This window comes from Lolium rigidum, chromosome 3 (genome assembly GCF_022539505.1).
Source record: "Lolium rigidum isolate FL_2022 chromosome 3, APGP_CSIRO_Lrig_0.1, whole genome shotgun sequence".
Lineage (NCBI taxonomy): Eukaryota > Viridiplantae > Streptophyta > Magnoliopsida > Poales > Poaceae > Lolium > Lolium rigidum.
The window spans coordinates 332511381-332583469 of record NC_061510.1 but is presented as its reverse complement, the minus strand read 5'-3'; the positions used below and the strand labels follow the sequence as shown (position 1 = coordinate 332583469).

The window sequence follows — 72089 nt, the reverse complement described above, 5'->3', positions numbered from 1 at the left end:
ATTCCCCGTGACAGAATTCAGAAATCTTCAACAGAAAATGGCAGATTTAGAAACCGCATAAAAAACACGTTTCGCGTGACAAACGGAGCTTCAACTGATGCACGTGCCTCTGCTGCTCAATTTTCAAAGTACTGCGGGTCTTAACCGCTAACTACAAATACTATCACATCGCATTGAACCCGTGAAAGAAGAAAAACACATCATATCGCATTGAACCCTTGAAAAAGAGCGGAAAACGGAGCAAGAACACTGTGTATCGCATTTTTGTTTGCAAGTTGGTCACATGCGCACGTGCGGCCGAGGGAAACACGGCGGCATAAGGAGTGGTCAGAATGCATAACTCGGTCTCGGTCACTTTCGCTATTTGAACTGTTCGATCAGCAGACCCGACTCTTCAGAAAGTTGAGTTTAGGATAGGGGTCCTAATTGGAAGGCGCTTTGTTTTCGGCGATTCGCAGTCTATTCATTCTCTTCTGTTCGTTAACAGTTGATGCTCCATCCTTTGGCCGTATGCCGCTGGTCCTAATTAAACTCATAGTTAAGACCACGGAGCATATTTTGATTTTCTTAGCTGATATGATTTCTTAGCACCAATCTCTCACCACATATTTAGAATGTCTCATTACTAGAGATAAGATTAAAAAAGAACTATTGTATATCAAGTTTTGTTGTTACATCTAGATTACGTGGCGGGGTTAAGATAAGACGGTTTTATCAACATTGTGCATGCCCTTATCAATTATAAACAGTGCTCCGTCTTGCTATAATATAATATAGTGCGAATTGCTTTTCACGAAAATCAAACAACACTTACTTTGACCAAGTTTATTAAAAATATTATCTATCTCTATAATATTAAATTTATACGATGCTAAAATCTAGCGGCATTGATTAGATATTCTAGATGTTGATATTTTTCTGTAAACTTGGTCAACGTTTACACGCTTTGAGTTCGAAACAAAACTAATACCCACTATATTTCGGCTTAGAGAGAGAGAGAGAGAGTAAATTATAAGTTACCAAATTACTTTATAGACCAAATTTCACCTTTTACGCATAGTTATGCATCCGTGGTACTAAATTATCCTATCTAAAAGTAATATCTAAATTATACATTTTAGAAACTTTAAACCATCTTTTTCCGATGCATGTCTGTTGGGCAAGATGTGAGGTCATGATAGAGACTAAAAAGTATTGGGACACCATATAATGGAAAAGACGGTGACGAGAAGGGTAGACATGATCGTCGACAACGCATTAAGGTCTTTACATATTTTGGCACGCCAGATCTACTTAATAACATGACGGTCCTATCTAACAAAACATTTAGAATGCTAAAGTGGTGTAAAGTTATGTTTAAAGTTTATAAGATTAGGTATATTTTAGAGTTTTTACTGAATGTGATAATTTATGTTAGAATGCTTAACTATGAAGTAAAAAGTGAAATTCGCCCCATTTTATAACAATTTTGCCACATGGGTAGTTTTAGGGCAAGAACGCTATGAGTCATCGGATAACTTTGAGAACGACCTTTTGTAACTACATATATGAACATTGTGCTTAGTGTTGAAGATCGTGTTAAACAAAATATGATGTTTAGTTTTCATTTTAACCCTCAAATGCATGCCATCATGCAAAGTTGCGCCGGGAACAAATATGTCAGTGCGATTTCTGTCCTTCCGTTTTTACTATAAGCTTGTCTATTTGATATTGACCTTAGCAGAACTACGTTTGGGTTTTTTAAAGAACTTTTAAAACTTTGAAAATGCCATATCTATAATTTTAAGAATAATATGTGCTCGGTTTACAAAATGGGTGTGTCTATGTCTCAGTTGACTGAGATTTGAGAGTTTCTTAAATCTCAGTCAACTCAGAAAAGTGCAACTACAGTTCAAAGAAAAGTGCAACTCGGACCAGTTGCACATTTCTGGCAGAAAAATGCAATTGCACTTTTTTAACAGAAAAATGCAACTCAAGCAGTTTTTTGCAAGTGACTTAGACATAAGAAAATCTCAGTTGACTGAGACATAGCAAAACCGTTACAAAATTAACGCCGCTCTAGTCGACCACTGCTAGTTCTTTGCAACGGTGCCTCACCATGGTGTTGCCTCCGCTACTAATCCACGATGAGTCAAAGAACACTGACCTAAGACGCTGCTATCTTTGTTCACTAATGTAAGGCCTTTTATTTCTTTGTAGATTCTATTTTTGTGTGTGTATGTAGTCTATTTTTAGTGTATATATATATATATATATTTTTTTTTGCGAAACACAGTACAATCAAAGATGCTCATACATACGCGTACACACTCACCCCTATGAACACACACACGCACACCCTACTCCTATGATCACCTCCAAGAGACTGCGTTGAATAACTGATCCGGCGGGTCTTGAGATTGACGAAGTCACCACAGGCGCCTCGCTGTCGACGGGAACGTCGCCTCCCACTGAAGAATACACACTACTAGGAAAAGGCCTATAGGTGGAGGCAAGTGGTGCCGGCGCACCACCTTGGACGTGCGCCGGTGGAACATGTTGCCGGCGCACCAAATAAGAGCCGCGCCGGTGATGGAGGCTTACTGCCGGCGCACAAGCAAAAAGATGCGCCGGCGATAAATTTCAAAGAGGACCAGACCAGGCCGGAAAAATCGAGCCCCTTACTGCCGGCGCACCACCATGTTGTTGCGCCGGTGGTAAGTTTCTTATTGCCGGCGCTGGAGTATAATGGTGCGCCGGCGGTAAGGACAGCCATAATTTTCCCTCTACACCCCCCCCCCCCCCCGTGGACCGCCTTTTCAGTTTTGAAAAAAATAAAAGAAAATGATAAAAAATTCAAAAAATTAAATCCTTTGAAATGCCCATGTAATATGTCATCTAGGTTTAGTGAAAATTGAAAAAAATGAATTTTGATATATTATGCAAAATGGCGTCATGTTTCGGTAAAACGGGATTTACGGTTGCATACGACCTCGGATGAAAAACTTTTTTATATCAAATTCGATCTACGCGAAATTTCCTATTCGAATTCAACGGCCTACGGCCGTTTGGAGAAAAAATGGATTCGTCAAATTCAAAACAGAAACAGGACTTTTTTCAGATTTAAGATTTGGGAGAAAAAAAGAAAAAAAATAACCCCGGCGCACCACCCTACTTGGTGCGCCGGCGATAACCCACACTATATAGTCAAGCCGGCCCTCATCCCTCTTTCTCCTTCCTCACTTCTTCCCCTTCTTCTCTTTCCCTCCTACTCTTCTCCTTGCAATACTCACGCCGACGGCCTCCGAAGACGACTACTACTCCGGTGACCTCCTCCTACTCCGGTGACCTCCACCTACTCCGGTGAACTCCTCCTCCTCCGGTAACCTCCTCCACCTCGGGACTCTACCTCCATCTCCGTCTTCTCCTTCTCCTCTTCCACCACCTTCACCTCCGGCCATCTTCTCCTCCTCCTCCTCCTCCTCTTCCTAAACCACCACCACCTCCGGCCTCCTCCTCCTCCTCCTAAACTACCACCTCCGGCCTCATTCTCTTCCTCCTACACCGGTGCGGCAACGACGACACGGCAACGCACGGCCACTGTTTTTAAGGTCCCGAGCTAGATGAACCCGAGCTAGATGAACCCGAGCTAGATGAACCCGAGCTAGATCCAGATCTAGATCTAGATCTAGATCTGGCTTTTTTTTTTTGAATTTCGAAAAAACATACCGCCGGCGCACCAGGCCTGGTTCGCCGGGGATAATTCATCTTACTGGCCGGCGCGCACTGGCTGGTGCGCCGGCGGTAACTCATTACCACCGGCGCGTTCCCACCGGCGGGCTCGTGGTGCGCCGGCAATAGCCGTTTTTGGTGCGCCGGCAATAAGGCTTTTCCTAGTAGTGACACTACGGGGACGAACAGCTACACCGACGGCCCCGCACCGTCGGCACAACAACGTTCACCGTCGGCACAGTCTCTGCCGACGGTCACCGTCGGCGTCTCCCCGTCGGCACAGTAGGCGTCGGGGTCTGCGAGCGCACCGTCGGCACAGCAAGTCACCGTCGGCACAGTCGTACGCCGACAGGCCGGACGGTGGCCGTCGGCCGCCCCATCGTCGGCGGAGCCACCCAGCCGTCACGCCGGCGCCGTCAACGTCCCCGGCTGTGCCGACGGTGTAACCGTCGGCATAGTTTCCCTTTTTTCCCCGAGCGGCGGCAAAACGGTGGCTGTTCAAACCGGAAAAACCGCGCGAAGCCGGGCCGGGCTGTGCCGACGGTGTCACCGTCGGCACGGCCCCGCCATTTGGCGCAGCTATAGGCCTGTGCCGACGGTGACACCGTCGGCACAGCCGGCCCAGTTTTTTTCTGTTTTTTGCCAATTTGGCCTCATTTGCTCAGAAAAATCGCACAAAATGCACATATTATAGGATTGAATATGCAGTAACATATATAGCACCATATAGCACAAAGATATCACCGTATAGCACCAAATCTCACAAATATAGCATCAAATCTCACAAATAGCACAAATATAGCATACAAGACCATGGTACATACACCGGATCCACTACAAAGATGGAGCGTGTCATCATGTGCTAGTACAATGTAGAAACTATGGTGGTGTCGAGTCCGTGTGTCTAGCGGGTCATGTGTCGACCCAGTGTTCTTTAAATGCTTTGGTTTGTGTGTGGGTCTAGTTCTTTAAGTGTTTTGGTTCATGTGTGTGGGTGTAGTTTCTTTAAGTGTTTTGCTTCCTCTGTGTGGGTGTAGTTCTTTGTACTGTTTCGGTTCGTGTGTGGGTCTAGTTACGTAAGCGCTTTGGTATGTGTGTGAGATTAGTTATTTAAGTACTTTGTATCGTGTGTGGGTCTTAAGTATTTTGTATCGTGTGTGGGCCATTCACCCCCTCCGAGGTTCGATTTACGGCGAAGGGGTTCTATACCGCCCTTATACATATATATAGGTTTCCCGCAAAGGGGTTCGCCAAAATAGCGAGTGAGAAATAAATAAACAAAAAAAAATGATTGGGATTAATAATTATCTCTTTGGTGCAAAAAAAAATGGAAAAACAAAAAAAAAAGGCTGTGCCGACGGCCTTGTTTGTGCCGTGGGTGACCGTCGGCACGAAGAAGGGGGACCCGGTTTTCGGTCCCGTGCCGACGGCCGCCGTTGCGCCGTGGGCTACCGTCGGCACACTCGTAGACGGCGCCGTGACGGCCTAACGGCTGGGCCCGCCCGTCCGCGCGTGTACCGACGGCCGTGGTCGTGCCGACGGTGACCTTCGGTCGCCACCTTTCTGTGGCGACGGTCCGATTTGCGCCGACGGTGACCGTCGGTGTAGCCGGCGATGTGCCGACGGCCGGCCTGTGCCGACGGTCAGCTCCGTCGCCGGTCGACCAGGGCCTCTGTGCCGACGGCCCCGACATTTGGCCGTCGGCACATCGGCTGGCCGTCGGCACATGCCGTCTCTCCCGTAGTGATATTCCGCCTTTATGAGACATCAAAGTGTCAAATCTGGGATTTGAACTACGGTGAGTGCAGGAGTCTATCGCCTCCTAACCATCCAACCACGGGTTGGTTCTCATTTTTAGTGTATATATAGATCCGCTTATTTTTGCCCGTATCAATCGACTATGAAATATTTGAACGGTGTTATAGTAATACGTGACTTCTCCACGATCTTCATCCACAAGGATGATTGGCCCAAGATTTTGGACTTTTACACACGACCAGGCGCCACCTACATCCCAATCTCGCTACAGAAGTGTGGTTCAAAGAAGCCATCCGAGTGCAATAAACTCCCATGATCCACGAAGGATCGAGGTATGTATAGGCCAAGACTATCCACGACAGGATGTTGACCGAAGAACTACTCGACGATTGCATGGGCCCGTCTTGTTTGATTGTTTCCCATATATATACCCACCTCTCTTTGTTCGTTTCTCCTCAGCTCCAACCACAAGAACCGATCTCTCACCGAAGCTCCAGGTGCTCCAACCTCGAGGCGATCACGCAGTCTAACCAATCCTTAGTAATCGCCATGGCATGGAGGAAGAAGAGCGGCGGCGAGTCGTCGCCCGGCGCCTCGCCGCGCTACAGCGACGAGCGCGAGAAGGTCCCGAGGGGGCATGTCCCCATGGTCACCGGCTGCGGGGAGCGCGTGATGGTGCCGGTGAGGCTGCTCACGCACCCCTGCATCGCGGAGCTGCTGGACATGGCGGCGCAACAGTACGGGTACGGCCAGCCGGGCGTGCTCCGGATTCCCTGCGACGCGGGGCATTTCCGGGCCGTCGTCGACAGCGCGCTACAGAGCTAGGCAACACCTGAACTGAAGACGTGTTCGGAGCTATTATACATACATATACAGCGACAGTGTACTCAAGTTAGTTGGACATACATATAGTTTGTTCTTTGGTTGATCGATTCCTTGGTAAATATACGGTCGAGAGACCAGATTTGAGTGAAATTTGAAGTGCTCACGCGAGCTGCGAGGAACAGACAGATTCTACTTTGCTTTTCGTTTGGTTTGTTTTGCTGTCCAGAGCTTGTGCTCCGAGCTAGAATTGGCACTGATCCATCAGTAAATTAGTGGTAACAATTGTCCGTTTGTAGCGAATGAACCGTTGAGCACCAATTTGTGGAGTACAAGTAATGATGCTAGTTTGTAAAACTCCATGCAACTAACATACTGCGTGCTACTTTTCATCCTTTAAGACTTAGGTTTGAAAAAGCTCGCAACCTAAAATTATTTTTCGCGGCCTTCGAGCAACTTTTGGGTTTAAAAGTTAATTTCCATAAGAACGAATTCTTTTGTTTCAGCGATGCCCAGGATGAAGCAACTCTTTACGCAGAGTTGTTTGGTCGTGGACAAGGCCAGTTTTCTATTCATTATTTAGGGATTCCAATTTATTATCGGAGATTTACAAATGCTGAATGAAAAATAGTTGAAAAAAAACTAAAAAAACGTCTTAGCAGTTGGAAAGGTAAATTACTGTCCCTATGAAGAAGATTGGTACCCATTAATTCGGTATTGGCAAACATGGTACTGTATATGATATCTTTATTTCTTTTACCAAAAGGATTCCTACAAAAACACGATTATTATCGATCGAGATTCTTTTGGTAAGGGGTTAGTGAGAAAAAGAAATATCGACTGATTAAATGGAGCATAGTTTGTTGACCCAAAGACCAAGGGTGGCTTGGAGTACATGATCTTCAGATCAAAAACTCTGCTTTACTAGGTAAATGGTTGTTTAAACTCCTTACCGAGGAGGGGGTTTGGAAAACTATGCTGAGAGGAAAGTATATCGGTTAATGGCATCGAAGAAATTCTTCTTTCACCATGGTACTTTCTCCATTAATGATGGAACACAGATACGATTTTGGGAAGATATTTGGTTAGGCACCGCCCCCCTATGTGAACAGTATCCTGCTTTGTATAGTATTGTTCGTCACAAAAGTGATACCATTGCTACAGTAATTGTTACCTCGCCTCCAGATGTGACTTTCAGACGAGATCTGTTGGGTCCACGACTAATAGCATGGAACTTCTTACTTGTTCGTTATTGGGGCGTTGTTGTGAGTTTAGGGCACAAGAACTTGATGGCATAATTTCCCCTATTGTCAAGTTTGTATCTTGACATGATGGCTTCAGGTTGCTTGATGGTTTTTTCTTGCTAGACCATTATGTAAATACGAGATGTTTATAACCAGTGTTCTACTATAATTTGGTTCTTGTTATTGCCAATAAGTTGTACTTCCTCCGTCCATAAAAGGTTGTTGGAGGTTTGTCCAAATTTAGACGAACTTCTGACATCCTATTATGGACAGATGTAGTATTGGTCACATTAAAAAATAGTTAAATAGAAAAATCTATATTGAGTCTGAATAAAACATTTGTGCCTTCCTGAGCACACATTCTCGAAAATCATGTGCCCGCCATGGCTACTCAGCCAGAATCAGACGTTCCTTGCCTAGGTCTCCCTTTTTCAGTACCGTTTCCTCAAAATTAAGTGTCGCAACATTGTTTTAAAATAAACGGACCTATAAACTAAAACATGTCTAGATATACTTGTATCTAGTTTAAATCTGACCAACTCTTTGATACTTAATTTGAAACAGAGAAAGTTTTATATACCTACTGTTTGGTACACTTCATAATGTTTAGATGGAGCGCACAACATAATCTACAAGCAAACAAAACAACCCACCAAAATTGACACGAGACTAAACCATGCAATGAACCTAGCTGCTCATAGTGCATACTCTTTGTCCATAAGAATCATTTGGGTCAAGATCTTGGACTTTGACAGGTGACTAGACCTTAAACTCCCTGTTGGTCCAAATAAGACGCTAAGTGCGATAAGCTAATTTACATGTAGGTACAGTAAGCTATAATCTACCCCGAAGGATCGAGGTATCTCAGCTAGTCTACTTGGACCAAACTGTCTTCATCGACCAAAGCCTGTCCACGTCAGGATGTTGACCGCGCGCACCTACGTGAGAAGCACACGTCCCTTGCACTACTCGAGGATCTCCGTATAAATATACTCCCGCCTCTTCACTTCTTCGTTGCACCAGCCAGCCTTGAAACATATAATCACTCGCCGAACTAAGCTCAACCTCTAGGCGAGCAAGCAGTCTAACCGAAAATCGCCATGGCGTGGAGGAAAAAGAGCGGAGGCGATCAGTCGTCGGCCGGTCCCTCGCGTTGCCACGCTGACGACGGCGAGAAGGTCCCGAGAGGGCACGTCCCCATGGTCACCGGCTGCGGCGAGCGAGTGCTGGTGCCGGTGAGACTCCTCGCGCCCCCCTGCATAACGGAGCTTCTGGACATGGCGGCGGAGACCTACGGGTACAGCCAGCCGGGCGTGCTGCGGATCACCTGCGACGCAGGGCATTTCCAGCGGGTCATCGACGACGTCCTGGAGAGAGCAGGCTAAGCGCCAGGGGCCAAGACGTGACGAGAACATTCGTGCAAGTGTAGATGAATTCATTTAGTTGGATATACATAGTGCGTTCTTTGACTCGACAATTATTTCATGAATATATAACCAAGACACGACATTTGGATCAAATTTATAAATGCTTGCTAGTTGGAAGCAATCAGCGTCAAATATACTTCCTGTGCACATGTGTGTGTCAGCTCCTTTTGGCCACATTATCTTGTTCTTCATTCTTACCTCCCTTCGTCTGCTGCTCTCTGGCGGTGTGAGGAGGTGGGGAGGGAGACCCCGATGGGTTCGGCATGTAGATTGGAAGGTCTGTGGGAGCTGTTTAGTGTTGTGTCAGTGCTCTTAAATGGGTTTGTTACCTTTGAGTTCCCCCTTTCGTTGTAGACGATACTTCTTGCATTGGTTGTTCCCCCATATGCCTTCCTGCCGTAGCCTATCTATTTTTGAAGGCGAGGGCAACCTTGGATCTATGTTTCATTTACAACATAGTTCAATGTTAGGTTTGTGTTTTGTTGATGGTGTCCCGGTAAATAATTTGGCGTCGCATAGAGAATTTGGTGTCGCACATAATAAGAGTATCATGTCTTAATCTCTGTCGTGGCCGACATGGCTGAAATTGGGAGCCTATGGTGTTCGGTTCCCATAGACAGTTGGTGTTCGGTTCCCGTAGACAGTTCTTTAGATATGGCGGTTTATTGTTCGTTCTTTCCTTCGGTCTTAGCGGCCATGCGATGAGGACAATACTAATGTCAAATTTTCTCAAGCGGTACAAGGGTCATTAGTTGTTCTACAACATGTTTTGCAAGAGGGGCTTGTGTCTGCGGTAACAACACGTTCAAGGATGTTAGGTTCTTACCTATTGGGTCGAGGGACTCAACACGCTCTTAAAAACCTTTGAGGCTGGTTTGATGTTATGTGATTTTCTCACCTACGTCTTAGAGGAATGCCAAGATGCAAATAGGAGAGGGTAGAAACGACGACGCGCACACCCTACCCCTATGAGCACCTTCAAAAGACTGAGCCAAAGAAATTTTATCCGACGGGTCTTGAGATTGACGAAGTCACCACAGGTGTCTCGCTGTTAATGGGAACGTCGCCTTGTACCGAAGAATATATATTCCGTCTTTTTATGAGACACCAAAGTGTCAAACCTGGGATTTGAGCTCTGGTGGAAAGGGGGTGCCACTGTCATCCTAACCACCCAACCACATGTTGGTTCTCAACCTTGAAGACCTTTGATGTAACCTTTTGTTTTACCGGGAATCATGAGTGTTCGCTTGTTTGTCAAGCAATTCAATCTGATTTACTTTGGTTAACTGATCAACAAAGTTCGATATTTTATCCAACATAGTGAAATAAATATACAAATTTCCGGCAAGGAAAAAAAAACAGAACAAGGTGCAGTGTCCACGTTTGTTTCGTCGGATTCAGTACTGATACGCACAAAAAACGTGTTGGCGTGACGAGTGGAATCTGTGGATGATTGCACCGTTCAGGTAATGTCTCGGCTACTATTCAAGATTCAATCTGCTACTGCTACCAGCGTCCTGCTACTTGTCGTGTATCACAATGGTGAAAGGAAGCAGAGCAAGAGGACACATTTTGCAAGTTGGCCGCACACCCACGTGCCGTGAAGAAAACTGGTAGAGTCGTTAGCATATGCATGGCTCCATCTTTGGAACTGTCCGAATTATGGAGTGGAATGTGGAGAAACAGATGCACCGTTCGCGCGCGTGCCCCTGCTCGCAAGCAAGCACGAAAAAGCTATCAAATTTCAAACGACTACTGTAGTGCACTCCTGCACGGCGCGTGCAAGTGTGCAAGTAGCTACGTATCGCATCACATGCGCACGTGCCACGAGAGAAACGCACGGCCAGCAGTCATCGTGCATGACCCCGTCGCTTTTCGACGTTTGAGTTCTGGTCGAAGAGGACACGCCCGCCGCCTGCCCGAGAACAGCATCGAGGGTATAGAGTAGAGACATAGGAACGCCGCGTCGTGCGTTTCTGACCAAAGGGTTCCAGCCTTGACGAACAAGTAGTCGTCGTCAACGGCCGTCTTCCGTAGACAGGCATCTGGGGTGGGTTCTAGCTTGAAGCTCATTTTTGTTTGTTATATGCTCCCTTCATACCGAGCCCAACTTTCCGAGTCAGACGGCTATTGGGGAGGAGGCAAGGGCTGTGCAGCGCAGATGCACTACGGGAAAACGTCAAGTTGCTGACACGCAGGATCTATGCCGACGGCTTTTTATCGGGGCCGTCGACAGAGGATTCGAACAGAATAAGAGCAATATGTGCCGACGTCCACCGTCGGCACAGAAAAATTACGTAGGCACAGGCCCGGTCTGGCCGTCGGCACATGGGTCTCGCCGTGACGATGAGGGCAACAACGCCTTTTTTTTCTCACCCCCCCCCCCACCCCACGTTCGATCGTCTTTTCAGTTTTCAAAAAATATAAGAAAATTCTAAAAAAATTGAAAAATAAAATCCTTTGAGATGACCATGTATTTTGTGGTCTAGTTGTTAGAAAAAACAAACAAACATGAATTTCGATAGATTATGCAAAATGATGTCATCTTTGGGTAAAACGGCTTTCATGGTTTGCATACGATCTCCGATGAAAATATTTTTTATATAAAAATTTATCTACGTAAGATTTTACATCTGATTTCAACGCCTACGACCGTTTACAGATTTTTTAGATTTTGATGAAAAAATAAAAATAAAAAAATCTTTCGTTGTTTCAAGATTTATTATTAAAAATATAATTTATTTATTTTCTTTAGTCAAATAATTGTTTGAAATTAAAATAATGAAGAAGTGTGATGTCATGGCTCAAAGGTTAATAGGATTCATAGGGTATTATTTTTAACAAAGAATAACTCCTCTGCCGGAAGCTCACCCGGAAGGAACGAAGTAGTTAATCGTGGTGGGATGTGAGCAGTTTGAGGATGGGTGACCGATTGAAAGTTTGACTATTAATAAGTAATTAGACCTAGTATTAAGCATGATTAGAGATTAAACTATCAAACAATTCAAAATCCAAAATGGCATATGTTGACGACTTCGTTGGCAATTTGGCTGGTTCTTTATTGATGGAGGGGCACGCTGAGAGCGTCTCCAACACTTGATATATTTTTGGGCACCTAATTGGATTGTCGGACATGACCTTTTCTATTTTTATAACTTTCTAGAGCACCAATTTTATGTAAAATAGGGCATCACACACATAGCAACACTGTAATATCACCATAACACGAAAACATATGAAATCTAGATCTTTCCAATATCATCACACACATATATAATACCATACGAATTTAGATCTTCGTAACTACCAATTTAACTATCATTTCAATGGTGCAAAATTCAGCAAATGAGGAGCACCACTAGTACATTTGAATCAAGCTATGTAAATGAGTAGTTAGTTGGTCGCCCAATCAAATCGAGCAACAATAGTACTTTCCCCGTTAGAAATTATCAGCCTCCAGGGGAAAGTGATCAAGATTTAAAAAACAATAACTGTCCTCACTGATTATTGTAAACACTAATATTTTCCGGTGGGAAAGGAGCACTCTCTCGGGCAAATTTCAGATGACACTTGCCTTGTGCCTCAAATTTTTTTGCAGCCCAAACGCAAATATTTCAGTGCACGTTGCAAAAAAGTTGTACTACCATTTTTTGGGGTTTAGGGCATATGTTGAAGCTATTTGTTTTGGCCCTCGATGCCCTATGTGATGGTATTTTTTATCTTTTTATCATTTTTCGGAGATGATTCGAGCTAGGCAGATGCAGGCTGTGCTGGGCTGGGTGTAATGCCGGAGATCAATCGATTGTTAGCGGAGAAAAGCAGGAGCAGGCATTAGACCAACCGATATGTTCACTCTGGATTTATTATGTTACAATTTGACTTGTATATGGGCCAATTCTAAAATCGAGTTGTGTAATGTTTTCCCCTAAACACATAAACATCTACGTCTATGAGCACCTATGAGATACTGAGCCGACAAATCTTGAGATTAACGAAGTTAGTACACACCCCTCGCTATTCCTGGATACATCATCTACCACAAAAGAAATAGCGTTGTTTAAGTCCTAAAATAAATCCAGGTGAATACGAAGTTCCGAACACCCATTCCAAGCCAAGAACTTGGACTTAGATGGGCTTGTTCCAACACATCGAACCTAACAACGAGAGGCCGCTCAGTTCGCCCCAGTGTATTGGTCTTGCGTGTGTCCCTAAATCATCAATTTTACAAACCTAATAGTATAATATATATAATTTTATACTTCCTCTATATCAAAATATAAGACCTTTTTGCACCATTTTTTATGCACAACTTTAACCACTAATATAGACTCTGTCGCTCCAAAATAAAAATAAAGGTCCTTAAATTTAGTTGGTTAATGGCTTACAACTTTGACTTTGATTAATACTCATAATATATGCACAAAACTTGTAAAATTATATATGAAATGAAAGAAATTTGGAAGAGGACCGCAATATCATTTATACATTCTGAAATTATATAGTGTTCTAGATATTAGTGGCTAAAGTTGTACATCAAAGACTATGGAAAAAAACATGCCTTACATTTTGGGACGGAGCAAGTATCAGATTATGTGAATTCGGAAAGTATAAATGGTATCACTGCATCATCTTGCAAATATATTTTATTATATATATATATAAAACAATTTATGGACATATTATAAATAAAAATTATAGTTAAAGGTGGAAGTTGTTGACCAACAAAATTTAAGAACGTCTTATATCTGGGAATGGATGGAAAACATAACATATGCCATTAGAAACTTCAGATGTTATACTTTATAATTGTATATAATTTGTAATGGTGAAAAGTTTGTATTATATTTATTAAATTAAGGGTGTGTATACCGAAGGGATGGAGTAATTTGCTATGGAGCATTATTGAATTTTATTGGCATGTTTGTTGGCCCAACTGATGATATGATATATTTAATGTCCCGCTTACCTTAGATATCGTCTCTACAAAAATCCAATGTATTCCCTTCATTTTCAAAAGAGTGTACATCTTGGTTTTTCAAGGAATATCAAGCATTTTTCATTATAAAATATCACCCATCATCTTTCACTGTTTTAATTTTCCTGCATCCAATAAGCTAAGTGCATGTAGAAAACAACAAAACCACGTGTTAAATTGCATTGGAAAGAGATAACTACACTCTTTTATGAATAAATTTTAAATCTAAATATCTACTTATTTGAGAACAGAGGGAGTATAGCGACATGCCCTACGCAGAATTGAATTATAGCCGGGGAGGGGATCCCCTGGATGGTGGTGTTCGCGATTTTTTTTGTTCTGACAGAAGAATTAAATTATATGAATGTATCTACGCAGGTTACAACCTGTAAACTCAAAACTAATCTCGGGTGCATGTGCACCCGGTATCTGCAAAATATATTTTTAAAAGTTCAAAAATTAGGAAACTAATTTCGCATGTAGAGAGACATGTTATATGTGTGCACGTAAAATTTCACATAAAACCGATAATTTTTGTGCCTTGTGTAAGAAGATAAAAAAAATGTCTCAAGAAATAGACTATTTTAGCATCAAAAAATTGTCTTTTCTACACGGGTCACAAAACATGTCGATTTTCGCTGAAACAACTTTGTAACATGTCAACATATACACGACAATTTTTTTGTATTTGTTTGACATTTTAAATATGTTTAAAATGTATTTCAAATAACGGGTGCATATGCACCTGGGTGTATAAACATCATGTCCGGTAACAACCTCACATTAGTATGAAACTCTACACTAATACAAATTTATTTAGAGTAGGGAGTAGGCGACTAGGTTTAGATGAAATAGTATGATGCATCCCGTCTTCCTGTTAGGCAGCACGTCTGTTTTTGTTTGCTTGCCTTTACTGAGTCTGCAAAATTTCAATTCCACTTGGTGTGTCCCATGGACGGCCACTTAGGTGTTTGATCCACGGCAAGGACCAAACGATCAACCAGTTGCCTTTTTTAGCAACATATATATTAATATGAATCGGAGGAAGTACTTCTGTCTGACATATTTAACCTTAAAATTTTGGTAGTGGCATATGCTAATCTTTAAACATGCAAACATCCAACCCAAGATTTGACGAGACTTCTTCAACCATGCAATGAACCTACTCCATGGGAATCATTGGCCCAAGATTTTGGACTTTCGTCAAAGGAAAACGCGAAGTGCAATGAGGCCAAAGACTATCCACGCTGGGACGTTGACCGCGCCGCACGTATGGTAAGTACGCAAGAAGCTCACGTCATGCTACTCTCGATCATCACATGGCCCCCTCGGTGTTTCTCCTATAAAACTCCTTCGCCAGTTTAAAACCCAATAACAGGCCAATCAAACAATCACTCGCCGCAGCTCCGAGTCTCCAACCCTCGAGCCCGGTGCGATCAAGTCTAACTGATAAAATCGCCATGGTGTGGAGGAAGAAAAGTGGCAGCGAGTCGTCGGCGTCGTCGTCGCCTGGCGCGTCGCCGTGCTACAACGACGAGCGCGAGAAGGTACCCAAGGGGCACGTCCCGATGGTCACCGGCTGCGGCGAGCGCGTGGTGGTGCCGGTGAGGCTGCATCGCCGAGCTGCTGGACATGGCGGCGCAGCAGTATGGGTACGGCCAGGCGGGCGTGCTCCGGATCCCCTGCGACGGGGACCATTTCCGGCGGGTCGTCGGCGGCGCGCTTCAGAGAGGCAGCTAGTTAGGCGCTCGGCGACAGACCTGAACAGAACATGTAGGGGTGGAGCTAATACAGATACGGTGACGGTGAGCCACAGTGTACATGATTTATATAGTCCGTTAGGCTGTTTACTCTGTTCTTCCATCGATCAGTTCTTTGATCAATATGTGGCCGCGATACAGACACAATATGTGTGCATATCGCCTGCAAACACAGTGAGCGCCCCTAGAGTTCATCCCTCCCAAACTAGATCGGTCCAAAAGTCGCACATTTCAAGTTTTCAACCCATGTTGGGCAATCTTCCTGACCCCATTTTCATCTCTATAACAAAGCGAGTACACACGAAAATAAGAAATATTTCTCAAATCTGAGTTCTATCATCGGAACAAAGTTGACTTGCTTTGCATTTGCCCTATATCGGCATATTATGAGCAAATGAAAGGGGTACGATTCAATATTTGTCCAGTTTTGACCCTTGTGTAACTTTTGAGACTTAAACGCTAGTACCTCTGTTGCAATGAAGATGTTGCATGCGTATTTTAAGACAAACTTCGACTAAAAATATTAAGTAACAAAATTTTGATTATATTGTACATAATAAGTATCATTGGATTCATATTGAAAAATACTTTCTAATGACATTAATTTTTTTAAAAAAATCTTCATATATATTTGGAGTAACTTTTGTCAAAGAAAAAAAACACGAAATATAAGGATGTCTTATTCGTTGGAATGAAGTGAGTATAATTTAAGGACAAGTAGAAGTACTAATGCAGAAGGGACTCCCTGCTATAACGTGACAAGTAAAAGAACGAAGAACAAACAAAACAAACGCAAGCGATAAAAAATTTAACGTGAAAAAACCTCTCCAACAATGAAAGGAAAAAACCACGGGCATCTACCCGCAAAAACTTTACAGTATCGAGTAGTGTTTACACAATGTCGTGGGCTTTCTAATGAAGCGATCAACCCAAACCGATGGCTTACAAGATATATATATAAACACAGATAACGATTCGAGTGACGGCTCTTGCTTCGCTCGTCAGAAGTTAGCCTCCTTTATAAATTTGGATTACAACATAACACTCCCTTTATTTCCAAAACAGGTGTCATACAAACTGTGAAAAAAAAATTAATACTCTTTTGTTCGACCAAATATTTATACAATAACACCAAGATCTACAACAAATGTATATACAAAATACTTTGTGTGCCTTTTTTGAGGGGGTAGTGTCATTCTAGTGCATGTTTTAATATGTTTTTGTGTTAACATGTGTGCATGGAAGGAAAGGACCATGCATAACAAAAGTGCAAGATTTTTTAATCTGCAGAAATCTCTCGGTGCTATCTGACCTAGACTGAAAGTACTAAAGTAATGATAGGTCTCATGCATCAATTGGTGCAGAGGATGCACTATCTCTTCCTTTTTCACACAAAAAGTTAACCTTGACTCAAAGTATGATTTGTTATTTCCTCTATGGATAACCATGGCTAGGAGTCCAGTTTGAGTTATTTATTGCAAGACAATGTACGGACTTATATATCATCTAGTTGATGGTGGCTTATCTATACTTCAATACGCCGATGATACAATTCTATTTATGGATCATGATCTTGAAAAAGCTCAAAACTTGAAATTAATCTTGGCGGCCTTTGAGCAATTGTCAGGATTGAAAATCAATTTCCATAAGAGTGAATTGTTCTGCTTCGGTGATGCCCAAAATGATGCGACTCTGTACGCGAGTTGTTTGGTTGTGGGCAAGGCCAATTTCCGATTCGTTATTTGGGTATACCGATTCATTATCGGAGACTTACAATCGCGGAATGGAAATTAGTGGAAGAAAGACTACAAAAACGCCTTAGTAGCTGGAAAGGCAAGTTGCTGTCCCTAGGTGGAAGATTGATACTCATTAATTCGGTACTCACAAACATGGTACTTGTATATGTTATCATTTTTCATCTTACCAAAAGGAATTCTGCATAAACTCGATTATTATCGATCCAGATTCTTTTGGCAAGGGGACGAGTGAGAAAAAGAAATATCGATCTGGTTAAGTGGAGTATAGTTTGTAGTCCCAAAGACCAAGGTGGGCTTGGAGTTCATGACTTGGAAGTCAAGAATTCGGCCCTATTGGGAAAATGGCTGTTTAAGCTCCTCACTCGAGGATGGGACTTGGCGGACTATCCTTCGGCGAAAGTATATCGGTTCGAAGACATTATCCCAAATGGTTTGGAAACCAGGGATTCTCACTTCGGGCCGGGCTAATGGCGACTAAAAATGAATTTTTTCGCCATGGCACTTTCTCAATCAGAAATGGAGCACAAATACGTTTCGGGAAGATGCTTGGCTTGACAACGCACCCCTCGAGTGAACGGTATCCAGCTCTTTATAGGATTGTTCGTCGTCAAGGTGATACCATTGCTACTGTAATGGCTACCTCACCCCGAATGTGACGTTCGGACGGGTTTTACTTGGACAAAGACTCGCGGCATGGAATACCTTAATTCAACGGCTCGGGGATATTCAATTATCGGACGAACCGGATGAATTTAGATGGAACCTTCATGCCAACGGTGCTTTCTCTGTGAAATCTTTCTACAACGCGATCCTTCTTTACGATCTACCGAGTTGATAATAATAAAAAGATTTGGAAGATGAAGATACCATTAAAAATTAAAATTTTTGGATGGTATCTTCGTCGAGGGGTGATCCTCACCAAAGATAATCTTGTTAAGCGTAATTGGCATGGAAGTACTCGATGTGTTTTCTGTCAACAGGACGAAACAATCAAGCATTTGTTCTTCCAGTGCCAATTCGCGAGATCTATATGGTCAGTCATCCAAGTAGCGTCTACCCTGTATCCTCCGACTAGTGTTGCCAATGTATTTGGTAATTGGCTCCATGGTGTTGATTCAAGGTTTAAGTTGCTTCTTAGGGTGGGGGCGCTAGCAGTTATCCGGGCGCTTTGGCTATGTAGAAACGACAAGATTTTTAATGATAAAAATTGCTCTTTGTTGCAGGTCATCTGCAGATGTACGAGTATTCTCCGTTCGTGGTTACCTCTTCGGCGAGTGGAGAACCGAGACCTGTTTACGGAGGTCTGTACACGGTTGGAGGCTGCGGCGAGGGATACTTTTTCCCAACATGGGTGGCAGCATAGTCTACGGATAGATGCCCCACCTACTTCTTAGGCGTTATATGTTTCATCTTGATGTGTATCTCGCCTAGTTTTTTGTTTTTATCACTTTCGAACCTGAGACAACATAAACGGCTGTGTGCATCCTGGTTATGCAGAGGCTGGATGTAATTGCTTATAAAAGTAATGAAAGCATCCTTTATCGAAAAAAAATATGGTGGAATATAACAAGATGCCATATCATTTGTAGTCATCTTATAGCTAACATTTATAATAGTTGGCTATAAGAATGAAGCACTTTACTAACATATGGCCCATCTTTCACTCTCACAAAGTGCCTAGGAGCACGTGCAAGAGCTGGCTATTGCATATTATTCCACCTCCCTTCTCTCTCCTCTTCTCTTTCGTCCAACTCGTCTAAAATATATTATTTAATGTCTTATAGTCAGCTGACTGAACTCTATTGTACTTGCTCTAATGCTATGTGCTATAGAGTCCAAATGCGTCCAAAACATCGGTCTACTTACTCCATTCACAAATACATGACTTATGAATTTTGTAGTAAGTAAAAACATTCTAAATTTAACCAAATATATCCATATATATGCAAATAGTGAGATCTACAATATTGAATCAATACCAATAGATTCACCTAATATTATATTTTCATAATGTATTTATTCAACATTATATAGTACTATTTCTTCTGTATTTTTGGTTATGTATTTATGGGCAGAGGGAATATAGAAGTTGAGAGGTGGCGGTATTAGTGTGGCAAGTGCAGAATTTATGCAACGCTAGTTAACGTTGTACACTTGTACCTCCCGAGACCATGGTAGGCTCAGATGTGCGTACATTAAGTTGCTTTATATATATGTGTTTGGAAAACTTAGAGATGTTCCGCCTCTTACGTCTACGACTATTTACAAATTCTTAGGCAATACAGAGTATAACTCTGCATTGTCACTCAACTTTTGATATGCAGTTTCTGAAACGACATTGTCTTCTCGGTTCAGGTGCCGTAGAAGTTTCGACGAGACTTCTTCTTCGAAAATGTAATACGTATACTCCTTGTGTCTGCTACCTTTGTTTCAAAATAATTTGAATTTTAGTTTTATCTCCTAAGTCTAAGTACTTAAAGTTCCATAAAATTTACAGAAAAATATATAAACATCTTGAACACCAATTTAGTTTTATTTACTTTACGTTTCATACTATAAAGATTGAACGTTGTAAATGTTGGTAATTTAATTTTATCAATACAATCAACTTAGAGAAGTTTAGTACGACAAAACTAGAATTTGAATTCCTGTAATTCAATAGCCCATGATTTTGGACTTCCAGAGGGAAACAGCCGAATAGATCCCAACCAGTTCAAGGTCAAAAGAAGACGCGCCTGATCTACCCGACGGATCGACGTATTCAGAAGTTCTCCTCCGTCCAAACTTTAGTCTCCAACCGGACCACGAGCCAAAGACTGTACACGTTAGCACCTTGACCAGACGTGAGTAGGCAAGAAGCACACGTGCTGTCGCTACTCGACAATCACCAGGTGACCCTTCCTCGTTTGCATATAAGTACATACCCTGCCGGATCCTTTATCATTCACCGCAGCACCAGCCTGACAAACGATCTATCGATCGCTCGCCGCAGCTCCAAGATAAGAAAAGACCCCGACCTCGAGGCGAGCTAGCAAGTCTATCCGTCAAATCGCCATGGCGGGGAAGAAGAAGAATGGCAGCGAGCATTCACCATCCGGCGCCTCGCCGTGCAATGACCACGAGCACGAGAAGGTCCCGAAAGGGCACGTCCCGATGATCATCTGCAGCGGCGAGCGTGTGGTGGTGCCGGTGAGACTGCTCGCCGCCCCGTGCATCGCGAAGCTGCTGGACATGGCGGCGCAACAGTATGGGTACGGCCAGCCGGGAGTGCTGCGGATACCCTGCGACGCCGAGCAATTCCGGCGGGCCGTCGACTGCGCCCTGAAGAAAGCCGGGTAGGAAAGACTGACCCTGACGGGATCATGAGAACGTGTGGAGCTGTGCATATACAGTGTAGAGATGAATATACATGTGCATATAAATATGTAAGTCCGTTCTTTGATTGAACCATTCTTTGATGAATATGCGACCTTGATATCCATCCAATTTAAAAAAAATGCTCAAATAGACGTTCGTGTCTGGTTCTTGTTGCCACATTATCTTGTTACTGTTGTTGATATATATAAGTGGATTGACTAGCCCATTTTTATCTGTTCGGACTTTTGTTTAAATTGACTAGTGAATGAAGGTTAACATGGTATCAGAGCTCAGGGTCTCGAGTTCGAATCCTGATTTTCACAATATTTGCCCACCCCTATGTCCGCCGCGTATACGATCATTCTACATGTGCTATTCTTTTTTCCACGTGTTGACCTTCTTTTCTCTTCTCCCGATCACATGTGAAGAGGGGTGTTGATATGTATAAATGGATTTGCTTAGCTCATCAGTTCGGACTTTTGGTTGAGTTGGCTAGTGAATGTAGCTTGACAACTGTAACTATGGGATTTCCCATTTATATGTAGGAATTCGTTGAATGAATCCTCTTTACACACCATGGAGCTAGAAAATTAGGCTACTTAAACTTCAGAGTTCAAAGCAGTGCAATTTTCGACAATTCGTCCAAGCGAACCGCAATGTGAAGTTCTAGGATCTTCACCTTGAGTGTGATGTTCGTGCATGACCTAGCCTGAGATATAAAGGGCCAGTGCCCTGAGTTTACCTGGCTAGCAGGAGGGTGCTAGCTAGGAAGGTGGTTGCACAAAAATACAATTCTCTGAACAAAATGCTTGTCGCGCGTCTAATACATTGGGTCAATGTAAGTTAAAAAAATTATGCTTTTCATATATGTAACTTATGTAAGTAATATCACGGAGATAGTGGTCTGTGTGGTGCCGCGGCTTGCTACGGGGCAATTTGTGCCGTAGCACCATGTTCGTCGTTCATGTTCATCGGGATTGCTGGGCGGCTGCATCACGGTCTAGTTGGTGGTTATGCACGACTATCGGTGAAAACCGAGGCGACTCCGCCCATGATGGACAACGAGAGTAGTGTACGGTGTTACCTTGTGGAAAGACTTTGGAAAAAAGATGGCAGGATGAATTTCGGAGCATGCACATAAGACACTATTTCTAGTTTTGGCCGGTAATCCAATGTTGTTAGTGGTTGGGGAACTACGCCCTGTTTAAGAAAAGGGTAATCTCTTCATCCAAGTCCTATTTCTAAGTTCTCGAGTGGGATCCCACCTAAATCACACATGTAATACATTTTGTTTTTCTAGTATAAAGTTTGATATAAATTTTAAACTAGAAAAGGTAAAATACAATAAAAGTGAGATCTCACCGAGATCCCACCTTGACACCCTACCTATTTCCTAGGCATGCTTGAACTGAAAGAGTGAATTCTACTTTGAATCAGTATTTTGTCATTCTTGACTTTTTTTTCGCGGGTAGACATTCTTGACATTAATTACGGCACACTTACCGAAATTTATGCTAAAATTTAGCTAGATTTCAAATTTTTAACTGTTTAAGTTTCTGAAAGCATTTGCCTGGTGGTGATTCCCGGCCGTCAGTCAAAAGTGGCGTGCCACGTCGGAAGTGTTTTTCTCTCTCTTGCCGCCGCGTACTCCTTGTGTCAGCTTGATGACCACACGTCCACACGTACACCTTCTTGGCTTCTTGGTCAGAATTTGGTAGCTCTAGAGATGCCAACCTGCATAACTGATCACCTTGCGTTAGCATGAGCTCTTGACTGATTTTTCGTCCAAGTCTCGCCGTGTACCCACAAGATTCAGAAGAATACTGTTCGGGGCCAGGGAGTCACGCACAAGTTGTGACGCCCAATTAACCCTGCAGTTTTCTCCATTTTCCGGCCATCTTCTTGGACCAAGGAATTGGTTGAAATAGGCAGCTGCCAACATTCCAGGTTGGAGCCCATCGCATCATCGTTACCTCGTGCTGCCTCAGTTCAGGAACATTATCGATCTTAGTATTTCCGTGTGTGCATGTATACACCAAATTCGTACTCCTAAAGCAACAAATTAGATCTCTGAAATGCAAACCATGTTAAGCAAAGTAAGCATGTTGACGTGTATAAGTAGATCGCCTTTTCCTTTCCATCAGTTCGGATTTTTAGTTCAAATGGCTAGTGCATGAACCTTAACATGGTATCAGAGTCCCAGGTCTCGAGTTCAAATCCTGTCTTTCACAATTTATTCTAAATTCCCCCGCAGCCTCTTGCCGTGTGGCGTGTGGTCCTGGCGCTGCCTCTTTGCCTCTCTACACGTGTTGATTTGTCTTCTCGTCTTTCCGTCACACGTGAGAGGCGGCCTTAACATGGTATCAGAGCCCCAGGTCTCGAGTTCAAATTCTGGCTTTCACAATTTATTCTAAATTCCCCCGCAGTCTCTTGCCGTGTGGCGTGTGGTCTCGGCGCTGCCACTTTGCCTCTCTACACAACTTTTGGTTCAAGTAGCTAGTACATGAAGTTTAACAAAGCAAACGTAAAGCAGTTGAACTACAACTCGACCAGGGAGTTACCTCGTTTGTATTGCCATATTTGTCCGATCGACAAGGATGACCTTTTCATTCCACACCACTGACTTGGCAATTAAGTGATTAACCTACAGGTTGACGACGTCCATAAACTCCTGTGGTCGTAAAAGGGAAAACAGAAGTCATCAAACTTTCCATGTATCATTACTAAAACACGTGCATGATGCTGCTGTCGACAGAGACCTCCGCTGAATAATCCCTGTCGTGTTTCAGTCTTTCAGCCGTAATCAAGGCTGCAAGGCGCACTTTTTTTGACGAATAAAAGAAGCCTGCTGTTTCTCATCGACAGAAGTAGTACAGGAGGAGGTGGTGTTTTGTTTTGCCACATAGGTGCATACTAGGAAAATGGCCCGTGCGATGCACCGGGAGGAGGAAAAAAAGTTGTGTTGAGAAAATAAGTTTTTTTATCGAATATTTTTTAGATCCTAGAGAATTTCAGTACTTAAAATCTATTTTTAAATGGGGCAAGCTCAATTTCTTATCAAAATTCATCTAGAATTTCAGGAACAATAAAAGGTAGAAATTACTCATGTGGAAATTCGCCAAGAACTTAGTAGAGAGAAAAAATAAAGTAAACCTGCTACCAGACTTTTCAACTTTTTTTAATGGGACGACCGTGAAGTTCTCCGCAAAATTTACTAATGAAACGCGAACGGACGCACTCATATTATTGTTCTCCTTGTGCATATGAGCGTTGTGCAAACTCGACAAGCCAACCACAACAGACACCATCTCTGAACATAGCAACTACAGGGTGCAGCTGATTGCTGAGATATCTAAGGCCTCAATCTGAATAGAGGTGCCTTGAGGGATAAAATGGAGTGTGAGATTAGATCAGCATGTGTATAAACCTTTGTGAGATAAATGCCTGTATATAAGGACCTGAGATTAGACTACACATGGTTTTTGTAGTCAGAAAAAGAATATATTCTTCAGTACCCGAATAAGCTTAGTCAGTTGAACAATCATGAAAGCATATACATGAGCTACTCGGCAATCCAAAACAACATCCTGGTTCTTAAGTGGTTGTGGAATTTAATATAGCAATGACATCGTGCCGAGGCTAAAGCACTTGGTATTCCAGAATGATGACTGCCGTAGGTGCAACTGGCTCCGGCACCGATGAGCAGGACGTAGGCAACTTCCGGTCGTTGGCAAAGTCTGGATCCGTCCCCGACGATTGTGGCGAGGCATCAGGCCAACGGCTGGTAGTGCAGGCGCGCCTCCGCAGAGGAACATTATAGATGACTCCCGCTCATAGTGCATCCTAGATTCCTAGCTCTGGCAAACGACAAGGATGAGGTGACCACTTCCGGTCGTGCCGTGCTTGACGCAGTCTTGCTCGGCCTTCCAATGGCTGCGCCAGAGTCATGACCGGCCTCCGGCCGAGGATTGTGGCGCAGACTATCGAGATTATATGGGCCATGGAGGGAGGCATCCTCGTCCATTGAGTAAATTGGCAGCGGGGAGTGTGTGGACGGTGTTCGTCGCCGACGACGACCGGCTCTCTGTGCGAAGCACCCTCCAGCGCTGCTCTACGCAGCAGCCGTCACTCTGTGCACGAGCTTCCATTGATAATTGCTTCTCGCCGAGGAATCTGCGGCAGGGTCACTTTGCCTTCATGGCCGTCGTCTCGGGAGGACATTCCAGACGACCCACGGTTCATCAGGTACAAAGAGTCTGTTTCGGTTCAGGGCAATGCTCCGCAAGCACGTAAGAGCGGGACGGACAGACCAGGGGTTGCGCCGTTCGTCCTTGCCATGGAGGTTGCCCGCCGATTCTCGTAGAGCTCATCGGCGGCCAAACCACTAGCCCGGACGCAAATCTCCCGGCCTGCGAGACCCTGACCCGAGCTCTCGGCTTCCTCTCCGACTTCCAACCTGCAAGATCTTGCCCCGATGATTTCCACCGATGTTACCCACCGGAGCCCTCATCGCCCTTGCCCCAGACAGTCCAGGCGGCATCCTCGTCGAACCAGGCGCAGGTGGCGGTCTTCCTCGCCCCAGGCAGCCTTCTCGTCGAACCAAGGGCTGGCTGTAATATCGCAGGTTTAGAGACGATCGAGGGGTAGTTTTAGAAAGGGATGTGCATTGCATTGTAATTTACGGGGAAATTTCGCGCTTTTAAACAAAAACTGCATCGAAGGGGGACAAGTTTCTCTCTCGACACCTTACAGGGTTAGGGTTTCGAGAGTGCGACAAACATGTTCCTTATTCAACTAAACTAGGGTTTTGAGAAGAGAGGGGAGAGTTTGCATCACAAACTTAAGTTGCATGATTGAATTCTAAATTAAGTTGTATGAATGAATTCAACCCAAGTTTGAATTTGAATTTCAAATTCAAACATCAAATGAATATCACATTATCCAAACTTGAGATAATTTAATAAACAATTAGCCTGAATCAAGATTATAAATAATACAATAATTAAGTAAAGCTCATTAAGGAAAACTTGAGCTTTATTAATAATCACACAAGATACATTGTTATTTACAATATTCGAAATTTGAAACAAATGAATATTACAACATATTACAAGAATTGGACAAAATGGAAAATGAACAGAAAAGAAAAGTACAATTTAATGTTCTATCCTAACACTACAATCTAGTCTTCATTTAGCCTTGTACTTGATGATCTCCATGATCCTTGGAGCATCAGGTTGTGTCCCTGCACACAAACACAAAGCAAATAAAAGAATAAGTGTTATGCCAAGTGGCATAGCCACTTGGCAGGTTAGCGAACAAATGAAATGAAGTGGATATGCTCAAGTTTCTGCCGAGCAGATCCATGCCACAGATAGGACCAAGTCCAAGTGCACAGCACTTGCACACACACACAACCAGGCAGCACACAAGGCTGTGTGCATGTGTAACACACACACACCAGGGTGAGTCACCACAAGCTGCAGGTGGTGCTGTCGACCAACAAGAGCAAGCCAGCAGCATATAAAAGCTTTTCCCAGCCAAACCCTAGTCACTTGAATCATCCATCGGCAGAACTGAACTGATAAGCCACCAAGAACACCAAGAACACCAAGAACAGCTAGAACGGATAGAACAGACCTCACCTGTTCAATCTATTCCAGACACACCTCCGAATTAAATCAAGTTTCATCAAGTCACCGGGAGGAGCAGGGCAAGCAAAGCAACCATAAGATCAACACAGAGGCAAACCTCTACACCAACATCACAATCTAGGAGCTGGAGTGAGGTATACCAAGCATCATGGACAAACCAGATGGTTTTGTTCATATATAAGCATATGCATCAAGCACCCATAATCGACAGGGTGTGATACCCAAGTTATGTCATCATCTGGCTATTAAGCCATATGGTGCAAGCAGGAGCAGAAAGGCCACTGGTCAATCATCAAAAGGGAACAACAGATATGACAATAATTGCATAACTGAAGAAATCCGAGCAAGAGATGAGAGCACAAGTCGGCCTAGTTACACACACTTAGCACCTACGGCTAATTGACCATCGGACCTAGACAGAATATTGTCTCGTTTGATTTCAACATCAAGAGCCACCGGCAATCCAACAAATGGATCACCCAGAAAGCATTTGGTAAGAAACAAGCAAGCCAACAAATAGGGGAGCTACCCTAGGGCAGCACATGACTACTGCCGGGGTCACCTCAAACCCTAGAACGAGCCAAACCAACAAGCCAAATACAAATATCATCACCACGATTGGGTTCAAAGAAGGGCTAGGGTTCCCAACCACTCGTGGGCATCCATCTAGCCTAAGCCAATCAATTGTGATGATCATCACCGTATCACAGATTCACATCAATTATCCACTTCATCAATTAAAGCAACACATATAATTGATATTAACAAGCAAATCTTGGATTAAACATTTGCTAAGGATCCAGAGGATCACTGCAAGTATCAGCTGATGCTTGAGCAAGCACCAGCACTGATCTGTGCCACACACATACACCTAAATAGGTAACGGCAATGCACGAGGCACGGGTAAGCAAACCAATTATCGACACGTTGATGATCACAGGATCATCAGAGCTTGCCATAGCATGCTAGGGTATGCTAGAGCATCACTAAGCAACAGAGCATGGACCAGACATTTAATTGGCCACAGATAATCAACAAGTGTTTCTCAGATAACCAAAGGGATAATTAAATGATTGTATCCAGAAGCTCATCCAAGGCAGGATGAACCACTGGATCAAGATACATAAGTACAACACTTAGTGCTCATCACTGAACCAAGCAGTTAAACCAACAGTAATGCTCAATCAAGCATACACATGAAATTGAGCACAAGGGACGAGCATACCGAGTGCCACGGAACTTGCAAATTGCAAGGAATACACATGGTAATCAAGCCAGGGCAGCCAAATTGAATACACATGAGAGTCTAGCAAGAATAGTAACTCGAACAGAGGCACGGGGAAGGATCCAAGCCAGATATGCAAGATTCAACAAGCATGTGGCTCTGGAACATGCACGATAATGTGCACAATCAAGATAACGAGGAATTAAGCAAAGCCACTAGGCGGAATAGGGCAGCACGAGTAGCTAGGATTCATGGCGAGTAGCACAAGCAGACGAGCACCACACGCCACACGGCAAGCTAGGCGCAACGGAGCGAGCGGCTAGCATGGCCGAGAACCTCTACAAGGACAAGCGAGGCCATGGTCAAGCTAGACGAAGAAGAGGTGAGGAAGAAGAAGTAGAAGGGAAGGAGAGGAACTCACCAGGGAGGAGGTGGCCGACGCGGTCATGGCGGCCAAGGCGGCGCGCGCCGGAGCACGGCGGCACCAGGCCTGGCCAAGCCATGCCTGGGGACCACCACCACACCTAGCGCTGCACCACGCGCATGGGAGGCGCCTGGATGAAGGGCCACGGCCTCTCCAACGCACGGCGGCGGCAGACGCCGAAGGTCTGGCGTACTGGCGGGTCGATGGCGAGCGAACGGAGGCGCCAGCGACAGATCGGCGCGGACCATCTGGTTCGCCATCGAAAGGCGACCCAGATCCACAGCACCTCGTCGCCGGCGACGGCCTGGGGTGGCGGGGATAAATCGGCGACGGCGGAGGCGATTCTGGTCGCCAGAGCGAGAGATAGAGATTAGGGTAAGAACACGGGCGCGAGGTGGTGGGCGAGTGAGCGACCGCTCGGGTCGGTTGGACCCGAGCTGGTTTAGCCCAACCCACTGGGCCACCCTGACAGGTGGGCCCAGGGGCAAAAATGACTTTTCACAATTCAATAAAAACATGAAACTTTGAAATTCAATAGAAAATTGATAAAAGCTCTTAAAAATAAATTAAAAATATGAAAAGGATCAGCATAAAATTCTCTATTTAAATAAAATATCAAAGAGAATTTTTGAAGACAATTAAGAATAAGTCCTATTTTGTGGATTTAAATAATGATTTAAATCACACATATTATTTTCAATAATGAAAATAAGTCCATTAATGCAATTGGACTTTCAAAACACCTTGACAATATTTCAAGGTTGTATTTACCCTAAACAGAGTATCTCCAAATCTATCTTAGTATTAACCTCTCATAAAATAACAACGACATCGGAAGGGGGAACAAACCCTAAAACTGGAATCATGCATAATTGCTTCTTTAACCATTGCCCTTATCGGACAATGATGCTATTTTTCGAGAGACGAGAGGACAAGGGTCGAGTCCACACCTTCCAACCGCAAAACTTTGCAGGTGTTCGAGCAAGTTCATCACTTGCTCATGTCATTTGAGTATTTCTATCAAATTACTTGCAAAGTACTATGATTATCACTATTGCATAAAAAGCAAAACCACTATTTTCATAACTATGAATATGACTATGTGGTTGGCAATGGAACCATGGAGTGTGTTGATATGGTGGAGGTTCCATTGCAAGGGCTTATATCCATCTAGGATTAAACAACAAATGTCGCGATGATTCTTGTGTCGTAATACCCGTGTTAACCATAAGATCCGGAGTGGGACGGAGTAGTCAAAAGTGTTTCCACCTCTCGTTCATCAACGGATGCGCTTTACCGTAGTACACTTGTAATCCAAGGGGGCAAGTCGGTGAGGTCGGGGAGTCCTAAGTCCCCACGGCATTGTCCGTAGTATACTTGTCGCCCGAAGGAGCAAGATGGTGAGGCTGGGGAGTCCTAAGTCCCCACGGTATTGCGGTCTATGATGGGTTGCAGCTACCGGCGAAGGAGTTTGGTTCGATCCCGGATCGTCGTCGTGGTCGGGGTCCACCCCGAAATATATGGGAATAATGGGACCGGCGAGGACCCAGGGTCGGGGCATGCAACAAAGGGTGGGTGCTCGAGGTAGCGGAGGAACATGATTGGCTAGACCTTATACCGGGCCTCACACCGAAGGAAGTGTGGACGGGAAAGCTGCCCGGTTGGCACCAAGGTTAAGATCTCTTATGGGTAAAGCAACATACCTCTGCAGAGTGTAAAGAACCGTGACCTGTCACTCCCTGTTCCGGGATAAGGAACTACGAATGCGGCCGGAAAGGAGCTCCATGAAGTTCTAGTAAACCGGTGAAGGCTGACGGACATAGCTCTTTGAAATAAAAGCAATCTCTTAAAGAAATGTTTATCAAAACCTGCATTGGTATTAGACTTTCTGGTCTAATATCGTAGCTAGTGCATTAAACACCTCTTATCTATAATGAACTTGTTGAGTACGCTCGTACTCATCCCACTCTTAAATCCCTTGCTTAGATTGTCTGAATCGTCTGGATGAGGACTACGACAACCATGAAGGAGCCGAGATCATCGGCTATGAAGAACCAGACCTCTCGGGAGGTATTGAAGGCGTAGACTACCTCGTAGTCTACGGAACCGGGGAGGCTTCCGGAGAAGAACAAGCCTAGAAGCACTGAGTAGTAGTAGTAGCCGAGCAGTGGGAACTCTTAGTATTTAGCTGCTCGAGGTAATAAATGTATAACCTAGTAAAACTTCTATATTGTAAGTTAAGGTGGGTTCGCCTCGAACCCAGGAGTATTCCTCTTAGGACCCAAGAGGAGCTCCAAGACAATATATGTTTGATGCTTGTAATAATAAGTGAATGAGTTATGGACCCCTGCTATGTTCTGTTGTACTACTCCGAGGGATGTAATATTTGCGGAATGGTACTTCGTGAATGTTATATCAACGACCGGCATACTACAACATGCAGTGGTATGCAGGGTCACCACAGTTGGTATCAGAGCAAAAGCTTTGACCTTAGGTTGGAACCTAGTAAATGGGACCAAACGTTAGGAGTCAAATAGGATTAGTAAAGAATTCTCCAAAAGTATGGTGTATATTCACTTGAGAATACAACAATCATATCTTTTAGTGCGATAATTCTTTATTATCTCTATTATGATGCTTTATTACTAATCTTATAATCTTTCTATTTCTACAGCCAACATGGCAAGTTCACGTCCGGGACGAAACGTGAAAGTGATGGATTCTACACTCGAGTGAATATGAAGGAGGACTTGCGAGATATTCTACGAGCCATGTTACTTGAATTTGGGTGTGATCCCCGGATCCAAGTAAAGAAATACATGTACTACGATGGTACTTGTATTGGCCAAGTGTAGGGTAGGGCTACGACTTCCCGAATCTTTGGGAATGAGCGTAGTAATGCCGGCGAGTGAAGCTAGAACTATGAACACAGCCTACCATATAGCTGTTATGAGAGCCATCACAGATATTCGGGAGCATAAGACGAAAGAGCTTATGGGTTCCGAATTCACCCACATTCCTCATAATCAGGAGGAAGGGGATCCCATGCTTAACCACTACAAATATGCAAAACGCAAACCAATAGCAGCTGCAAAATACATGGACAATAGCCGCAACTTCATATCATTACTCTTTCAGTTGAACCATCATCTGACGGGAGCAATTGATACGATGCTAGAGGAGTTTACTGAACCCAAGGAGGAGATTAGGGGGAAAGAACCTAAGGAGAATGTGGTGCACACACCAGTTTACTCAGCTGGTGACTACATTAGTATTGATCCACTTGAGCGTGAACCTACACTTGTTACACCTGGGAACTACCTGGGTAGTTCCTATGGGGGATATGAGGGCGGAGAGGAATCCGGAAACAATCAGCATTCCGAGACTCCTATAGAAAATTCCACGGGTTGGCGTTGGGGATCTGATACTGGAACTCATAGTACTTCGGTGTATTATGACGGGGAGATGAATGATGACGCCACAACCCGGAACCAAAGTTATCCTAGTAATGAAGGAGTTGATGGAGGGTATCCGACACGAGTTGAGTCGGGTACGAGTGTTGGAAACACCTATGGTGGAGCTACAGGGGAGTACACCCGATGGGTGGACTATGATGCACTTAACGATCGGTTTGTGAACACCGATTTCTCCCTAGGATCATCATCCGATTCGGATTACCAGCCGACGGGGAGACCTTATGTTCCGGGGTCTATCGGGAGGACGACACGTTCGACCGGATGGAAGCCTGGGATGTACCGGGAGTGAAGATCGACTAGAGTCCACCAAGGGAGGCGAGGCTATAATACACAAGTACCACGTGTATTATAGTATGTAATTTTTGTATAAATTTGTACATATACTTTAATAAGTGAGTTTGCATACTCACATCGACTTGAGTATTGTAATAAGACCACTTAAGTATGTATATACATGGTATATGTTTTGTATGATTTGGATTTGCTTCTTGATTTCCATTGCGTGACTAGTTCCGTGCACAATGTTGAGCTCGGAAAACTTGCGCATGGAGTAATTATGAGTATCATCTTGTGTTGCGGAACTAGGGGGATATGTCGGGACCGGTAGGAGAGGAGAGTGAAGCGCAGCGCATGGAGCGCGAGGCGAAGCAAAAAGAAGAGGCTGACGAAGCAGCCAGGAATCAGTTTCCACCACCACCACCCATGACGCAGCAGAATTTTGTACAGTACATGCAGCTGGTGGAGGAAAGACAACGTGTAATGTTGGAGCAGCAGAACAAATTTTTCCAAGAATTTCTGCAACAGAACCGGGTAGAGCGACCCGAGAATCCGGGAGTCACCCTAGCAGACTTCCAAAACACCAAGCCTATATCTTTCGCATACGCGCCCGGGCCAATGGACGCGGAAGATTGGCTTATGGATACTGAGCGAAAGCTCAATACCGTTGGATGTAACGACCAAGAGAAGGTTCGTTATGCTACCCATCTGCTGTGTGGACCTGCCGCATCCTGGTGGGACAATATAGTAGCCGTTTATCCGGCTGGAAAGGTATTTACCTGGGAGGAATTTGCAAGGAAGTTCAGGGAATCCAATGTCCCTGAAAGTATTGTGGAACTGAAGCGTCGAGAGTTTGAAAGTCTCGAGCGTAAAGACAAGGCCATCCCGACCTATGTCGGGGAATTCTCCAAGCTGTCTCGGTATGCGGTTGAAGAAGTCAATACCGAGGACAAGAAGAAGAAAAGGTTTACGAGGGGTTAAGTCCCCGAGTTCAAGGTTCAGCTCCATATGATGAGAGCGACGGAGTTTCAAGAGTTGGTGGATGCAGCCATCACTCTGGAAGATGATTTCAAACAACTGCAGGAGGAGAAGAGGAAAAAGGCCAAGTTTGAGCCCAAGAGGTTTTCCAATAACAAGCCTAATACCAGCTTGAATTTCAAGCCAAGATACAACAACAACAACAATAGCAACTACTACGGTAGTAGGACGAATCAAGCATTTCAGACGGCAAACCAAATAGTTTGCCGTATTTGTGGAATTAAAGGACATACTTCGAAGGACTGTCGCAAACCCAGAATCATCTGCTTCGGGTGTCGTCAGGAGGGGCACATGATGAAGGACTGCCCCAATAAGAAGAATGGAGGAGGTCGGTCCGGAGGAGGAGGAAGCCGAGGAGGAAACACCGGAGGGAAGCTGGAAGAATAAGAAGCCCTTCGGCAAGCTAAACCGCACCCGGTCCGGAGGAGGTGGTCAACTCCGATCGGGCGGTGATAGGTACGCTCCGGATACTCACTCATCCTGGCAAAGTACTTTTTGATACTGGTGCAACTACATCATTCATTTCTCAACAATTCATCATCAAACATGGGATTAGTTGCACTAAGTTAGACACACCCATAACCATACTTTCTGCGGGGGGAACGATAGTAGTAACCCATACCAAACAAAAACAAGTCATCATGATCAATAAGTGCGCGTTTGACGCGGACCTGTTCATTCTACCGATGAAGGACATTGATGTCATTCTTGGTATGAACTGGTTAGAAGCTAATGGAGCATTGATCGACTGTGTGAACAAGACAGTATCATTGAAAAGCCCCGATGGAAGTAGAATGATCTACCAAGGCGACAAACATACACAGATTGAAGTGGAGCTACAGTTGAATAGTATGAAGGAGGTGAAGTTAGAAGATATACCTGTAGTAAATGAATTCCAGGATGTGTTTCCTGCGGAATTGCCTGGTATGCCACCAGATAGGGAGATAGAATTCACTATCGACCTAATTCCAGGAACAGCTCCGATTGCTAAGGCACCATACAAGATGGGGCCCAAGGAGTTGAAAGAACTTAAGGAGCAAGCTGGATGACTTGGAACAAAAAGGATTCATACAAGAGAGTGTTTCACCATGGGGATCACCCGTAATCTTCGTGGATAAAAGAGATGGTGGTAGAAGGATGTGCGGAGACTACGTAAATTTGAACAATGTCACAATCAAGAACAAGTATCCACTTCCAAGAATTCAAGATCTATTTGATCAAGTTAGAGGCGCGGGAGTCTTTTCCAAAATTGATCTAAGATCCGGTTATCACCGAGATAAAGATCAAGAAGGAAGACGTTCCGAAAACTGCCTTTGTTTCAAGGTATGGACATCATGAATACCTTGTAGTGCCATTTGGATTAACCTATGCCCCAGCAATTTTCATGAATCTCATGAATAAGATTTTCATGCCATGTCTAGACAAGTTTGTCATCGTATTCATCGATGATATCTTGATCTATTCCAAAGATAAAGTTGAACATGCTGAACATCTGAAGATAGTGTTGCAAACACTAAGAGAACATCAACTCTGTGCCAAATTCAGCAAGTGTGAATTTTGGCTAGATCAAGTAAAATTTCTTGGTCATGTCATTAGCAAAGATGGAATAGTTGTTAACCCGAGCAAGGTAGCAGCAGTTTTAGAATGGGAAGCACCCAAAACTATCAAGGAAATCCGAGGATTCCTAGGAATGGCAGGATACTATCGGAGATTCATTGAAGGATTCTCCAAAATAGCAGGACCAATGACGAAGTCATTAAGGAAGAACACACCATTCGTGTGGTCGGAGGAGTGTGAGAAGAGTTTTCAAACTCTAAAAGAGAAACTCACCACGAGCACCGGTGTTAGCAGTTCTCGAAGTTGGCAAGGATTACACCGTGTACTCGTGACGCATCCAAACATGGATTGGGTTGCGTACTCATGCAAGATCGGAAGGTAATATCTTATGGATCGAGGCAACTCAGACCTCATGAAGTGAATTATCCAACACACGACTTGGAATTAGCAGCAGTCATATTTGCACTCAAAACTTGGAGGCATTTTCTCTATGGAGCCAAGTGTGAGCTCTATACGGATCATAAAAGTCTCAAATACTTCTTTACTCAGAAGGAACTCAATATGAGGCAGAAAAGATGGCTAGAATTAATCAAGGATTATGATTTGACCATCAATTATACTCCAGGAAAGGCTAATGTTGTAGCAGATGCTTTGAGTAGGAAGAGCACTGGAGGAGTGGAACAAGAGTTATCACCGGAGTTGAGGAAGGAAATAAGCCAAGCCCAAATACAACTTTGGGAGAAAGAAGCTCATGAAGGACTATCGGCTTTACAAGTAGCCGATGAGCTAAATGTCAACTTGAAGAATGAGATAATGATGGGTCAGTTGGACGATCCATTTATCATGGAGGAGATGAGAAGGATAGATGAAGGAAGACCATCAGAATTTCACCGAGGATAATCAGGATCACTATGGTTTCAGAAGAGAATTTGCGTTCCGGATATTGCTGAAATCAAGGAAGTAATACTCCGGGAAGCCCATCAAACACCATACTCCATTCATCCGGGAAGTACGAAGATGTACATGGATCTAAAGGAGCTATTCTGGTGGAATAACATGAAGAGAGAGATAGCACAATATGTGGCGGAATGCCATACCTACCAAAGGGTGAAGGCTGAACACCGAAGTCCGGCAGGAAAGTTACAACCTTGATACGTCTCCGACGTATCGATAATTTCTTATGTTCTATGCCACATTATTGATGTTACCTACATGTTTTATGCACACTTTATGTCATATTCGTGCATTTTCTGGAACTAACCTATTAACAAGATGCCGAAGTGCCGCTTCTCGTTTTCTGCTGTTTTTGGTTTCGAAATCCTAGTAACGAAATATTCTCGAATCGGACGAAATCAAGACCCGGGTTCCTATTTTCACCGGAAGCATCCGGAACACCCGAGAGCCGCGAGGAGGGCCCCGTGGGCCCCGCGATGATAGGGTGGCGCGGCTCGGGCCCCGGCCGCGCCGGCCTATGGTGTGGCCACCCCTTCGACCCTCCTGCGCCGCCTCTTCGCCTATATAAAGCCTCCGTCGCGAAACCCCGATGCGAAGAACCACGATACGGAAAACCTTCCGGAGCCGCCGCCATCGCGAAGCCAAGATCCGGGGGACAGGAGTCTCTGTTCCGGCACCTTGCCGGAGCGGGGAAGTGCCCCGGAAGGCTTCTCCATCGACACCGCTGCCATCTCCACCGCCATCTTCATCACCGCTGCCGCTCCCATGAGGAGGGAGTAGTTCTCCATCGAGGCTCGGGCTGTACCGGTAGCTATGTGGTTCATCTCTCTCCTATGTGCTTCAATACAATAATCTCATGAGCTGCCTTACATGATTGAGATTCATATGATGATGCTTGTAATCTAGATGTCATTGTGCTAGTCAAGTGAATTTTACTTATGTGATCTCCGGAGACTCCTTGTCCCACGTGTGTAAAGGTGACTAGTGTGTGCACCGTGTGGGTCTCTTAGGCTATATTTCACGTAATACTTATTCACCGTTATGAATGGCATAGTGAAGTGCTTATTTATATCTCTTTATGATTGCAATGTGTTTTGTATCACAATTTATCTATGTGCTACTCTAGTGATGTTATTAAAGTATTCTATTCCTCCCTGCATGGTGTGTGGACAGGGTGTGCATCATGTAGTACTTGGCGTAGTTTATGATCGTGATCTCTCGTAGATTGTGAAGTTAACTATTACTGTGATGGTATTGATGTGATCTATTTGGTTATGTTGATCTTTCATGCACTCTAAGGTTATTTAAATATGAACATTGAATTGTGGAGCTTGTTAACTCCGGCATTGAGGGTTCGTGTAATCCTACACAATGTGTTCATCATCCAACAAGAGTGTAGAGTATGCATTTATCTATTCTCGTTATGTGATCAATGTTGAGAGTGTCCACTAGTGAAAGTCTAATCCCTAGGCCTTGTTCCTAAATATCGCTATCGCTCGCTTGTTTACTCGTTTTATCGCGTTACTACTCGCTGCGTTACTACCGCTTGTTTATCGTCCCGGGCAAAGCACTTTTCCGGTGCCGTTGCTACTACTTATTCATACCACCCGTATTTCACTATCTCTTCGCCGAACTAGTGCACCTATTAGGTGTGTTGGGGACACAAGAGACTTCTTGCTTTGTGGTTGCAGGGTTGCATGAGAGGGATATCTTTGACCTCTTCCTCCCCGAGTTCGATAAACCTTGGGTGATCCACTTAAGGGAAACTTGCCGCTCGTTCTACAAACCTCTCGCTCTTGGAGGCCCAACACCGTCTACAAGAATAGAAGCTCCGTAGACATCAAACCTTTACCCATTCCAGAATGGAAATGGGAGGAGATAGGAATGGATTTCATCACCGGACTACCCATGACTAATAAAAAGAAGGACATGATATGGGTAATCGTGGACCGGTTGACGAAAAGTGCACACTTCTTAGCAGTGAACCAACAAGATAAAGGAGAGAAACTCATCGATCTTTACATCAAAGAGATCGTGAGTAAACATGGAGTGCCCAAGAAGATCGTGTCGGATCGAGGATCCGTGTTCACGTCGCATTCGGAAGCAATTACATGAAGCTTTAGGATCCAAGTTGGACTATAGCACCGCCTATCATCCTCGGACGGTGTGGACAAACGGAGAGAACTAACCGAGATCTTAGAAGATATGCTTAGGGCTTGTGCCCTAGACTTCGGAGGATCATGGGAGGAGCACTTGCCACTAGCAGAATTTTCATACAATAATAGCTATCAAAGCAAGCATCAAGATGGCACCGTTTGAAGCTCTGTATGGAAGGAAGTGTAGATCACCCATATGTTGGTATGAAGCTCGGAGCAAGCAAGGAGTTCAATCTCGATTATGTCAAGGAAAAGCAACAAATCATTGACATTATAAGAGATAGATTGAAGATAGCCCAAAGCCGACAAAAGAGTTACACGAGATCGAAGAGAAGAACATGGGAGCCACAAGTTGGAGACATGGTATATCTCAAGGTGAGCCCGATGAAAGTACTTCGGAGATTTGGAGTAAAGGGAAAGTTAAGCCCTAGGTACATCGGACCTTTCAAGATTTTGAGTCAAAACCGAGGGTTAGCCTTTGAATTGGAACTACCGGGAAGGTTATCCCAAGTTCACAACGTATTCCATGTGTCACAACTCAGAAAATGTTTGAAGACCCCAGATGAGCCAGTATCACATGAAGAACTTGAATTACAACCAGATTTGACGTACATCGAGAAGCCAGCAAAGATTCTCGAGGAAAACTGGAAACAACTCAGGAATCGAGCCATAAAATACTGCAAGATACAATGGAAGCATCATCCCGAGAGGGAAGCTACCTGGGAAAAAGAGGAAGACCTGAGGAAAACATACCCCGAACTTTTCAGGTATTACCACCACAACTTCGGGACGAAGTTTTCTTTAAGGGGGAAAGGCTGTAATATCCTAGGTTTAGAGACGATCGAGGGGTAGATTTTAGAAAGGGATGTGCATTGTATTGTAATTTACGGGGAAATTTCGCGCTTTTAAACAAAAACTGCATCGAAGGGGGACAAGTTTCTCTCTCGACACCTTACAGGGTTAGGGTTTCGAGAGTGCGACAAACCTGTTCCTTATTCAACTAAACTAGGGTTTTGAGAAGAGAGGGAGAGTTTGCATCACAAACTTAAGTTGCATGATTGAATTCTAAATTAAGTTGTATGAATGAATTCAACCCAAGTTTGAATTTGAATTTCAAATTCAAACATCAAATGAATATCACATTATCCAAACTTGAGATAATTTAATAAACAATTAGCCTCGAATCAAGATTATAAATAATACAACAATTAAGTAAAGCTCATTAAGGAAAACTTGAGCTTTATTAATAATCACACAAGATACATTGTCATTTACAATATTCAAAATTTGAAACAAATGAATATTACAACATATTACAAGAATTGGACAAAATGGAAAATGAACGAGAAAAGAAAAGTACAATTTAATGTTCTATCCTAACACTACAATCTAGTCTTCATTTAGCCTTGTACTTGATGATCTCCATGATCCTTGGAGCATCAGGTTGTGTCCCTGCACACAAACACAAAGCAAATAAAAGAATAAGTGTTATGCCAAGTGGCATAACCACTTGGCAGGTTAGCAAACAAATGAAATGAAGTGGATATGCTCAAGTTTCTGCCGAGCAGATCCATGCCACAGATAGGACCAAGTCCAAGTGCACAGCACTTGCACACACACACAACCAGGCAGCACACAAGGCTGTGTGCATGTGTAACACACACACACACCAGGGTGAGTCACCACAAGCCCGCAGGTGGTGCTCGTCGACCAACAAGAGCAAGCCAGCAGCATATAAAAGCTTTTCCCAGCCAAACCCTAGTCACTTGAATCATCCATCGGCAGAACTGAACTGATAAGCCACCAAGAACACCAAGAACACCAAGAACAGCTAGAACAGATAGAACAGCCTCACTGTTCAATCTATTCCAGCACACCTCTGAATTAAATCAAGTTTCATCAAGTCACAAGGAGGAGCAGGGCAAGCAAAGCAACCATAAGATCAACACAGAGGCAAACCTCTACACCAACATCACAATCTAGGAGCTGGAGTGAGGTATACCAAGCATCATGGACAAACCAGATGGTTTTGTTCATATATAAGCATATGCATCAAGCACCCATAATCGACAGGGTGTGATACCCAAGTTATGTCATCATCCGGCTATTAAGCCATATGGTGCAAGCGAGAGCAGAAAGGCCACTGGTCAATCATCAAAAGGGAACAACAGATATGACAATAATTGCATAACTGAAGAAATCCAAGCAAGAGATGAGAGCACAAGTCAGCCTAGTTACACACACTTAGCACCTACAGCTAATTGACCATCAGACCTAGACAGAATATTGTCTGTTTGATTTCAACATCAAGAGCCACTGGCAATCCAACAAATGGATCACCCAGAAAGCATTTGGTAAGCAACAGCAAGCCAACAAATAGGGGAGCTACCCTAGGGCAGCACATGACTACTGCCAGGGTCACCTCAAACCCTAGAACAGCCAAACCAACAAGCCAAATACAAATATCATCACCCTGATTGGGTTCAAAGAAGGGCTAGGGTTCCCAACCACTGTGGGCATCCATCTAGCCTAAGCCAATCAATTGTGATGATCATCACTGTATCACAGTTCACATCAATTATCCACTTCATCAATTAAAGCAACACAGATAATTGATATTAACAAGCAAATCTTGGATTAAACATTTGCTAAGGATCCAGAGGATCACTGCAAGTATCAGCTGATGCTTGAGCAAGCACCAGCACTGATCTGTGCCACACACATACACCTAAATAGGTAACAGCAATGCACAGGCACAGGTAAGCAAACCAATTATCAGCTGTTGATGATCACAGGATCATCAGAGCTTGCCATAGCATGCTAGGGTATGCTAGAGCATCACTAAGCAACAGAGCATGGGCCAGACATTTAATTGGCCACAGATAATCAACAAGTGTTTCTCAGATAACCAAAGGGATAATCAAATGATTGTATCCAGAAGCTCATCCAAGGCAGGATGAACCACTGGATCAAGATACATAAGTACAACACTTAGTGCTCATCACAGAACCAAGCAGTTAAACCAACAGTAATGCTCAATCAAGCATACACATGAAATTGAGCACAAGGGACAGCACATCAGTGCCCTGGAACTTGCAAATTGCAAGGAATACACATGGTAATCAAGCCAGGGCAGCCAAATTGAATACACATGAGAGTCTAGCAAGAATAGTAACTCGAACGGAGGCACTGTGAAAGGATCCAAGCCGGATATGCAAGATTCAACAAGCATGTGGCTTCGGAACATGCACAAGTAATGTGCACAATCAAGATAACAGGAATTAAGCAAAGCCACTAGGCGGAATAGGGCAAGACACAGTAGCTAGGATTCATGGCAGATAGCACAAGCAAGCAGCGAGCACATGCCACACAGCAAGCTAGGCGCAACAGAAGCGAGCAGCTAGCACGGCCAGAACCTCTACGAGGACAAGCAGGCCATGGTCAAGCTAGACGAAGAAGAGGTGAGGAAGAAGAAGTAGAAGGGAAGGAGAGGAACTCACCAGGGAGGAGGTGGCCGACGCGGTCATGGCGGCCAAGGCGGCGCGCGTCGGAGCACGGCGGCACCAGGCCTGGCCAAGCCAAGCCTGGCGACCACCACCACACCTAGCGCTGCACCACGCGCATGGGAGGCGCCTGGATGAAGGGCCACGGCCTCTCCAACGCACGGCGGCGTGCGACGCCGAAGGTCCGGCGTACCGGCGGGTCGATGGCGAGCGAACGGTGGCGCCAGCCGACGGATCGGCGCGGACCATCCGGTTCGCCGTCGAAAGGCGACCCGCATCCACGACACCTCGTCGCCGGCGACCGGCCCGGGGCGGCGGGGATAAATCGGCGACGGCGGAGGCGATTCTGGTCGCCAGAGCGAGAGATAGAGATTAGGGTAAGAACACGGGCGCGAGGTGCTGGGCGAGTGAGCGACCGCTCGGGTCGGTTGGACCCGAGTTGGTTTAGCCCAACCCACTGGGCCACCCTGACAGGTGGGCCCAGGGGCAAAAATGACTTTTCACAATTCAATAAAAACATGAAACTTTGAAATTCAATAGAAAATTGATAAAAGCTCTTAAAAATAAATTAAAAATATGAAAAAGGATCAGCATAAAATTCTCTATTTAAATAAAATATCAAAGAGAATTTTTGAAGACAATTAAGAATAAGTCCTATTTTAAGGATTTAAATAATGATTTAAATCACACATATTATTTTCAATAATGAAAATAAGTCCATTAATGCAATTGGACTTTCAAAACACCTTGACAATATTTCAAGGTTTTATTTACCCTAAACAGAGTATCTCCAAATCTATCTTAGTATTAACCTCTCATAAAATAACAACGACATCGTAAGGGGGAACAAACCCTAAAACTCGGAATCATGCATAATTGCTTTTTTAACCATTGCCCTTATCGGACAATGATGCTATTTTTCAGAGACCAGAGGACAAGGGTCAGTCCACACCTTCCAACTGCAAAACTTTGCAGTGTTCAGGCAAGTTCATCACTTGCTCATGTCATTTGAGTATTTCTATCAAATTACTTGCAAAGTACTATGATTATCACTATTGCATAAAAAGCAAAACCACTATTTTCATAACTATGAATATGACTATGTGGTTGGCAATGGAACCATGGAGTGTGTTGATATGGTGGAGGTTCCATTGCAAGGGCTTATATCCATCTAGGATTAAACAACAAATGTCGCCAGTGATTCTTGTGCCGTAATACCCGTGTTAACCATAAGATCCGGAGTGGGACGGAGTAGTCAAAAGTGTTTCCACCTCTCGTTCATCAACGGATGCGCTTTACCGTGGTACACTTGTAATCCAAGGGGGCAAGCTGGTGAGGCTGGGAGTCCTAAGTCCCCACGGCATTGTCCGTAGTACACTTGTCGCCCGAAGGAGCAAGATGGTGAGGGCTGGGGAGTCCTAAGTCCCCACGGTATTGCGGTCTATGATGGGTTGCAGCTACCGGCGAAGGAGTTTGGTTCGATCCCGGATCGTCGTCGTGGTCGGGGTCCACCCTGAAATATATGGGAATAATGGGACCGGCGAGGACCCAGGGTCGGGGCATGCAACAAAGGGTGGGTGCTCGAGGTAGCGGAGGAACATGATTGGCTAGACCTTATACCGGGCCTCACACCGAAGGAAGTGTGGACGGGAAAGCTGCCCGGTTGGCGCCAAGGTTAAGATCTCTTATGGGTAAAGCAACATCGGAAGGGGGAACAAACCCTAAAACTGGAATCATGCATAATTGCTTCTTTAACCATTGCCCTTATCGGACAATGATGCTATTTTTCAGAGACAGAGGACAAGGGTCAGTACACACCTTCCAACTGCAAAACTTTGCAGTGTTCAGGCAAGTTCATCACTTTCTCATGTCATTTGAGTATTTCTATCAAATTACTTGCAAAGTACTATGATTATCACTATTGCATAAAAAGCAAAACCACTATTTTCATAACTATGAATATGACTATGTGGTTGGCAATGGAACCATGGAGTGTGTTGATATGGTGGAGGTTCCATTGCAAGGGCTTATATCCATCTAGGATTAAACAACAAATGTCGCCGAGTGATTCTTGTGCTCCGTAATACCCGTGTTAACCATAAGATCCGGAGTGGGACGGAGTAGTCAAAAGTGTTTCCACCTCTCGTTCATCAACGGATGCGCTTTACCGTGGTACACTTGTAATCCAAGGGGGCAAGCTGGTGAGGCTGGGGAGTCCTAAGTCCGCACGGCATTGTCCGTAGTTGTAACATCCCAAAATTTCCAAATTTTGGAATGTAAAAATAAATAAATTTAGTTGATTGAATTGTTTATCTTTGTTGAAATTTCACAAGGAAAAAAAAACTTTTTAAAACTTGTTTAACTTTTACCAAACTGGATTTAAGAATACTTATTACGAGTGGATTACGATGACTATCTAACTTCAATGTATTTATTGCAAACATTCTAAAGTGATGTCCAAAAATACCTGATCTTGATTTTTTCTTTAAACATAAAATATTTTTTGAGAAGTTTGTTCAATGTCTCTACAAAATAAAATATTCAAAAGTCCATTCAAAAAAAATATTTACATTTACAAACTTGCTTTACTCAAAAGGCCCAAACTTTATTTTGATATATCAATGACCAAGTAGCCATATAAAGTGTTATATGCACAATAATATTTTTGTAATTGGTTTTGATCAATATTAGTTTTATAAAGTTAATTGAGTCGTTTCGATTTCAATATCAAAATTCATGTTGAAATAAAACTTGCGAAAACTTTCAGTTTCGGGAAATATTTTAATCGTTTGATTTCAATAAATCCAATTTATGTTTCTTGTTTTCTAAATAGCCCGCACGACAAGTGTGTACTTGTGTTTTTATTTTGAACTGAAAGAGTAATTATTAGTGTCCGAAAATCATACTGGGTAGATTATAAATTTTACAAAGTTTGTTTGAATCAATATGGTGGCCTAAAGCGATTTAAAGAATAAGAGAAGGAAAGAAAATAAAGTAAAAACTGATCGGCCGGCCAGCTCAAGCCGCGAGCCAACCCAGCCAGCACCACGCGTGCCCAAAGGCCGAGCTAGCCTAGCGCAGCAACAACACCCTGTGCCCAGCACCCCTGTATTTTTTTTTCCACACGGACCCACGTGTCAGGCCATCTCCTAGCTCCAGCACAGGCCACGAACTGTACGAGTTCGTCTCCAAAACTGACCACCAAAATCTCCGATTCTAGTTCGATTTTGATCCGTTTCACACGAAATAAAATCCCTATAAATACCTACATATCTCCTCTGTTGGTGCCCCTCTGAAACCCTAATTTTGGTGCCGCCAGGCCGTCCAATTTCACCGCCGGAGTCCCGCCTACCGCCGCACTATTCTGTGGATTCTGATAAAATTCGTAAGCCCCGCCGCCCAATCTTGATCCAACCTTCTTCTTGTGAACTCGCGCATCATCTGAGCCTCCTGGTTCGTTTTATTGCGCAGCAAAACGACGAATTCGTCAACGACACTGATATCACCGTCGTCGTATGAACCTGGTCACCATCGCGCCATGTGACTCCGGCCACCTCTGCTCGCCGTTGAAGGAAGAGCACCAGCGCGATGAACACGCTTTCGAGTTCCCCACATCGAGCAGCACCCGGAGTCTATTTTCCCTCGGCCACATCGACGACAACGGCGGGCTTCTGCCATTGTAAGTAGCCGGCAGCTTACAGTTTGAGGTAGATTAAGTCAAATCTGCCACTAACGTTAGATCTAAATCTGAGAGCCTACGTTAGTACAGATAACTGAACCAGGCCTCACGATCGATCACATCGATCACGTGCAGGATGTGCTAGCTTGTTCACCCATAATTTTTTTGAAAATTCGTAACAATAAATCTAGAGCTCCGTTTTAGACGATTCTTTTTCCATTGAGTTTGTAATTAAGTTCCCTGCAACTTTGGTGTAGAAAGTTTCTCCATCCGAGAAACTTTTTCTGACAACTTTTTAGACAAAATTATTAAAAGTCCGCGAAATGTTTAATCTTTTAAAAATCATAAATATATTTTCGTAATTCGGATTTTAGCAAATAATATAGCGTTGGATTCAGAAAAATGATAAGCACAACTTGGTACTGTTAATTTGAGATTTCACGTAACCTAAGGATTTTTCAAATTAATAATATTGTTTATAGTATTTACACTATATTTTAAATTATATAAATGATCTTAAGTTGATTCTAGTCGAAAATTAAATATAAAGAAATCTCCCATAGACTAGAATACTTATTTGTGATTTTCGAAATTATTTTATGCATAAGTTCACGAGTTTGTATTAAAATGCCTTTTCGAAATTCCTATTGAATAAACAAATTCTTATAAACTAGTTTCGAGCCTAAGTTATTTTGAGAGTATCCATGCATTATTTTGTTATGTGTTTTCTCTGTTTGTGCTCTCTAGATATTTATTGTGATTATTTTATCACCTAGATCGTGCGGAGTGTAACCCCTGTTCTTGCAAGAAGAGTGCGAACGCCAACGACAAATAAGGCAAGTTGAACTTTTGATCATAACAGATCTATTGTTTTCCTATAAGTGCAGTACGATTTTAGTACAAATACATGTGTAGGATTTTTATTGATGGATTGTGTGCTATTGCTATGAAACCCGGCTTAGGATAGCCATATGTTTTTATGATTGGATTCATTTGTAGTCAACCTATGTTTGATTGCTTGGATATGCTTACTTTATAAGTGTGTGGAATATCATGTCATGAGTATGTATTAGTTGAAAGGTTAGTTTTGAGTTGACAAAACAATTATTGGATGAATTGGGGCGGATATGAATAGTACTTGAGAAGGTTGTAGGTCGACCAGGCATGGTAAGGGCTTTGATCCTGACTTACTGACATGTATAGGTCGAGTGGCATGGTAAGGGCATGGAGCCTGACTTACTGACATGTACACTGGTAGTGAGTGGCATGGCAAGGGCGTTGAGCCTGACTTACTGACATCTACACTGGTGGTGGCATGGTAAGGGTATTGAGCCTGACTTGCTGACATGTACACTAGTGGAATGGAGATTGGCATGGCAAGGGCATTGAGCCCGACTTACCGACATGTGCGATGAAGAAAGGAGATTACATGGTAGGGGCCACGAGCTTGGCCTACTCACATGTGCACTATAGGAGTTCGGAGATTAAAATCGTCGGGATAAAAACTAGGATGATAATATGATTGCTTTGTGAAAAAACAAAAGTTTGAACCCTCGCCTTGAAAATGTACTTGATAGGTTTGTTATACGTCTCTAGTGATACTCGCCAATACAATTCCAAATGTATTGACTCTGCGTGGCCGCAACGTTTTATGTTGCGGATATTCCGATGAACGAGTGAGGTTCGATGGTTAGGGTTACGAGTCTATACTCGACATGCTCGCTCGTGGCACATGAAGACGAAGGACTCCATGCTCGATATGTTTCGTTGTGAACCCCGATATTGAGCTAGCCTTGTGCTATGCAATTTGTAATATTTACTTTGTAATTATCGGATCATGCGATGTAATAAAGACCTTTGTTTCTTGGTATTACATCTTAAACTCGTGTGTGCTAGCGATTGATCCAGGGACTAGCACTATTATGCACAGAGATTCAACCCGTACCGGGTCGGATCGCTTCAGATGGTATCAGAGCATTGTGTTGACTGTAGGTTCGTGACCCTATGTTTGGAATAGTAATAGGAAGACCTTAGGATGAAAAATCAATCAAAACCAGTTTTTTTTAAAAGATCTTGCATTTTGAACTTCTTGTATTCTCATCTATTTCACCTTCGAAAGAATTTCCTTTTACCTTAGATGGCCTAACTCTTGAAATCTATCAAGGAATTACTGATGATCGATGACCATGTCTCTTAAGTGTGAAGATCGATGCTTCATATGTTATTACTCGACTCAGCATGATGCAACTTCATGGAAGGCCAACGAAGAACTTGGAAACGACTTAGATGCATACTTGACATCTAGAAACATACACCACAATGTTAGAAGAAGTTGAAGCATTGGAGCCAGAGATATAATAGACCACCAATAATTCTAATTTATAAGACCAACGATATCGCGATACTGTTATGATCATACCAAATTGTGGCATGACCATACTAGCTGGTTTGTGTTGAAATGTTTTGTTTGATGGTTGTTAGATATTGTTTGTAAGATGAATTGTTTGATATGTTATGTTCAGGGTAGGAATCTTCTTTAGATCTTTTCCATCTATTTCCATCTATACTCAACCCAACAAGTGTTTTATTAACAAATCTTCATGAAGACAACCCTAGCAAAATCAACCTTGATGTTCCCTATCTAGATGAAGAACCAAAGAGTGTGAGATACGCAAAACCCTAGTTAAGGATCGATAGAAATGTTTTCAAAATAGTTCAATAAAGGGGATTGAAATATTGATTCAATTCTCCATGGATTTTTTTTATGAAACTTGTGAGGTTGACCAAGTGTTAGAATACGAGATTCAATAAATCAAATACAGAGTAATGATCTGGGTGCAGGATGGATTGATCACCATTCCTACCACTCTTATTATTCGCTTTCGTAATATTGACTTTGCGAATCTAGAGTCATACCTACAAAAGAGATGTCGGCGAATAAGCCTAAACCCTAGGGTGGATGAATATTATACCCCTATAATTGGCAAGTGCTGCCAAATGTAGGACTACAATAAGAATGAACATCCAACTAGTAGAAGAAGAACAAGTGGAAGACCGTCGATGACGCCGACAAGTTAAAAAGATGAAGGATGCCTTAAAGTACTCTCACCATGGTCATCTATTTGACCCAAAGAGTGCCCCCTTAGTAGAAAAGGTAGATCAACAACCATCCCATAGGGATTAGAAGCCCGACCCTTAGGAAAAGTCTGCTCAAGTCACTTTCAAGAGATATGTTATTCACTGTATGTGAATATACAACCCCCATTGGATATGAAGTGAGAAGCCACATATGGTTCAAAAGATGACCTGGTGTTAGGTCATACCCAAGATAAGCTTAGCTGAACCCAAGACATAAGACTACCTACAAAAGTTTCTTTTAAGGGTGGTAGCCCACCTTAACATACCCCAAACCATATCTTTCTTTCTAGCCTTTCTCGAATCTCGAGGACGAGATTCCTTTTAAGGGTGGTAGTTTGTAACATCCCAAAATTTCCAAATTTTGGAATGTAAAAATAAATAAATTTAGTTGATTGAATTGTTTATCTTTGTTGAAATTTCACAAGGAAAAAAAAACTTTTTAAAACTTGTTTAACTTTTACCAAACTGGATTTAAGAATACTTATTACGAGTGGATTACGATGACTATCTAACTTCAATGTATTTATTGCAAACATTCTAAAGTGATGTCCAAAAATACACGATCTTGATTTTTTCTTTAAACATAAAATATTTTTTGAGAAGTTTGTTCAATGTCTCTACCAAATAAAATATTCAAAAGTCCATTCAAAAAAAATATTTACATTTACAAACTTGCTTTACTCAAAAGGCCCAAACTTTATTTTGATATATCAATGACCAAGTAGCCATATAAAGTGTTATATGCACAATAATATTTTTGGTAATTGGTTTTGATCAATATTAGTTTTATAAAGTTAATTGAGTCGTTTCGATTTCAATATCAAAATTCATGTTGAAATAAAACTTGCGAAAACTTTCAGTTTCGGGAAATATTTTAATCGTTTGATTTCAATAAATCCAATTTATGTTTCTTGTTTTCTAAATAGCCTGCACGACAAGTGTGTACTTGTGTTTTTATTTTGAACTGAAAGAGTAATTATTAGTGTCCGAAAATCATACTGGGTAGATTATAAATTTTACAAAGTTTGTTTGAATCAATATGGTGGCCTAAAGCGATTTAAAGAATAAGAGAAGGAAAGAAAATAAAGTAAAAACTGATCGGCCGGCCAGCTCAAGCCGCGAGCCAACCCAGCCAGCACCACGCGTGCCCAAAGGCCGAGCTAGCCTAGCGCAGCAACAACACCCTGTGCCCAGCACCCCTGTATTTTTTTTTTTACACGGACCCACGTGTCAGGCCATCTCCTAGCTCCAACACAGGCCACGAACTGTACGAGTTCGTCTCCAAAACTGACCACCAAAATCTCCGATTCTAGTTCGATTTTGATCCGTTTCACACGAAATAAAATCCCTATAAATACCTACATATCTCCTCTGTTGGTGCCCCTCTGAAACCCTAATTTTGGTGCCGCCAGGCCGTCCAATTTCACCGCCGGAGTCCCGCCTACCGCCGCACTATTCTGTGGATTCTGATAAAATTCGTAAGCCCCGCCGCCCAATCTTGATCCAACCTTCTTCTTGTGAACTCGCGCATCATCTGAGCCTCCTGGTTCGTTTTATTGCGCAGCAAAACGACGAATTCGTCAACGACACTGATATCACCGTCGTCGTATGAACCTGGTCACCATCGCGCCATGTGACTCCGGCCACCTCTGCTCGCCGTTGAAGGAAGAGCACCAGCGCGATGAACACGCTTTCGAGTTCCCCACATCGAGCAGCACCCGGAGTCTATTTTCCCTCGGCCACATCGACGACAACGGCGGGCTTCTGCCATTGTAAGTAGCCGGCAGCTTACAGTTTGAGGTAGATTAAGTCAAATCTGCCACTAACGTTAGATCTAAATCTGAGAGCCTACGTTAGTACAGATAACTGAACCAGGCCTCACGATCGATCACATCGATCACGTGCAGGATGTGCTAGCTTGTTCACCCATAATTTTTTTGAAAATTCGTAACAATAAATCTAGAGCTCCGTTTTAGACGATTCTTTTTCCATTGAGTTTGTAATTAAGTTCCCTGCAACTTTGGTGTAGAAAGTTTCTCCATCCGAGAAACTTTTTCTGACAACTTTTTAGACAAAATTATTAAAGGTCCGTGAAATGTTTAATCTTTTAAAAATCATAAATATATTTTCGTAATTCGGATTTTAGCAAATAATATAGCGTTGGATTCAGAAAAATGATAAGCACAACTTGGTACTGTTAATTTGAGATTTCACGTAACCTAAGGATTTTTCAATTAATAATATTGTTTATAGTATTTACACTATATTTTAAATTATATAAATGATCTTAAGTTGATTCTAGTCGAAAATTAAATATAAAGAAATCTCCCATAGACTAGAATACTTATTTGTGATTTTCGAAATTATTTTATGCATAAGTTCACAGTTTGTATTAAAATGCCTTTTCGAAATTCCTATTGAATAAACAAATTCTTATAAACTAGTTTCGAACCTAAGTTATTTTGAGAGTATCCATGCATTATTTTGTTATGTGTTTTCTCTGTTTGTGCTCTCTAGATATTTATTGTGATTATTTTATCACCTATATCGTGCGGAGTGTAACCCCTGTTCTTGCAAGAAGAGTGCGAACGCCAACGACAAATAAGGCAAGTTGAACTTTTGATCATAACAGATCTATTGTTTTCCTATAAGTGCAGTACGATTTTAGTACAAATACATGTGTAGGATTGTTATTGATGGATTGTGTGCTATTGCTATGAAACCCGGCTTAGGATAGCCATATGTTTTTATGATTGGATTCATTTGTAGTCAACCTATGTTTGATTGCTTGGATATGCTTACTTTATAAGTGAGTGGAATATCATGTCATGAGTATGTATTAGTTGAAAGGTTAGTTTTGAGTTGACAAAACAATTATTGGATGAATTGGAGCGGATATGAATAGTACTTGAGAAGGTTGTAGGTCGACCGACATGGTAAGGGCTTTGATCCCGACTTACCGACATGTATAGGTCGAGTGGCATGGTAAGGGCATGGAGCCCGACTTATCGACATGTACACTCGGTAGTGAGTGGCATGGCAAGGGCGTTGAGCCCGACTTACCGACATGTACACCTGGTGGTGGCATGGTAAGGGTATTGAGCCTGACTTGCTGACATGTACACTAGTGGAATGGAGATTGGCATGGCAAGGGCATTGAGCCTGACTTACTGACATGTGCGATGAAGAAAAGGAGATTACATGGTAGGGGCCCTGAGCTTGGCCTACTCACATGTGCACTATAGGAGTTCGGAGATTAAAATCGCTGGGATAAAAACTAGGATGATAATATGATTGCTTTGTGCAAAACAAAAGTTTGAACCCTCGCCTTGAAAATGTACTTGATAGGTTTGTTATACGTCTCTAGTGATACTCGCCAATACAATTCCAAATGTATTGACCTCGCGTGGATGCAACGTTTTATGTTGCGTATATTCCGATGAACGAGTGAGGTTCGATGGTTAGGGTTACGAGTCTATACTCGACATGCTCGCTCGTGGCACATGAAGACGAAGGACTCCATGCTCGATATGTTTCGTTGTGAACCCCGATATTGAGCTAGCCTTGTGCTATGCAATTTGTAATGTTTACTTTGTAATTATCGGATCATGCGATGTAATAAAGACCTTTGTTTCTTGGTATTACATCTTAAACTGTGTGTGCTAGCGATTGATCCAGGGACTAGCACTATTATGCACAGAGATTCAACCCGTACCGGGTCGGATCGCTTCAGTAGTACACTTGTCGCCCGAAGGAGCAAGATGGTGAGGCTTGGGAGTCCTAAGTCCCCACGGTATTGCGGTCTATGATGGGTTGCAGCTACCGGCGAAGGAGTTTGGTTCGATCCCGGCATCGTCGTCGTGGTTGGGGTCCACCCCGAAATATATGGGAATAATGGGACCGGCGAGGACCTGTGGTCGGGGCATGCAACAAAGGGTGGGTGCTCGAGGTAGCGGAGGAACATGATTGGCTAGACCTTATACCGGGCCTCACACCGAAGGAAGTGTGGACGGGAAAGCTGCCCGGTTGGCGCCAAGGTTAAGATCTCTTATGGGTAAAGCAACACACCTCGCGCGAGTGTAAAGAACCGTGATCCGTTACTCCTCGTTCCGGGATAAGGAACTACGAACGCGGCCGGAAAGGAGCTCCATGAAGTTCTAGTAAACCGGTGAAGGCCGACGGACATAGCTCTTTGAAATAAAAGCAATCTCTTAAAGAAATGTTTATCAAAACTCGCATTGGTATTAGACTTTCCGGTCTAATATCGTAGCTAGTGCATTAAACACCTCTTATCTATAATGAACTTGTTGAGTACGCTCGTACTCATCCCACTCTTAAATCCCTTGCTTAGATTGTCCGAATCGTCCGGAGGAGGACTACGATAACCATGAAGGAGCCGAGATCATCGGCTATGAAGAACCGAGACCTCTCGGGAGGTATTGAAGGCGTAGACTACCTCGTAGTCTACGGAACCGGGAGGCTTCCGGAGAAGAACAAGCCTAGAAGCACCGAGTAGTAGTAGTAGCCGAGCAAGTGGGAACTCTTAGTATTTAGCTGCTCGAGATAATAAATGTATAACCTAGTAAAACTTCTATATTGTAAGTTAAGGTGGGTTCGCCTCGAACCCAGGAGTATTCCTCTTAGGACCCAAGAGGAGCTCCAAGACAATATATGTTTGATGCTTGTAATAATAAGTGAATGAGTTATGGACCCTGCTATGTTCTGTTGTACTACTCTGAGGGATGTAATATTTGCGGAATGGTACTTCGTGAATGTTATATTAACGACTGGCATACTACAACATGCAGTGGTATGCAGGGTCACCACACTGGTGGAGTAGCGGCGGTCATTATCCTTTCCCCATGAGGCCTCTTCGTCGAACCAGGGGTCGGCGGCAGAGTCGAGCACGAGCGGAACCTTTTGTGTTATGATCGAGGTATCGAGTCCTTTTTATGTGTCCTACATGTTCGATCAAAGTTTTAGTCAGAGTAGGCATCGATGAAGAGTTCGATCTTCTGTAATGTCATCGCATAGTTTTTTTTTTAAATATATGATCGTGTCATATTAGAGCTCTCTTTTTCTTTGCAGAAACGTGGACTCATTTATTTGGGCCGTGGCCTATGGGCTTGATGGGTAGTCTCCACGGGAAGAACAACGACGATCGACCGGAACGCTTGTTTAGGACAAAACGAACGGTTATGACTTACCGGTGGCATTGGCTGTAATTAGGACGAAAATTAGGGGTGATAAAAAACGGACCAAGAAAACCTCAAACACTCCACTGAATTATCCGCGATTACACATTTTTTTTCATATTCACCGCAAACATGATTAATCGCATAACCAAGCTACTTGTAATACTTCAAACTTGTAATGATGGTCGAATCCACCCGCCGCGACTTCCGCTTTGACCTATAATGTCCACCCTCTACTCGGAGGAATAAGATGAGCTTTATTCACCCACTTCGGCCCACTTCAAATTTCATGTAAGGACGATCCAACTTTTTCATCAAATAGTTTAGTTAGGCGGTGGCAGCTCATACGATTTCAACTAAAAGTTTGGGGCAATTTAAAAACAGACAATATTGAGCAAAAATAGTAAACTTGCATATGCGTTACACCAGGAGATAAAATGCTATTTTGTAAAACGCTTGCAGATACAATTGCGGCGTGTCAAAAAAGCTCATGGCCAACAAATTGAAATCTGGCCACCGGATCTACAGACGGAAAAAGAAATATATGACCAACATATGGAATATTAAAGAATCGATTTCTCTTTGTCCAATTGGTACCTTCCCTGTATAGTCAAAGGCCGTGTGACATAAGAAAACATGCTGTAAAGTCGATGTTAACTGTCTGCCATACTGTGTGAACAAACAGTTGCAAATTAAGCCACCTGTAAAATCGAGCTGAACTGCCTGCCCTACTGTATGAACTCTTTGGTGTTACTTGAGGCCACCGAAGTGGCTCGCCTTCTCTCTCTAAAATAGATAACCGATTCAGAGATACACATGAATACAGTGCCGATATTCTCTTGATTAAAAGACAGGGTTCAGATCAAGATGATTACGCGCTTCATGTATTTAACATATGAGAGTGGACAATGCAGAGTGGTTGGAACTTGTAACCTGCAGAGATAAAAATGCTGATTACACTAAAGGTCATCGCCGTGGGTCTCAATCCTTTTTGTTTTCCTGACCCTCCGTGAATACAACGGCTGGCTCCGTTGCAAAATTCGACCAGTCAGCTTCAGCTGCTTGCAGTTATGCATTATGAAGGAACAGAGCTGTCAGCGCCCGGTGGCTCCTGGCCGGCTGACGGAGGGAATTAATAGTAGCTTCTTTCACAGTTAATCACCAAATCATCAATCCGCTCTATCAAATCGAATTAGCTAGTGTCCACGCTCAACAATGTTTTAAGGGCTGAAAGATGCAACCTTTGTCATAGAAGTCGTGGAAGCTGAGAACTGGACGAACATAACCTGCACTTTTGGCGCAGCAAAGTACCGATCCGGCGATCCGCCTCCCTTCTCTTCTTTCCAGGACGCCTGCAAAAGTCTGATGCGGCCCAAGCCACGCTGTTGTCACAAGTTGTGGCAGCGGAGATGGAGCGGCCACCCTGGGTGTGCGGAGATGGAGCGGCCACCCGTGTGCCGCCCTTGTCGGAAAGGCTATTCCGGTTCCGGAGAGGGTGCTCTTCAAAGAGGCTAAAAACCAGGGCACAGGTGCCGTTGTCGTCAGCGCTAGTCCGTGACTCCTTGCCGCTGTGCCGCAGCTCGACGAGCTATCCGCCGTCGGCGTCCGCGCACCGTCGAATAGATCTATTGACGAAATCGATATTGGAAAACTCTATTTGGAACTTCGGTCGCGACCGAAATCCGCCGAGTTTATGCTATGCATCGTCGAGGAGATCTGTTGATGAAATCTCTCTTGGAAAACTCGATTTCGAGCTTCGGAGGCAAACAGAATCCGGCGTGTTTATGCGGTCGATTTGTTGGATTCTTTTGAAATCGCACGCAGAGCACAGGAGCTATATATGAACGGTTTTTTCTGGAGAGGGGGAAATAACCAAAAAGAAATCGAGCTTGATTTTGATTTAGATTTGATTCATCTGGAGAGTTCGGTAGGAACTCATTCTAGTTCTAGCAGTTCGAGCAAGGCACGGGAAGAAGGAGATCGAGGGGCGGCGGCCGTTTGCGGAAGCTGTACACCGTGGGAAGTCAACCGGTACTCCTCTACAGCGAGCGAGCTAATTGGGCCAGGCCCAGGAGAGGCTCTGGACGATGGGAATAGGATGGACGAATCGTTTTTACGACTTGGCGGTGGCAGGTGCAGTAATTTCATCGAAAGACAGGGGTAAATTCTGACGGACCAACAAGAAGCCCTTTTGCTTTTATTATTAGGTATAGATGAACGTGTTATACACAAAATGTAGAAAAAAAATTAAAAATGTCAAAAAAAATTCTGAGATAAAATTTCGCTTGTACATTGGGACATTCTATATTCGCACACAAGTTTTCGGGAAAAACGAACATTTTATATGGTCTGTATAAAAAAGATAAAAAATGTCCCGTGAATAGTGATAGAACATCAAAAATTGTCTTTTTTACACGGGGCATAAAAAATATTTCTTTTTCCCGAAAACTTGCGTGCGAACATAAATATCTAGATGTACATGCACAATTTTATTTCAGATTTTTCTGATAATCTGAAATGTGTTTTCACACAGTGGACACCCATGAGCCGAAATGAATATCCCAAACTTAAAGCATTGTCTTAGTTGACCTTGCACCTGGCCCCTGTAGTGTGGTCCATGGCCGACCAAAGGAAGGTTTGTCGCCCAAAGAAGCTTAGGGGTCTTGGTGTGCTTCACATGGATAAGTTTGCCACAGTCCTACGTCTAAGGTGACTTTGGTTAGAGTGGAATGACCCAAGCAAGATTTGTGTAGGCTCTGGAAACCCTTGCACGCTAGACGATATGAAAATTTTCTACGCCGCAATCACCATCACGGTTGGTAATGGCAAGAAGGCGCCTTTTCGGCATGCTCTGTGGCTTGGGGGGCAAAAACCTAATATTGTGCCTCTAATTTTCTCTTTTTTGAAGCGTAAGCATTGGAAGGTGGATCAAGTTTTGCATGGTAATGCATCGGTGGATAAAGTGGATTTGGAGCAACATTTCCCATTGGAGTGTCTCTCCCAATTTGTGGAGCTTTGGGGCCTCATTGACAACTTCCATCTTGATGAGAACGTGGACGATGGCATTGTTTGGAGACTCACTTCGGATGGCCAATATTCTACAAAGTCCTCATATGACATTCAATTTTTGGGCTCCGCTCTTACAAGCTTAAACAAGTCGATGTGGAAGGCTTGGGCGCGACCTAAGGTCAATTTTTCTCTTGGCTTGCAAAAGAGAATAGCATTTTAACGGCCGACTACTTGGAGAAGAGGGGTTGGCTAAATTGTGGCATGTGCCCATTATGCAAGAAATGGATGGAGTCTGTTGACCACCCCTTTGTTCATTGTCGTTTCACTTTGCGACTTTGGGAGAAGGCCAAAGATTGGTTGGGCATCAATGAACTTCACATGAACCTTTGGTTGGAACTCTCTTTCCCGGAATGGTGGAACATGATGTCCTCGAGGAAAAACTGTAAAGCAATGGCCTCCCTCACTATGCTCATCACTTGGGTAATTTTGAACGAGCGGAATGATAGGGTGTTCAAAAACAAGGACGCGCCTTCGCAAGTCGTCTTCAACAAGATCACTATAGAAGCTAGTTTATGGGTGTTAGCGGGTGCAAAAAGTTTGAACCTTTTGATGTTGCGAGAGTAATCTTGTAATAAGTCACAAACTTTTACTTTCTTGTAAACTTCTTCTTAATCAATATATCGGGGCAAAGTTTTCGCGAAGGGAAAGAAACCTCTCTTGACACTTTCGATCGTTTTTTTTTTCTCAAGACATTCCCATGATGTTCTCCAAGTTACTTTCTTAATATTATCGTTGTACCGTGGACATTATGTGTTCTTTCCTACGTGCCTTGTTGCTGCAAATTATTGCGTTTCAAACTGATTTAACTTCTGAAGCGACAGCTAATTTTTTCTTTACAGATATCCTAAAAAATGATATTCAATTCATACATTCAAGCAAATTTTTATTGCATCTATTATTTTTTATATGTTGCCCTATCAACCAGGCGCGGACCTTGGACCGAAATCTTGGGGGGGGGGGGCAAAATGGGCTGAGGGGACTAAAAATGAGCTTCAAACTGACTTTTAATGGATAAATGGGCCAATTACCTCTAAATAATAGGCAATTTCTTCATGGGCTTGGGGGGGGGGGGGCGGAGGCCCACTTTGGCCTCCACGAAGGTCCGCCTCTTCTAGCAACCGGCCTACGAGTTCGTGCAGCGTCTGAGGATTCCCCCCCCCCCCCTTGCGTTCTGATGACCCACAAGTATAGGGGATCGCAACAGTCTTCGCGGGAAGTAAAACCCAATTTATTGATTCGACACAAGGGGAGACAAAGAATACTTGTAAGCCTTAACAGCGGAGTTGTCAATTCAGCTGCACTCGGAAACGAGACTTGCTCGCAAGAGTTTATCGAGTAGTAATAGTTTTATAGCGATAGCAGGTGGTGAAATATCGACAGCAGAGTAACAAAGACAGCGGTAGTGATTATAGTAAACAACGAGATTAAAATACCGTAGGCACAGGGATGGATGAACGGGCGTTGCATGGATGAGAGAAACTCATATAACAATCAAAGCGAGGCATTTGCAGATAATAATAAAACGGTATCCAAGTACTAATCAATCAATAGGCATGTGTTCCATATATAGTCGTACGTGCTCGCAATGAGAAACTTGCACAACATCTTTTGTCCTACCGGCACGGTGGCGAGCCGGGCCTCTAGGGAATCTATCGAAAATTAAGGTACTCCTTTTAATAGAGCACCGAGCAAAGCATTAACACTCCGTGAACACATGTGATCCTCATATCACCGCCTTCCCCTTCGGTTGTCCCAATTTCTGTCACTTTCGGGCCTCGGGTTCGGACAACAATACGTGTATACAACTTGCGGAGTAATATCATAAAGCAATGAATATCATCATGAATTGATAACATGTTCAGATCTGAGATCATGGCACTCGGGCCCTAGTGACAAGCATTAAGCATAACAAGTTGCAACAATATCATAAAAGTACCAATTACGGACACTAGGCACTATGCCCTAACAATCTTATGCTATTACATGACCAATCTCATCCAATCCCTACCATCCCCTTCAGCCTACAGCGGGGTAATTACTCACACATGGATGGGGGAAACATGGCTGGTTGATGGAGAGGCGTCGGTGGTGATGATGGCGATGATCTCCTCCAATTCCCCGTCCCGGCGGCGTGCCAGAACGGAGTTTCTGGTCCCGAGACGGAGTTTCGCGACGGTGGCGGCGTACTGGATGTCTTCTTGCGATTTCTTCTAACCCCCCTGATACGTCTCCGACGTATCGATAATTTCTTATGTTCCATGCCACATTATTGATGATATCTACATGTTTTATGCATACTTTATGTCATATTTATGCGTTTTCCGGAACTAACCTATTGACGAGATGCCGAAGGGCCGGATCCCGTTTTCTGTTGTTTTTGGTTCCAGAAATCCTAGTAAGGAAATATTCTCGGAATCGGACGAAATCAAGGCCCAGCATCCTATTTTTCCACGAAGCTTCCAGAACACCCGAGAGTCGCCAGAGGGGGGCCACTGGGCCCCCAGATGACAGGGCGGCGCGGCCTAGGGGGGGCGCGCCCCCCTAGTGTGTCACCGCCTCGTTGACCTTCCGACTCCGCCTCTTCGCCTATTTAAAGGTCCCTGACCTAAAACCTCGATACGAAAAAGCCATGGTACGAGAAACCTTCCAGAGCCGCCGCCATCGCGAAGCCAAGATGCGGGGGACAGGAGTCTCCGTTCCGGCACGCCGCCGGGACGGGGAAGTGCCCCGGAAGGCTTCTCCATCGACATCACCACCATCTTCATCAACGCTGCTGTCTCCCATGAGGAGGGAGTAGTTCTCCATCGAGGCTCGGGGCTGTACCGGTAGCTATGTGGTTAATCTCTCTCCTATGTACTTCAATACAATAATCTCATGAGCTGCCTTACATGATTGAGATTCATATGATGATGCTTGTAATCTAAATGTCATTATGCTAGTCAAGTGGGTTTTACTTATGTGATCTCCGGAGACTCCTTGTCCCACGTGTGTAAAGGTGATAGTGTGTGCACCGTGTGGGTCTCTTAGGCTATATTTCACAGAATACTTATTCACTGTTATGAATGGCATAGTGAAGTGCTTATTTATATCCCTTTATGATTGCAATGTGTTTTGTATCACAATTTATCCGTGTGCTACTCTAGTGATGTTATTAAAGTAGTTTATTCCTCCCGCACGGTGTACTTGGTGACGAGTGTGTGCATCGTGTAGTACTTGGCGTAGGCTATGATTGTGATCTCTTGTAGATTATGAAGTTAACTATTGCTATGATGGTATTGATGTGATCTATGCCTCCTTTCGTAGTGTGAAGGTGACGAGTGTGCATGCTATGTTAGTACTTGGTTTGGTTATGTTGATCCGTCATGCATTCTAAGGTTATTTAAACATGAACATCGAATATTGTGGAGCTTGTTAACTCCGGCATTGAGGGTTCGTGTAATCCTACACAGTTAGTGGTGTTCATCATCCAACAAGAGAGTGTAGAGTCTAGCATCTATCTATTTATTCTGTTATGTGATCAATGTTGAGAGTGTCCACTAGCTAGTGAAAGTATGATCCCTAGGCCTTGTTCCTAAATACTGCTATCGCTGCTTGTTTACTTGTTCTCACTGCATCCGTATTGTCCGCAATATTACCACCATCAACCACACGCCGGCAAGCACTTTTACGGCGCCGTTACTCACTTGCTCATATATATTCATACCACCTGTATTTCACTATCTCTTCGCCGAACTAGTGCACCTATTAGGTGTGTTGGGGACACAAGAGACTTCTTGCTTTGTGGTTGCAGGGTTGCATGAGAGGGATATCTTTGACCTCTTCCTCCCTGAGTTACCTTGGGTGATCCACTTAAGGGAAACTTGCTGCTGTTCTACAAACCTCTGCTCTTGGAGGCCCAACACTGTCTACAAGAATAGAAGCACCCGTAGACATCAAGCTATTTTCACGGCGCTCGTTGCCGGGAGGAAAGGTAAAAGGCACTCATACTCCGGTCTCAGGTAAAGTACTTTTCTGTTGCCGTTGTGTGTGTGCTCGAACCTATTTCCTTTAGATCCTGCAATTGCATCTTTTTGTTTCTTGTTTACACTAGTTTGGCATAATGGACAACAATGAGCTTCTTATTCTATTTCCTGATTTAAGACATGGATGGTTTGATGCGAAAATTAAAAAACCTATGGAACATATTAGTATGAACGCTTTGAATACCATTGTTACTAATGATATGGAAAATTTTAAGCTTGGGGAAGCTGGTTTTGATGAGCATGATATTTTTAGTCCCCCAAGCATTGAGGAGAAAATTTTCTTTGATGATACTTTGCCTCCTATTTATGATGATTATAATGATAATGGTCTTTTGGTGCCACCTACTATGGAGAGTAAATTTTGTTGTGATTATACTATGCCTCCTACACTTGATGAGAATAATAATGATAGCTACTTTGTTGAATTTGCTCCCACTACAACGAATAAAATTGATTATGCCTATGTGGAGAGTAATAATTTTATGCATGAGACTCATGATAAGAATGCTTTATGTGATAGTTATATTGTTGAGTTTGCTCATGTTGCTACTGAAAGTTATTATGAGAGAGTAAAATATGGTTGTAGAAATTTTCATGTTACTAAAATGCCTCTCTATGTGCTTGAAATTTTTGAAGCTACACTTGTTCTATCTTCCTATGCTTGTTACTTTGCTCTTCATGAACTTGTTTATTTACAAGACTCCTATGCATAGGAAGCATGTTAGGATTAAATTTGTTTTGAATTTGCCTCTTGATGCTCTCTTTTGCTTCAAATACTATTTCTTGCAAGTGCATCATAAAAACTGCTGAGCCCATCTTAATGGCTATAAAGAAAGAACTTCTTGGGAGATAACCCATGTGTTTATTTTGCTACAGTACTTTTATTTTGTATTTGAGTCTTGAAAGTTGTTACTACTGTAGCAACCTCTCCTTATCTTATTTTATTGCATTGTTGTGCCAAGTAAAGTCTTTGATAGTAAGGTTCATACTAGATTTGGATTACTTGCACAGTAACAGATTTCTTGTCGTCACGAATCTGGGCCTAATTCTCTCGTAGGTAACTCAGAAAATTATGCCAATTTACGTGAGTGATTCTCAGATATGTACGCAACTTTCATTCAATTTGAGCATTTTCATCTGAGCAAGTCTGGTGCCATTTTAAAATTCGTCTTTACGGATCGTTCTGTTTTGACAGATTCTGCCTTTTATTTCGCATTGCCTCTTTTGCTGTGTTGGATGGATTTCTTTGTTCCATTAGCTTCCAGTAGCTTTGTGCAATGCCCAGAAGTGTTAAGAATGATTGTGTCACCTCTGAACATGTGAATTTTTGATTATGCACTAATCCTCTAATGAGTTTGTTTCGAGTTTGGTGTGGAGAAAGTTTTCAAGGGTCAAGAGAGGAGGATGATATACTATGATCAAGAAGAGTGAAGAGTCTAAGCTTGGGGATGCCCCCGTGGTTCATCCCTGCATATTTCAAGAAGACTCAAGCATCTAAGCTTGGGGATGCCCAAGGCATCCCCTTCTTCATCGACAAATTATCAGGTTCCTTCTCTTGAAACTATATTTTTATTCGGTCACATCTTATGTACTTTACTTGGAGCGTCTGTGTGCTTTTGTTTGTGTTTTTGTTTGAATAAATGATTGTGTGGGAGAGAGACACGCTCCGCTGTTGCATATGGACAAATATGTCCTTAGGCTTTACTCATAGTATTCATGGCGAAGGTTGAATCTTCTTCGTTAAATTGTTATATGGTTGGAATCGGGAAATGCTACATGTAGTAATTCTAAAATGTCTTGAATAATTTGATACTTGGAAATTGTTGTGCTCATGTTTAAGCTCTTGCATCATATACTTTGCACCCATTAATGAAGAAACACCTAGAGCTTGCTAAATTTGGTTTGCATATTTGGTCTCTCTAAAGTCTAGATAATTTCTAGTATTGAGTTTTGAACAACAAGGAAGACGGTGTAGAGTCTTATAATGTTTACAATATGTCTTTTATGTGAGTTTTGCTGCACCGGTTCATCCTTGAGTTTGTTTCAAATAACCTTGCTAGCCTAAACTTTGTATCGAAAGGGAATACTTCTCATGCATCCAAAATCCTTGAGCCAACCACTATGCCATTTGTGTCCACCATACCTACCTACTACATGGTATTTCTCCGCCATTCCAAAGTAAATTGCTTGAGTGCTACCTTTAAAATTTCCATCATTCGCCTTTGCAATATATAGCTCATGGGACAAATAGCTTAAAAACTATTGTGGTATTGAATATGTACTTATGCACTTTATCTCTTATTAAGTTGCTTGTTGTGCGATAACCATGCTTCGGGGACGCCATCAACTACTCTTTGTTGAATATCATGTGAGTTGCTATGCATGTCCGTCTTGTCTGAAGTAAGAGAGATCTACCACTTTAATGGTTAGAGCATGCATATTGTTAGAGAAGAACATTGGGCCGCTAACTAAAGCCATGAACCATGGTGGAAGTTTCAGTTTTGGACATATATCCTCAGTCTCATATGAGAACACTAATTGTTGCCACATGCTTATGCATTAAAGAGGAGTCCATTATTTGTTGTCTATGTTGTCCCGATATGGATGTCTAAGTTGAGAATAATCAAAAGCGAGAAATCCAAAATGCGAGCTTTCTCCCTAGACCTCTGTACAGGCGGCATGGAGGTACCCCTTTGTGACACTTGGTTAAAACATGTGTATTGCGATGATCCCGGTAGTCCAAGCTAATTAGGACAAGGTGCGGGCACTATTAGTATACTATGCATGAGGCTTGCAACTTGTAAGATATAATTTACATAATACATATGCTTTATTACTACCGTTGACAAAATTGTTCATGTTTTCAAAATAAAAGCCCTAGCACAAATATAGCAATCGATGCTTTCCTCTTTGAAGGACCATTCTTTTACTTTTATGTTGAGTCAGTTCACCTATCTCTCTCCACCTCAAGAAGCAAACACTTGTGTGAACTGTGCATTGATTCCTACATACTTGCATATTGCACTTGTTATATTACTTTACATTGACAATATCCATGAGATATACATGTTATAAGTTGAAAGCAACCGCTGAAATGTGGTGACCCGGCATACCACTGCATGGTGTAGTATGCAAGTCCGATATAATACCAATGAAACACCGTTCCACGAGTATTATATCGCTCAGAGTGGTACAACAGAAACATATGCGGGTCCAAGGCATGTCTATAGAATTACAACATTGGCTCTGTTACATAAGATCATCACAGCCTCCTACTTTACAATGAGGTAAAATTGCAGATAACTCCAGAAGAACGACTCGTAGTCTAATCCTATCACGAACTCTATTTGTAGAGTATTTAACTAGCTATAAAGGCTAAGAATAGATTCTAGCTAAATAGGAGCTAGGTTTAGGAAGCTAGTTCCCTTCTATGGCTATACTAGGTTTTCTCCTTGTTGGATGGGGTATCTGACTCTTCTGACAAGGTCCTGTCTCGTGAAGTAGTTGTTGACTCCTCGGCCTTCGAGTTGTACTGTAGATCCTCCTTCGATGTCTCCATATCTAAGCAGGGGATTTAAGAGTGGGATGAGTACGAGCGTACTCAACAAGTTCATTATAGGGAAGAGGTGTTTAATGCACTAGCTACAGCATTAGACCAGAAAGTCTAATACCAATGCAGGTTTTGATAACCATTTCTACAAAAGGTTACTTTTATTCAGAAGAACTATGTCCGTCAGCCTTCACCGGTTTACTAGAACTTCATGGAGCTCCTTTCCGGCAGCGTTCCCAGTTCCATATCCCGGAACGAGGAGTGACGAGTCACGGTTCTTTACACTCGCGAGAGGTGTGTTGCTTTACCCATAAGAGATCTTAACCTTGGTGCCAACTGGAATGACCCGTCCACACTTCCTATGGTGTGAGGCCCGGTATAAGGTCTAGCCAATCATGTTCCTCCGCTACCTCGAACACCCACCCTTTGTTGCATGCCCCGACCCCGGGTCCTCGCCGGTCCCATTATTCCCATAGATTTCGGGGTGGACCCCGACCACGACGACGATGCGGGATCGAACCAAACTCCTTCGCCGGTAGCTGCAACCCATCATAGACCGCAATACCGTGGGGACTTAGGACTCCCCAGCCTCACCATCTTGCTCCTTCGGGCGACAAGTGTACTACGGACAATGCCGTGGGGACTTAGGACTCCCCAGCCTCACCAGCTTGCCCCCTTGGATTACAAGTGTACTACGGTAAAGCGCATCCGTTGATGAACGAGAGGTGGAAACACTTTTGACTACTCCGTCCCACTCCGGATCTTATGATTAACACGGGTATTACGGCACAAGAATCACTGGCGACATTTGTTGTTTAATCCTAGATGGATATAAGCCCTTGCAATGGAACCTCCACCATATCAACACAATCCATGGTTCCATTGCCCACCACATAGTCATATTCATAGTTATGAAAATAGTGGTTTTGGTTTTTATGCAATAGTGGTAATCATAGTACTTCGCAAGTAATTTGATAAAGATACTCAAATGACATGAGCAAGTGATGAACTTGCCTTTCTTGTCTGCAAGATTATGCAGACAAGGTCTTCGATACGCAATAACTCCAAATTCTGAAATAGCATCATCGTCCGGTAAGGACGATGTTTAAAAGATTGGCAAGGATGCAATAATGCATAAGTATGAGATGCAATCGCTCTAAGCGTGCCCTAACCCCGATGATTTAGGATTAGTGAATTGAAATGATTTTTTTTAGGGTGTGTTGTACTTTTAGAGTGGTTCACAAACAAGGTTCTTATTAGGGTGGTGTTGTTTTAGAATCATAAGTAAGTGATATAATAAAGCATAGTAATCAATTGAGAGCACACAAGGAATGATAGTTGGCATAATGTTAACCAGTAAAGATCAGTTGTCAATTTTAATTCCTATAGTGTATGGTTGATGATTACTTGTTATGTACTTCAAAAGAATAACTTTTGAGGAACATGTTCTTTGATAAAGAACAAGTATGATAATTAGGTTGGTGGGGTTCTATGGTTGTCTATGGTTTCATCTAGTTTCGGAGTAGGTAGTAGATGAATCCCAACAAAGTTGGATTCCTCAACACCTAGGGTTTGTAAGGTTGAGTTAGGCCTAGGCTTCCTAAGCAATTATTTATACGTGGTTGCTCGTTAATTGTTGGTTCATCTTGTTGGGGATAGGCTGGCTAGTGTTAATAGATCTTTATAAGCAGGGTTAATGATGATTCTTTATTTACTTCAAAAGAATAACTTTTGAAGAACATACTTCTTAATTAATAAGAAGTATATCAATTAGGTTTGAGGTTGTTTTGGTTTTCTATTTAATTCCTTAAGTAAAGATTAGTTGGTTCCTAAATAGGATGTTTGATAATTATCTAATACTAGCGGAGTTTAGTGGGTATGGTCTATGATGCACAATTAATAGGCATGGTTGCTATTATGGTTCATCACAGGGGTGTGTTGCTAATTAGGGATCAATAAGGATGGTGGTCTTTGGAATAGGAACTAGGGTTTTATACTTGGTTGATCCTACTAGATCAACAAGTTTTATTTAGATGAGGACATAGCATGGCAATTAACTAGTGATAGGGTTATTACATTTTATGTGGTCCTGGTAATTATTTAGTTGCTATTATTGTTCTATGATTTGGAAGTAGGTACCATGATCACATGTTCTAACCTAGGTTTTTAGGTTTAGGACAATTTAGGGTTCACATGTACTAATGGAACTAGGGTCTAAATGGCATTAGGGTTTTAGGATTACACATGAAATGATGAGTTCCTAGTTTTCTACCATATGGAACTAGGGTTTACTATTTACCATGTATTTCTATGATTAATAACTTCATTTTGAATTTGAAGTTATTAATAACTTCTAAAAATAATATTGAATTTGGCATTTATCATTTTTAAATAATTAATAATTAGGGTAATTATTAATCAGGGTTTAAATCTCTCTGATAATGCTTTAACAAAATAAAGAAATAAAGAAAATTAGTTTTGATGTCTTTTTTTTAATTTACTGGTTTTTATTTACTTTTGGAATTTTTTTACTAATTATTAAATTTTAATTGAATTTAGAATTAAAATTAAGGGCATAAATAACAAGTATTAAATAATTGAATTTTTATTAAAAATAAAAATTTCATATTATATTTTTATTGGATAGAGTTTTCTTTTCTAAGAATTTTAATATCTCATTTATATTTTTCTGACTTAAATTGAATTTTTTAGATTTATTTGAAGTTGCAGTATTTTTCTGGAATTAACTTTAAATGAAAACACAGCTTTCTACCGTGGCCTACCCTAGCTACTGCCACTGACTGGTGGGGCTATGGACAGGTCAGATGCCACACAAGCATTGACCGAGTCAAAATGGCTGGCGTGGCAAAGGAAGCTCCTGGCCGGCGGCCAGTGGTGGTCGACGTCGACGCCATAGGACTTCCGCGGCGTGGTGCGCATGCCCAATCGAATCAGCGTGACTCGGGGAACCTAACGGTGGTCTCGCCGCTAATTATTGGTCAATGGACAGTGGCCGGCGGCGAGGTGAAACGGCGGTGCTCGCAGGCTCACGGTGCGGCGAGGCTACGGAACACAATCGAGCAAACCAACCACACTACGAGATTGAGGAGCTCACCAGGAGCACAGAGCGCTTGACGGCGTGGCTCGAGGTGGTCCGACTCAACGGCGGTGACGGTGGCCGGCGACAGAGAAGACGGGGTCGATTAAGACACTCCAGAGGTCCTCGGCCCGATTCCTTGCATGGCTTGAGCAAGAAGACGATGGTGATGTCGATGGCGTCAACGGTGTGGCTCGGGGATGCTCCAGACGGCGGCGAGAAGAAATGGCCGGCGCAGCTAGGGTTCCGTCTGGAGAGAAATTGAGCAGGGGAGGGGAAAATTCCGAGCTAGGGTTCATCGGGAGACTTTATACGGTGGCGGAGCGTGCCTCGTCACGACGCCGAGCGAGGAGGGCGTGCCAGCGCGAGGGAGAAGACGAGCACGTCTTCGTGCTGTCGTCCATGAGCCCTGAGAGGATGAGGACGACCCCCTCACCTCTGTTTTTTAGATGAAGGGTTATGGTGGGCTGGTCTGGGCCGTGTTGGGCTGGGATTTGTTGGGCTGCTGGTGGGCTCGGCCGAACAGGTAAGGTCTGGTAAGGTTTTTCTCTCCCCTTTTCAGTTTTTATTTTTCTTTCTTTGTTTTACAATTTCATTTATTGAATTCTGTTTTGAATCTAATTTGTTTTCAAAATTTTCTTCAGGTTTCTTATTATGTCAATTCAATTAAGAGGTAGTGTGATGTATCACACCACATTCCAATCTGAAGCAAGTATTTTATATTTGTTTATATGTCATGCTTGTTGGCTTATTAAAAATAAATAGGCATGAGCTTATATTCTTATTTTTTTAATTTTTCTTTTTCCTTGTGAATTCAATTATTTGGATTATTACTGTTGATACTTTCAACTCAAAGTATTTTAAAGATTGTGTTAAGACTTGGTTTCAATTTAGGGGATTGGTCACTTGCACATGATTTTATGTGAGCACCAATGTATTAGGGTTTCATAGTATCTATGATAAACCACTTGTTAAGGTTAATACTTATCCTTATCTTTGAAAGTATTTATGTAGGTATTGTTTCAATCATGGTTGATCTTGGTTATAAAGATAAGTGGTTGTTAATCACACTTATGGTTCTAATTATAAGATGTATCACAAGAGTTTTCCCAGGTTTAATAATTATAGCTTAAGATTTTATTAATGTGCCATACTAGGTTTCTAATGATATTTACCTAAGGGCAATTGGTTTGAATCTTAGTCATGGCCTAGGTTTATATTATGATCACCATAGTGATACATAAACTAGGGTTGAGTTTTAATTCTAGGTTGTGAGATGAGATGACACCATATTGCATGTGCTAGGGTTAATCTCCCCTAACCATGATAAGGTGGTGGCTTAATTAACAATTTATGTTCTCCTTTAGTTACTAAGATATTGAGAATTGGTTTTATCTTCTACCAATTAACTTCTATTACTATCCTCAATTTACCACTAAAGTAACTAAAGTTGTTATAGTTTTTTTTATAGTTAACTTTGGTCCTATGGATGGATGGTTTCTCACCATATTAAGTATGGGGTTTTACTCTAAGGTTTTCTTGTGGTTCTGAAGTGAAGGATAAAGTGAATGTAGATGTGGTAGAATTGTACTTATGATCACCAAGTGATTCACAAGTTAAGGTTGAGATCTAAGCCTAGGGTTGCTTATTATTGATCTCCTTATAATTTCATGTGGCTGATGATATCTGCTTGTCCTATTAGGGTTTAACTTATCCTCACATACTTCAAGAGCATGATCATGGATTAGGCATGATCAACTTGTTCTTAATATCTCTACCTCAAGTTCTTAGGGTTTATGATCATCACTTAATTTATATTGTTCAAGGTTTGGCTTCCTAAAGTATTTCTAATGAATAGTTTATTCTAGGGTTTATGGTGTATTCACCATATCTTAATAGATATCAAGTCTAAAACTCCACTTGGCTATCTTGGTTGAATTAATCTCCTCCTTACTTAATCAATTCATGGATATGTTATTATTCTATGTGATATTAGGTTATCTCACCACTCCAAGGGAAATGGTTTACAACCTAATATTTTAGTTCAAAGGCTGTCCTTTATTCTTAAATAGACAGAGCTAGGATTAGTATGAATGGTCTCTCTCATTTGGGAAGGACTTCAATGCTAACCTAATATTAGGCTCCATAGAGGTTGATGTGATCATCAAGATCTATGTTTAACATTAATGGTTATCTCTCTCTAGTGTTTGTCTTGAACAATATCCTAAGGTTCCTCTTAAAGATGATGATTTGAATACTTGGATGTATATCCAAGGTTTAGCTCAAGGTTTGTTATTGCTTTCTTAATAAATAATATAGAACTCTCACCTCTCAAGGTTTGTTGCATACCTAATATGGAATAGGGAAAATTATATTACTTAGTTGGATCTCCTTGTCTTGTTTCCAATATTAAAGTAGAATGGATATCATAGGGTTTATGATAAGAGCATGGATCAGCTTAAGACATGGAGAAGATAAGTGAAGAATAGTTTCTTCATTTATTGTCACTGGATTTCCAATTAAATGGATGTTCATATGTTATGGCAAGGAATACCATGTTGTATTCTTTTATAAGATCAAGCAGTTGATCTTTGAGTAAAGTGTTGTGGTGTTGATTATTAGTTCCATTTGATCAATCCCATTAGATCAAATCATCTCTACCCAAAACAAGGTTTTAACAAAGTCACATTGAGGTTTATAGCACTTGACTTGATGAGCTACTTCAATTCCACCAAGGTCAAGTGAAACTTCAGTGACTGTGACTGTTTTACTTCAAAGCGCGAAAATTTCCCAGATTTTCTATGCATGAATGCAATGCACACATCTGTTTCCTCTATTTTTGTAACCCCATTACCTGGGATATTACAGCCTCTACCCCTTAAACTAAACTTCGTCCTCGAAGTTTGAACTCTCTCACGTTTCGGAGTGTGGATCTGTCTTGTGCAGACTACTTCTTTTCTCGAACTCCGTGATGATCTTACTGGATATAATTGAATATATCCCTTGTCCAGATTTTTCCTGGAATCCCTTAGAGTTTGTCTCTGAACATTAGTTTCTTACTCCAGTTCTATAATTTTTCTCTAGAATCTAATAATACTTGTCTCTGAGCCATGGCTTCTAACTTTAATTAGTCTTTCAGCTCTATAAGCTTGTTTCCTTTCTCATTGAAGATTCAATGATTGGGACTTCTTCTTGTCCTGGCAGTCTTAATTGGAGACTATTTGGATAACATTCTCCTATTTGATAAAATAGGTCTTTGTTTTTCCCTTACTACCAAAACTTCAATATTGGTACTTCGTAAGGTACTTACCATGGAAATGGTCGTGATGGTTTATTCCTAAGAATGGATTAGACTCATTTAGTCCGTCCAATCATGGTTTATAGTTGATACCTATAACTATTTTGGGTTATTTAGGTTCCATGAAAGGAATCTTTCAAATAGACTTTAGTTTTGGTATGGTCAATCTACTTCAGTCTTTGGCCTTCTTGAGCTGTATTTGGTCTATAGTATTTCCTTCATCCAACTTCATTTACCTAAGTTTACTTGAGTTATCGTATTTCTGAGTAAATATTACTCACTTACTCAAGTTATAGTCATCTTCTTACTTCCTCGAGGTATAAACCTCGGCTTCTGGTCTGACATCCCTCTGAAGGTAGTGTTCAACAATCTTATGAAAATAAGATCGAACTTCCTCTCAGTTCAGACCTTCTTCTTCTATTATGCTCAAAGTATTGAGTTATTGTACATCCAATTCAATCTTTACTCTACCCCTTAGAGTTTTCTTATGGTCTTCAACTCCTTTTCTTCCAACCATTGGACTTATGATTAGAATATTGGTATAGGTCTTGTTTATGATTTATATTCCTCTAAGGTTTTGCGAAGAAACTTTGTGGTGTATCCACTCAATTGTGGACATCCAATTTGAATCCTTTGACTAAATGTTTATAGATCTAGCTATTTGGCTGACAAGATTTTTATTTGTTCACAAACTTTTGTTACAACTAATTAAATCGTGGACTATTTGTAATACCAACTGATAGAGCAGCTGTGGTTATTATACCAACTGTGGCTATTTGATATCTAAAAAATGGATTCTATTATAGGTTCTGATCAACTGGACGAGACATTTTCTACTTTATCTCGCAGTATTGATATTCCAATTGTGGTCTTCTGATATCGACTATGGTCTTCTTATGTCTGCTATGTTTTCATATATCACCTTCCTTCATTCAGGGTTTATTTTGCAAGAAAACCACTAGCTGACACTATGATTATAGTATCCTAAGTGATTTCCCATGCATTCCCTCTTCTATGTTGACTATGGATCTGCTTCAGTTCACCATAATCACCATATTTCTTACCTTCATGCTTCTCATGTACTAAAGTACTCCTCTGTTGAGGTAAGCATGAGTTTCTGATTGTACTTCATTTAGAGTATTGTGGTTGCTTCCCACAATTTGGCTTCCTTCTTTTGATGAACCTTCATCTTGTCTTCAAAATATTCAGATTTCGTCACTTCCTCACACGAATACCATTACCCTCTAGATCTTTAACATCAAGTAGGAACTTGATATTGCAACATGCACTTGCATATCAAAGTCAAACTTCATGCATGTCACTCCAGAAATTATCTTTGTTATCGTTTACCTGCTCGGGACGAGCAGGAACTAAGCTTGGGGATGCTGATACGTCTCCGACGTATCGATAATTTCTTATGTTCCATGCCACATTATTGATGATATCTACATGTTTTATGCATACTTTATGTCATATTTATGCGTTTTCCGGAACTAACCTATTGACGAGATGCCAAAGGGCCGGATCCCGTTTTCGCTGTTTTTGGTTCCGAAATCCTAGTAAGGAAATATTCTCGGAATCGGACGAAATCAAGGCCCAAGCATCCTATTTTTCCACGAGGCTTCCGAACACCCGAGAGTCGCCGGAGGGGGCCACTGGGCCCCCGGATGACAGGGCGGCGCGGCCTAGGGGGGGCGCGCCCCCCTAGTGTGTCACCGCCTCGTCGACCTTCCGACTCCGCCTCTTCGCCTATTTAAAGGTCCCTGACCTAAAACCTCGATACGAAAAAGCCACGGTACGAGAAACCTTCCAGAGCCGCCGCCATCGCGAAGCCAAGATCCGGGGACAAGATTCTCTGTTCCGGCACGCCGCCGGGACGGGGAAGTGCCCCCGGAAGGCTTCTCCATCGACATCACCGCCATCTTCATCAACGCTGTTGTCTCCCATGAGGAGGGAGTAGTTCTCCA

At 42.7% G+C, this 72089-nt stretch overlaps 2 protein-coding genes, 1 long non-coding RNA gene and 1 pseudogene across 3 annotated transcripts; all 4 read left to right on the top strand.

Moving 5' to 3' along the window:
- The first annotated feature begins 6018 nt into the window (after positions 1–6018).
- On the top strand, positions 6019–6529 carry LOC124700067 (auxin-responsive protein SAUR71-like). Its single transcript, XM_047232257.1, has one exon. The coding sequence runs from the start codon at positions 6019–6021 to the stop codon at positions 6292–6294; it is 276 nt and encodes a 91-aa protein (XP_047088213.1). The 3' UTR covers positions 6295–6529.
- Positions 6530–15397: 8868 nt separating this feature from the next.
- LOC124697060 lies at positions 15398–15677 on the top strand (annotated as a pseudogene).
- A 4831-nt stretch (positions 15678–20508) lies between these two features.
- Positions 20509–20793, top strand: LOC124697059 (auxin-responsive protein SAUR71-like). The gene has a single exon (XM_047229700.1). The coding sequence runs from the start codon at positions 20509–20511 to the stop codon at positions 20791–20793; it is 285 nt and encodes a 94-aa protein (XP_047085656.1).
- Positions 20794–44221: 23428 nt separating this feature from the next.
- LOC124700066 lies at positions 44222–45589 on the top strand. The gene is made up of 3 exons (XR_007001614.1): positions 44222–44459; positions 44546–44753; positions 45530–45589. It is a non-coding gene; the product is annotated as an uncharacterized LOC124700066 (long non-coding RNA).
- The last annotated feature ends 26500 nt before the right edge of the window (positions 45590–72089 follow it).

Excerpts from the sequence above, each read along its gene's own strand:
- LOC124700067 (XM_047232257.1), top strand. The coding sequence starts at position 6,019 with ATGGCATGGAGGAAGAAGAGCGGCGGCGAGTCGTCGCCCGGCGCCTCG.
- LOC124697059 (XM_047229700.1), top strand. The coding sequence starts at position 20,509 with ATGGCGGGGAAGAAGAAGAATGGCAGCGAGCATTCACCATCCGGCGCC.